The sequence below is a fragment of the Tupaia chinensis genome, unplaced genomic scaffold (assembly GCF_000334495.1).
Source record: "Tupaia chinensis unplaced genomic scaffold, TupChi_1.0 Scaffold144378_1, whole genome shotgun sequence".
Lineage (NCBI taxonomy): Eukaryota > Metazoa > Chordata > Mammalia > Scandentia > Tupaiidae > Tupaia > Tupaia belangeri.
The window spans coordinates 2262065-2318864 of NW_006204238.1; the positions used below are offsets into that span (position 1 = coordinate 2262065).

The window sequence follows — 56800 nt, forward strand, 5'->3', positions numbered from 1 at the left end:
AGAAATCACCTCCTAGGGGGGATGGCCATGCCTCAATTCCCTCTCCTCCATTCTCCTCTTGGGAACCTGGGCACGCACGCACACATGCCCAGTGTGAATTTAAGCCACCGTGTCCAGGACTCGAACCAGGGTCGACTGCATTGGAGTTCAGTGACATAGCCATCCTACTAACTGCTGGTCCCAGAGGGGACTATTCTAGTTGTCATAGGACAAGGATTCTCTGCTACCAGGAAGAGTGGAAGTAGCCTAAGGTGGGTCTGGGCAGATGTCCCTGTAGAATGCAGGCTGTAGTGGCCTTGTTCAAGGCTGGGATTCTGGAAGAGTTCTCTCCACACCAGTTGCTGTCAGGCAGCTAGTGTGAGAAAACGCCTCTTTCATGGCCTTCCCAGTGTGGCTTAGTCAGGGATAATGCAAATCATTCCATTTTGATTCTGATCAACTCTCACACAACACTGCTGCAACTCCTTTGGTCAGAGATTCAAATGAATTCAATGTTACTTGGGAGGGCTCTCCTTCAAAGCAGGATAAGGCCTGGAACACACACACACACACAGTAATAGGTGGCTCAGAACAAGCTGTACCTTCATCACTCACCCTCTGCTCTTCCCATTGAAAATTCCTGTCCTGAAGGGTCATCTCTGAATCCCACAGAGCCAGTTCCCTCCTCAGATCCTGCTTTGGAATGGGATCCTGCCCCAGTCCTGCAGTCGCCATGCATAAGTAGCTTTTTAGAACACTGAATGCAAATCCACGGTGCAGACAGATACTGTAAGGCTGACAGAGGTCAAGGACGGTGCTCTCTCTAGGGTGAGAACATGCGGTTTGTGAATGGGAGGACAAAAAAGGAGCTGCAGAGTCCAGATCCCTGAGAGAGAGAGAGAGAGAGAGAGGGGCGCTCCTGGGCCATAGCTGGCCAGTGCCAAGGGAGGCAAGCAGGCCAGGTCTCCTCCCCAGGGTCCCCTCTTATCCTGTTTTAGATCCTTTGTTCAGTCAAATACCAAGGTCTCCTCCAGCTTGCTACTTTTTTTCTTTACTCCCCATTTTTATTTTCAGAGTTTGGTGAAAGTTACAAAGGACATGGCTCTAAGGGCCCTCTTCACCCCACTGTGGGCTAAAATCCTCTTCAGCACCAAACACCATCAATGGAAAACTTACAAATATAGAAAAATAAGGATCTAGGAAAGTAGCTGTACCTTGGCACTCCAGGCTCACTTTGCAAGGCAAGGGCCTGGAGGGATCTGCTCCCAGGGACCAGCCAAATAAGGGAGCAGACAGTCTGGATCCAGGCCTCCAGGACTCCTCTGCAGCACTGGGACCCCTCACCACCAGCGCTGGCCTCAGGCACAGGCAGCATCAGGGGACCAAGCCCGTGGGTGCATTTGAGCCCACCCGGAGCACAGACGCTGGATCTGCAGTTCTGGCTCCTTTGGGCTCCCAGGGGTCAAGCTCCCTAACACTAACAAGTTGTTCCTGCTCCTGGCTCCGCCTCACTCTCTCTGGTGGGTGTGGACTGGAAACTCAGCAGGTCAGTCAGATTCTGGCTACTCCTCCTTCCTATGACAGCGGGAGGCGCAGTCCATACAGCCCAGTCTCAGCCCAGGTTTTTACGGGGGTATCCGATGTCGGAGGAGTACACAGCAGCTGAGCCTGGAGGCCATCCTGGTCAGTCCTGGCCGCCGCTGGGGCTGTCCTCCCCCTGCAGGATGTCGAGCTGTTCCTCAGCCCCAAACCCTGTTGCATCCCAAACTACCACAGTGTTAGGCTGTTCCTGAACTGCATGAGCTGAGGCCAGTGATTCTGTAACCGCCCAGCGTGAAGTTTCCTCCCCGCCCCGCCAAGCAGGATGCAATTGCGAAACTTCCTGTGTTGATGTAACACATCCCTTCTAAAGGCAACAGAGGACAGCGTCCAGTAACCAATGGACCCCACGCACATTTATGCAGGTTGCACTGTTAAAAGGCTTGAATCTCTAGCAACAAGGCAAATCAGGTTAAATTTGCTGCCAAATAATGTTTGCAATCCAATTTACATGTCAATCTATAGGTCTGGAGAACACTTTGCATTTTAGCATTGCTAATAAAGAATTGTAGAACTCTTGAAATATTCTGACTTCTATCCGATTTTATTGGCAAGAGGGTTTTTAGAGGAGTGCTATCCTCTCACTAACTTCAAGGAGTATTTCATTATCCTCATCCCTAAATGGCCCTCTCATTAAATGCTAGGATTGTTATCAATGCCAGAAAAAGTTGAGAATGAAATTTAAAATCACTAGAATCTAAACTTTAATTTCCCATGTATATTTTCTTTTTTAATTAAATTTTATGAAAAATAGAGGCTAAAAGAGAAAATGAAAAAGCTTTACATATCAACATTTTAAAATACTATTTCACAGGTTCTAACTGAATAGCCACACTAACTAGGACATTTTTGTCAGTAAAACCTCCAAAATATCACTCTGTGGTCCAAGATGTGATGAGAGCTGTTGTTTCCAATTCCCTCCAGACATGATGTGTGTGGGACTGAGAAACAGCATCTCCGTGTCTCTCTAGCGAGGTCATGCACCCTATAACGAATTGAAAAAAAAAAGAAGGGATGGATAAATTCTGGATATTCATTGTATAGCATGATTATCGTTAATAATAATGTGTACTTGAGTTTTGCTGAGAGGGCCTACCTGGTGATGTGGTGCTTAAAGGCAATGGATTCCCACAAAGGTGACTTCGGTTCGTGTCCCGGACCTGGCGAAATGCTTTCTCACTTTCCCTTTCTCTCTTTTTATCTCATCAAATTAAAAAAAATAATAAAAAGTACAATTAAATAAATAATTCTTTAAAAAAATGTTGCTGAGAGAGGGATCATCAGTTCACGTAATGGCTCTGTCGCTGGACTTCCACATAGTTGACTGCAGTTCAAGTCCCGGACCTGGTGGTTTAAACTCTCGCCTTGCGTGTGTGTGCCTGTCCAAGATCCTGAGAGGAGAATGGAGGACAAGGGATTGTGGCATGGCCATGCCCCCTGGGGTTATTTCTCGCTTTCTCTCTCTCTGTCTCTTTCTGGCGAGTACATGCACACTTATAGCAAAAACCCCTCCAAAAACAAAAATATTGCTGAGAGAGTGGATCATATTTAAACATTTTTTATTTCAGCTTTATTGAGATGTAATCAACAAATGACATTGAATGTGTTTACCACGTATGATGTGATGTTTTAAATATCTGAAGGTATTGTTGGGCCAGCAGGAGGCAGGGAGGTTAAGGTCCTGGATCCCATAGGGCTCACTGCTGCGGCCTGGACTTTAGGGCTTCAAAATCAACCAGAACGAGCACTTCCGTACCCAGAAACCTACAAGGGGAGTGAAGAACAAGGAGTCACAGTGTAGTCATCCCTTCTGGGGATGTTTCTTACTCTCTCTTCCTCTCACTGTTTCTGGCGGTACAGTTGTCCTATAGCCCTTCCTAAATAGGCATATGTATATAGTGACCGATTACCGCAAACCAGCTCATTAATCTACCTGTCACCCGATTTTTAATTTTTCTCATGTTAGCTGGTGAAAACCTTTAAAATCTACTTTTATAATAAATGTTGGGTTTATAATACAGTATTTTTCTTTTGAGAGATTTTGCTACAGATCACAGGGAGTCATTGAAAGAGAGACAGAAAGTGATAAATCGCACCCCTGGGGGGATGGCCACACAGCAATCCATTCTCCTCCACTCTCCTCCCTGGATTTCGTGCATACTCTTACATGTGCCCAGCTTGAGTTTAAGACTATGGTTCTGGGAGTCCAACCACAGTCTGCCTGTGGGAGTCCAGTGAAGTCACCATTACACCCTCTGCTGGTCCCACATACTACAGAATAGTTCACTGACTTTTCACCGTGTTACATTTGTATCATGCTGTGTTTTAGAGGTCCAGGACTTAGTAAGTCAGTACATGGAAAGCTGCCTTCAAAAACCCAAATAGGAATTCCCTTGAGATGAGAACTGTAAAGAAGTCCTGTAACTGGACCTTGGTGTCTGGAGAATGGGTCCTGGGAGCTGAACCAGCTCCAACTAGGATCTCATTATAGGGAACATCCCAGGTGAGCCCAGGCAGCTGAAGCCAGTGGTTCCTGCTTTCAGTTCTGAAATATTTTTCTCCAGGTATCAACAGAGTGGGAGCTTGGGGAGGGGCAGAAAGGGCAGCGTGACTTCAATACAGAAAAATGAAGAGTTTGCAGTGGGGGCTGCCCTCCCAGGAGACTGGCGAAGCACCTTCTCAAGCAGCGCCTTCCTGTCACTAGGTCCTTTCTCCTCCCCTAGAGGGAAACAGGTAATAGAAAGAAAAGATCTTTTATTGGGGAACTGGATTTATAGACCCCAAACATATATGATTCTTCTTCTTCTCCGTTTTTCCTTTTTTTTTCTTTTTTTTTTTTACCATTTTTCAAGCATAATATGTCGTCTGGTAGTCCACTGGCAATCCACCTATTTCAGTCTTGTGAGTTGCTGAGATCCCAAATAACATTGTTACTCTGATCTCAGTATTTTGCTCATCTCTGGAATGAAGACTCTTTTTTTAAAATTATCTTATTTAATTTTATTAATTGCCATTATTTTATTTTATTTAAGCTGACTGGAGAGAGACAGAGAGACAGGGAAGCAAAGTGTGAAAGTAAGCTGCCAGCTCTGGGACTCGAACCAGTCAGTCATGTGGGACTCCCGTCGCCTAAACCACCACACCAACTTCTGGCCCCTTGGAATGAAGGCTCTTTGCAGAACCGTTTGTAATATTTTGCTTTCATACTTGACCTCTATCCAGTCTTATCTGGGAAGAAGTAGTGTGTGATAATCCAGAAATCAATGAGCTCAGCTGATCTGGGGAGAAAATGGAAAAACGCAACTTCAAACACCATCACATGGATCTACCTTACCAGTGTCCTCAGTACACCTCTGGGAAATTCCTTGAGCCTGGGGGTTCCTGTCATCATCTTATTTGAGTGATGTTGTTGTTGGTAATAAAACCATTCAATCAAAACCAAATCTAAACACCCACGTTTCAGACATGGAGTCCATCACGCCAGCTTGGAGAAATTCAGGTTCTCTTGACAGATGATGCCAAGAATGTTCGTGCCTTGACACTTTTCACACGGGCTGCAGGAAAACACCATTAGTCCCCTGGCTGCCCACGATTGGATTAAACCCGTCCTGCTCTCCAAATCCACGGACTTGAGAATCTCTCCTGCTGACAAGTGCTGTCAGATTTCCCAGGACTTACTCTGTGGTGTGATTCAGGTCATAGGTGGACAGACACCCCACATTTCTAACAATACTAATAGGACTGCTCAAGATACAAGCAGCACCCTTCAGGGCCAGCAGGTGGCATTGTGTTTATGGTGGCTGAACTGCTACATGGTGGACCGTGGTTCAAGTCTCGTAACTGGCGTCTTGCTTCCTTGTTTTCCTTCTCACTCTCTATCTCTCTCTGGTCAAATTAAAAAAATATATAATCAAATGACCATGAAATAAATATTAAAACAAACAAACAAACAAACAAACAAGTAGCACCCTTCTAGCTGACAGCTTTCTAATGAACACATGTATCTCTTTGGACAGCACCTATCCCATTATAAAGTTGTTATTTCCTGCAGGCCTTTTTCCTGTCTGTTTCCACCCAGGAGGTGGCAGGACTTACAGCAGATCCCATGTCAGCTTGACCCCTTCACCTGCAGCCATGTGTACCCAGGTGTTTTGGGGATGGTGGGGTTAAGCACCAGGTCTCTCGTTCCATTGAAAGGACAGGACCTAGAAATGTACACAGCAAGTGATACGTGACAGAGAGAAAGAATGGCAAGTTCCTGGTTCATGTATTCACTATAGCACACTTTTTAATTGTTATTTAAGAACGTAAGTCTTCAAGTACAAGATTTACTTTAAAACAGTGTTCTGTGTCACCCTGGCTACAGCCTCCTACACCTTCTGCTTTCCCTGTCTCCTCTGGCAGCACTTTCTCTGCTCCACTCTCTCCTCTCCCTGCCTTCGGTCTCTTGTCCCTGCAGCCCTGGGGGTTAATGCAGAACTCTCTCTCTCTGGTGTCAGCTTGGAACTGCTCCCACCACCTACACCTACTGGTTTTCTTTAATTGTGTTTTGTCAATAGTAAATGTTTATATCAAATTAATCTCAAACCCTTTTTAAATTTTATTAGATGTTTTTGTGATAGGTCACATGTATTCACTGTAGAAAGAGAGAGACAGAGACAGTGACAATGAAAATGAGAAATCACCCTCATGAGGATGGCCAGAAGGCAATCCCTTTTCTTCTATTTTGTTTTTTCACAAATTATTTATTGGTGTGTCAGGTGACGTGGTAGTTAACGTGTTGGACTTCAAAATTGCCAACTACAGTTCGTGTCCTGGACCTGGTGAAGTTTTTTCTCACTTTTCCTCTCCCTCTCTCTCTTTGCTCAAATAAAATAAAACAAGAATAATGAACAAAGCTTATTTATTTATTTACTCATTTATTTTAATTTGACCAGGGAGGGACGGTGTGTGTGTGTGTGTGTGTGTGTGTGTGTGTGTGTGTGATAGAGAGAGAATGAGAAAGCAAGCTACCAGGTCAGGGACTCAAGCTGTGGTCCACCATGTGGGAGTGTCCAGTGCCTCAAGAACCATGTCACGTGGGCGTGGTGGCGCCTGCCCTATGGCAAGAACCATGTCACCTGCGGGTCACTACAAAATCTTTTTTAAAAATAATTATATTCTTTTCTTTTCTTTTCTTTTTCCTACTAATTTCTTTTATTTTGACCCGAAGCAGAGAGAAAATGAGAGAGGGAAAATGAGAAAGCAAGCTTCCAAGTTTGGACTTCAACTATGTCGTTCATGTGGGACTCCAACACCTTAGACCTCATTCCACCTGCCGGACCCCTTCTTCCCCCTTTTCCTCCTGGGATCTTGGGCATGCATGTCTATGTTCCCAAAGTGAGTTTCAGGCCACCAGCCCTGGGACTGGAATGGCAGTCGGCCATGTCGCAGTCTGCTGAGGGAACCAGTATGCCAAAGGCTGGCCTGTCAAATGACCTTTTAGGGAACTAGCAGTTAGCGTAATGGCTATGTCACTGGACTCCCACATAGTCGATCCCGGTTCGCTTCCCTGACTCGGTGGCTTAAAACTCACACCAGGCGTGTGTGCGTGCGTGCCCAAGATCCCGAGAGGAGAAAGGAGGAGAAGGGATTGCCACCTGCCAACCCCCCTGGGGCTGATTTCTCCCTTCCTATCTCTCTGTCTCTCTCTGTCTGTCTGGCTAGCGCACGTGCCCTCTCCAAAAAAAAAAGAATGGGGGTTCTTCTCCTCCAACCCCCCCCAAAATGACCTTTTAGGGTGTATCCCTGTTTTCTGTCATACGGTTGATAATCTAGATTCCACAAACGATACAAATTATTCCAAAATATTTACTAGATGAAAATATTCCAAACAGGAGCACGTCAGAAGTTGGGAATAGAAAAAGGATGAAGCGCAGCACACTGAGATAGTCTGTCTCCTGATGCAAAGAAAACTATGGAGAATGAGAGTCATAGAAGCCAATGAAATAGGTTCACTATCATCAAATGCTGATGAAAGATTGAGAAGTGTGTGAGGGGTGGAAACCTTCACTGTGGGAAAGAAAGGCTCCTTGTACATAGATCCCTGGGAGGTGAAAACTGGAAATACCGAATACTCATGGAAGGACTATATGACATGGAGAAGAGCCATACGATCCCTCTACTGGTATTTATCCAAAGGAAATGAAATCGGTGTGTCGAAGAGATTTGTGCAGCCCCGCGTTTATTGCAGATAGTAGCCAAGACTTGGAATCTACCCTAGACGACTTCAATGACTGGCTAACAACAATGCTGCAGCCAGATGCCGTGGTGCACAGCAGTTATCTCAGCTACTGGAGAGACCTAGTTAGGAGTACCTTGAGATCTAGGGAACATACAACCTGGCAAAATGAGAAGAAAGGAGAGAAAATTGAGAGGAAGGAAAGAAGTAAAATACGCTGTATATACACACAGTGAGCTACTATTCGGCCATACACAAAGCATCCTGTCATTTGCAACACTAAGGATGAACCTAGAGGACAAGCTGTTAAGTAAAAGGGGACAGACCCAGAGACACACACCGTATGATCTCACTCATGTGTGGGTTGTGAAAATGTTAAAGCAGCAGAAGGTAGGATGGTTGCTACCATAGACTCGGTGGTTAGGCAGGGAACTGGTTGTTGAAGGTAGGCACAAAATTTCAGTGAGATAGGAGGAGGGAGCTCGAGGCCTACTGTACAACATACTGACTGCACCTACCATCGCACTGTGCTCTGGTACAATGCGGGGCTGTGAAGTGTTTTCACAACAGACATGAGGACAACTGAGGTCGTGCACATGCGAATTAGCTCAGCTTAGTCATCCCACAATGTCTACCCCTTTAAAATATTGATATGTCACACACGGTAGGAACACAGTTTGATGCACTTAAGAGAATTTTATATTAACTCTATAACAAAATAGGGATAAACAATGAAATAAGTAAAGAGAAGGGGCAGGTGTGACCCGCCAGCGGTGTGACCACCCAGACCCCCTGGGCCGGGAGGGCTGAGCGCTGCGACCAGGAACACCCACGGGAGGAAGCAGCGGGCAGGGGCCCAGGGAGCTCAGGCACCGCCCTGTCCCCGCAGAGGCCATCAACGGTCTTTCTGGCACAAAGCGTTCCCTCCGCGTACCTGCGGGCCCTAGAGCCGTCGGTGCTCGGTGCTGCCGTGGAGCAAACGCCGGGCAGTGAAAACACCCTGAAAAACTGTACCGACAGAAAAACGGCGGCTCTGCGTTCATAGCCTCACCTCTGCGTAAAACGGGTCGCCGCCCACGTAAAGCCCCCGGTGCCTGGGAGATGAAGACTACGCCCGACAAGGGACCGCACAGAGACCTCCAGGTCCCACACGGACGACAAACGTCGTGGTGGAGTGTACGGGCGGTGCCAGAAACCAGAAATCAGCCAGGACGCTCGCGGACAAAACGCGGATCCAAAAGCTTCGTCCACGCCCCACGGCTCTGTGCACGAGCGACGCCACCAGGGAGATCCTGGAACTGCAGCAGCCGGACTGCGGCCCGCTAGCTCCGCCCCCTGAGCAGTGGGCGGCCCCGGACAGCGTAGGCTGTAGCAGAGACTCATTCGAGAAAAACGCCCTAAGGGCCGAGATTTCCCCCCTAGCTAAGCGGTGACTCTGTGTTCAAAAGTCATATGAAGGTAGCCGGTTCGTCGTCTGATCTCCCCGATAAACGAAAACAGCAAAGTGGTATCTGAAGTAAACCTTAGTCCTCAAGTTTGCAGCGGTTAAATAGAAACTCGTGGACGACTAAGTGAAGGGGAACACGAAACGTTAACCGGAACGGAGAATCCAGAGAGAAAACACGGAGTACGGATAGAACACGGAAGTGTGAAAACGTGTTAACAAGTTAAAAGGTCAAGGCAGTAAATCCACACAAAATCCAAAACGGTCAAACAACAAGTAAAACGTAAATCATACCGAGTTGTACAAAGAGAAACGTGAAAAGTACAGAAATCAAATAGTCGAGATAGAACAATGGCTAGTAGTAAAAGATGAACATGCACCAATGGAAGCGTCAAGTGTAAAACGGTAAACTAGTAAACTAGACAAAACCAAATGGTTAAAGAATGATTACCCAAAACGTTGCAAGTTATACAACTTGAAACGCCAAGTGTAAGGAACGTTGTTACTACGGAGGAAATGAAAAAAATGGACAATAGCAAAACCACATAACGTTCCACGTAATGTAAAACGCACAGAGAAACTTATTTTCAATTTTTTGTGTATGCACTGTGTGTGTTCTGTGTGTATTCACTAGAATTTCATTGTATTCAATTTGTGTACTGATTTTCTTGAATTGGGATCCACTCCGTTTTCTTTTCCGATGCTGGGTTGCCCCAGACTCCCACCCCCACTGCGGCACCCATGGCCCCAGAGCATAAATACCCGGGCTGCTGTAGCGCTGGCAGCTCTGTCTGCTCAGCGCTCTCAGAGACTCCCGTCTTCCTGTCCCCCGGCTGAGGCGCTGGAGCAGCGTTTTCTGGGCGGCGCGATGCTGACTTGGGATTCCGCAGAGGCGGCGCCCGAGGCGCCCCGGCCTCCGCCTATCCTGAGCGCAGAAGACCGTGGGGCGGGGCCTCTGCGCTACTTTCCTGAGCTCGGAGAGCCCTCATTGGACAGCCGTGACTCGGGGAGGGGCCTGCTTTCCACTCCGTGTTGGCGGCTGCCCAGCTTCTTACAGAAAACCGAAGACTCGCCCGGCGACTGCATCTCCGTGGAAACGAGGACGGCCGAGCTCAGCTTCTTTCTGAAAACCGAAGACTCTCACAGCGACTGCATCTCCGTGGAACCGAGGACGGCCGAGCTCCCTGCGACCCTTCAGCCGGGAATCCAGTGGAAGCAGGACGACCTCTCAGGAGAGCTGGACCTCGAGGAGGACCCGGACAGACTCCCACTGCTGACTCGTCCCGGAGCCTCGCCGCGACGCACCCGCGACGGACAACGCGAGGCCGAGACCTCCTTCCCGGGGGCACTTTGCAGGGGGCTCCTTTCGGACTGCTGCCCATCTCTCCTCCCAGATGGGTGGCGCCACCATGCGGGCTGCCTGGGGCCGATTCAACGCGCGCTGTCCATGCTGTGGGGGTGCTGCTTGTCGATCGTTGGCGCTAAGGAACGTTAGATGGCAGCCCAAGGTTTCTGGGATTTGCTCTGTGAAAACATTCTCCGTTTTAAGCCGGTTTTATTCAGAAAATAAATATGAATTAAGATGAGGCTTTAGTATTTCTTGTCAACTTTTTAATTCTCTTTGTCTCGACGATTGAGTGTTCACATTATGAATGGTTATTACTTGTTTTTGTTTTTTTTTTAAACACATTCCTTTCATTGTCGATCTCCTTTTATGATCATACTTGAATCCTTTTAAACTTGGAGGGTGTACCATAGTTTCAGAATTACTGGTGGTTACAAGAATCAGGAGGCTGAGCAGAGGGAAAAAACATCCTGGGCGGGGGTCCAGTAGGAGGCTGTGGCTAAATGGCTGGCCTTCCTCAGGTAAATCCAAATATGACATCGGAACTCCTAGGCTTGAATCCCATGCTGTGCGCCTGTGTGTGTTTTTCTGAAACCCCTGTGGAGAATGGAGAAAGGTTTGAGGCAGGACATTCCACCCCCTCCCAAGGCATCATTTCTCACTTTCTTGCCATCTCTCTGGCAGGTGCAACTGCCCTTTAGGGAAAGGCACATGAGCATGTGTGACCAGAATCGTAGGTGGAGAACTGAGAAGTGATTGAAGTGTGGCCATCTCCTCTAGGGGTGATTTCTCCTGTTCCCCCTCACTGTCCCTCTTTCTGCCAAGTCCTTGTACCCGTTCTCAAAAACCTGAGAGAGAGAGAGAGAGAGAGAGAGAGAGAAGCCAGATCCCACATGGGATCTAATAGGTTTCTATCTCTGCCCTTTGGTTCTAGAAAGCACACTTAGTGATTGGGTCTGCCTAACCCCAAACCCTGACAGCGTGGGAATTGCTTTTATTGCCTTGTGACCATGTCTCCATTGGGGAATACTTTCTTTCCCTCTGTCTCAGCGTTTCACTAGAGCACTGCCCATTGGCAATGAGAGCAAAAAGCCAACAATGACAACAACAACGAAAAAAAAAGAAAGAAAGAAAGAAAGAAAGAAAGAAAGAAAGAAAGAAAGAAAGAAAGGAAGAAAGAAAGGGAAAAGAAAAAATGAAGATAAGAAAGACAAAAAAAAAACAAAAACAAAAACAAAAAAACCCATGAAGAATAAAGAGAAAAAAATCATGGGACCAGTAGATGGTGTAAGGGTTTTGATCCTGGACTCCCACATAGTCCACAGTAGTTGGAGTCCCTGACAGGTGGTTTGTAACTGAGGACAGGGGCCGGGTGTGTGTGCGTGCGTGACCAAAATCCTGAGAGGAAACTAGAGGAGAAGAGATTGCAGCATGATTGTCCCCCTCGGGGTGATTTCTTGTTTTCTGTGTCTGTCTCTCTCTGCCTCTCCTGCCAGCCCATGGGCCTTATAGCAAAAATCTCTCTCATTAAAAATAAAAATGGGGGTACTGGGAGGTGGCATGGTGGTTGGGAACACGGCCGACCCCATTTCAAGTCCAGGATGTGGGGGCTTTCTTTCTCACTTTCCCTCTCTCTCTCATTCTGTTCTGTGGTCAAAATGAAATAAATGAATAAGTAAATAAAAGTTAGAGGGACCAGCAGGTAGCATAATGGCTATGTCGCTGGACTCCCTTGTAGGCCATCGTGGTTTCAGTCCTGGCTTAAACTCATGTCAAACACGTGTGTGTGTGTGTGTGTGTGTTTGTGTGTGTGTGTGCCCAAGATCGCGAGAGGAGAATGGAGGAAAAGGGGTTGTTGCGGCATGTCCATCACCCCTGGGGGGGGGGTACACTTTCTTGCTTTCTGTCTCTCTTTCTCTGTCTTTCTGTCTGGCGAGCTCACATGTCCTGTAGCTATATCCTCTGAAAAAAAAATTAAATTAAAAGTTAAATAAAGTCTTGGGACCAGCAGTTGGCGTAATGGCTATGTCGCTGAACTCCCATGTAGTCGACCGCGGTTTGCATCCCGGACCCGGTGGCTTAAAACTCACACCGGGCACGTGTGTGGGCATGGCCATCCCCCTGGGGGGTGATTTCTCACTTTCTGTCTGTCTCTCTGTCTCTGTCTGTCTGGCGAGCACACATGCCCTATAGCAAAAAAAACCTCTCCAAAAAAGAAAGTTAAATAAAGTCTTCCTATTTTTATAATTATTTTTAACTTTATTTATTTACTTATTTTAATTTGTACAGTGAAAGACAGAGTGAGAGAGAGAGAAAGTGAGAATGCAAGCCGCTGGCTCTGGGACTCAAAATGAGGTTGGCCGTGAGGGAGTAGAGCGCCCTTAACCACTACAGGCTCCACAAAAATGATTCTGTTTTTTTTTTTCTCTTTTTTTTTGCACGGGTTTTTGTTATAGGATGGATGTGTTTACCAGAAAGACAAGAGACAGAAAGGAAGAAATCACCCCCCCCAGAGGGGATGGCCACACCTCAATCCCTTCTCCTCCATTCTCTTCTCAGGATCTTGGGCATGCACACACACATGCTTGATGGGAGTTTAAGCCACCAGGTCCAGGATTTGAACTGTGATTGACTATATTGATTCCTGCGACATAGCCATTATGCCGACTGCTGGTCTCAAAATAAATTTTTAATAAAAAAAAGAGAGGGATCAGCAAATGGCGTAATGCTTACTTTGCTGGACTCCAATGCAGTCCACAGTGGTTTGAATATATGCCCCGGGGTCTTAAAACTCTCCCCAGTGGATGTGTGTGTGTGACCAAAACCCCAAGGGGAGAATGGAGCAATGAGGATTGCTGCATGGCCATCCCCATTAGGGGGTGATTTCTTGCTATTTGTCTGTCTGCCACTCTCTGTCTCTCCGGTGAGCGGATAAGCCCCATAGCAAAAATGTTCTCCCTTATAAAATACTGGGGGGAAAAGGGGCCAGAGGTTGGCATAGTGGTTAAGGCACTAAGCACTCCCACAGGGTTGACCTCAGTTTTAGTCCTATACCTGGTGGTTTGCTTTCTTGTTTCCCTCTTCTCTTTCTCTTTCTCTCTCTCTGTATCTCTCAGTCAAATTAAAAAAATAAATAAATGAGTAAATAAAACATTAAATAATTTTTAAAAAGAAAGAAAAAGGAAAGCAAAACCCAGAGGCCTGAATGTGGCTCAGAGGCCTAAATGTGGAGGTCCATCCAGATGGGAAGGTCCTGGGCTCCTGTTAGGACACTTCCCTGAGTAGATCAGGCATATTCATGCCCCTGATAAGGGGTGGCTGAAGGTGGATGGAGGTGGATCAAGGCATCAGGACCTTTTTTGGGGTGATGTTTCTGTCTTTTTTGACTTGTAGAAGAAATAAAAATGTAAGAACCTTAAAAACTAGGTCCTCCTTGTGGTGGAGTCCTTAGGGAGTAGACTGCAGTGATGAAAATCAGAGGACCTCTCCACCCAGGGTTCAGACAGGCTGCCCAGGAGACCCAGAGCATAGCAGTTGTGTGCCCCTACTCGGGACCCTGGTGGGTCGGAAGAAGGGGCTGGAGCTGTGGCAGGAGGAGACCCTGTCCACAGGAGCTTCTTCCCTTCTCTCTCACCAGTTCCCAACTGTAAGTAATACAGAAGCAAATACATATGAATGTAGATATCGTTTTTTTAAGATTTATTTTATTTATTTCATATATTCATTGATTTATTTTAATTTGACCAGAGGAAGATACAAAGAGAGAGAGAGAGAGAGAGAGAGAGAGAGAGAAAACTACCAGGTCCAGGACTTAAACCGTGGTAAGCCATGTGGGAGTGTCCAGCACCTAAACCACTATGTTACCTGCTGGTCCCCAGAATCTAGATATCTTTAATAAAATATATGGATGTGTTAGTTTAAAAATATTTATAGGATATTTAGAGAATGCTTTGAAGTTATCATGCATGTTTTGTACAATAGAAGAATTAAAAGAAGAAAAATCCCTTTCAATATTTAATGTGAATTTTTATAGGTTTTCTATCTTACAGTTATTCCATGGAGAATTAGATAAAAGGGGCCAGCTCATGGCATAGTGATTAAGGGATGTACTCCCCACGTGGTCGGCAGTGTTTTGAGTCCCAGACCCAGTGACTTGAAACTCACACTGGGCGTGTGTGTGCCCAAAATTCTGAGAGCAAAATAGAGGAGAAGGGATTGGTATGTGATCACCACCCTCACTTCCCTGGTAAAAGACCTGGTAAGGATGGAGGAATCAAAATGCAATCATAGCAGAGAGTATAGAGATAGCGGTTCGAATCCCGGACACGGTGGTTTAAACTCAAGCTGGGTATGTGAGCATGTATGCCCAAGATCCCAAGAGGAGAATTGAGGAGAGGGGACTGTGGCATGGCCATCCCCCCTGGGAGTGATTTCTCGCTTTCTGTCTGTCTTTCTGGCCAGCGCATGTGCCCTATAGAAAAACCTCTGAAAAACAAACAAACAAAAACTATGAAGTCCAAGTTAGTGAATTACAATTATACTCAAACCATGGCTGCATCTTTTTGTTGTTATTAATTTTATTCCAGATAGAGAGACCACCTGGAAGACAGCGAGAGAGGACAGAGAGGAACAGAGAGAATCCCCCTCAGCAGTGTCTTTTCACTCCCTGATCCCCTTGACCCGGCCCCCCAGGTCCTCAGGCCCTTGGGCAATTGGCTCACGTTGGGTGTTTCAGGCCAGAGTGGGATTCTGAACCCAGGACAGAGATGCGGCTTCAAGGTCTACAGTCCAGTAGGGCCCCTGTCTGCACCACCAGGGCTGCGTCCATGACTGCACTTAACAATGCAATATTTAGAGAAATATATGATTCTAGAACAACCTCAAGTTGGGTCTCCTTATCTAGAGGGCAAGGACATTCTCTGGCTCCTTCCCCAACCCCGCCTAGGATCCCTAGGAAATGAAGAGTGGAGCTGCACGGGAATGGCCCCTGACTATGTGAGGTGATGAAGGGCAGTAATGACACAATCCATGGAATTCCCACGCCCCGTTCTCCCAGGTGAAACATGTGGTCGCCACCAGGGAGGTGCACTGGTCGCTTTCCTGGTGGCAGAGGCGCTGGTCAGGCGGCGCAGAAAATTTTCCCTACCGCTGGGTGAGAGCGCTGTCTCTGTCCAGGACCGCGAAGACGCCACTTCTCCATTGCAGATCCCCGCGTTCCCGTGAGCTCCCTGGTCCATGGCACTGGCCAGCGGTCTCTCTGTCACTGCGCAGATTTCACCGAACCTCTCGGTCGCGACGCGGCACCTTTTCCTGAGTCGTCAGTTTATGGCGACAGCCCTCTGCTCCCTCACGGATGGATTTCTGCCACAGCCAGTGCACCCTCGAGTGCCCCAGTCCCTGTTTCCCTCCCGCCCTAATCCTGGGCCCTGGGTCACTGTATACACACAGTGAGCTACTATTCTGCCATACACAAAGAGTCCTGTCATTTGTAACACTAGGGATGAACCTAGAGGACAAGCTGTTAAGTAAAAGGAGACAGACCCAGAGACACACACCCTACGATCTCACTCCTGTGTGGGCTGTGAGAATTTTAAAGTAGCAGAGAGTAGTATGGTGGTTAGCATAGCCTGGGGTTCTTAGACTGGGGAACCCTTGTTGAAGAAGGGCACAACATTTTAGTTAAATGGGAGGAAGGAGCTGGAGACCTACTGTGCAATGTTCTTACTGCAGCTACCACGGCACTGTGCTCTGGTACAATGCGGGGCTGTGAAGTGTTTTCACAACAGACATGAGGACCACTGAGGTAGTGCACATGCGAAGTAGCTCAGCTTAGTCATCCCCTTCAAAATATCCATATCATTTCCTGTTGCAGAAATCCAGAGTGCTGGGGAACAAAAAGAGCACTTCAGAGAGACGGGTAACTCTTTAACACCAAGGCAGGCACAGAGAAGTTAACACTCAAAATCTCCAGCCTGCCTGGGGGTCCTACAGTCTTGTCCCAGGGAAGTTTGGGAAGGGGTGGTTTCCAGTGGGCTGAGGAAGAAGCAGCCCATCTGAAGATGTAGCCCAGAGTTTGTTCTCAGGAAGAAAGGGTCAGATGAGCAGGGTGTTCAGCTAGAAAAGGTCTCCATGGTTTTATCACTTCGCGGGGCAGAGGTGGAGGCAGAGAATTCACAGAGGCACAGAGGCCTGGAATGGCAACAGTGAGCCTTGGGCTATTCCGAGTTCCTGGCCCAGCCACATCAGACCCACACGGTAATAACACAATTTGATCTACTTAAGAGAATTTTATATTAACTCTACAACAAAATAGGGATAAACAATGCAATCAGAGAAGAGAAGGGGCAGGTGTGACCCGCCAGCGGTGCGACCACCCAGACCCCCTGGGCCGGGGGGGCTGAGCGCTGCACCAGGAACAGCCAGTAGAGGAAGCAGCGGGTCAGGCCCCAGCGAGCTCAGGCACCATGTCCCCGTGGAGGCCACCGACGGTCTTTCTTTCTGGCACAAAGCGTTCCCTCCGCGTACTTGAGGGCTCTAGAGCCGTCGGTCCTCCATGAGACCGTGGAGGAAACGGCAGGAAGTGAAAACGCCCTGAAAATCTGTACCGAGAGGAAAATGGAGGCTCTGCGTTCTTAGCGTCAGCTCTGCTAAAAACGGGTCGCCGCCCACGAAGGGCCCCCGGGCCCTTGGAGATGAAGGCTACGACCGAAAAGGGACCGCACGGAGAATTCAAGGTCCCACGCGGACCACAAACGTTGTGCTGGAGTCTATGCGCGGTGCCAGAAACCAGAAATCAGCCAGGACGCTCCCGGACAAAACGCAGATCACAGACCTCAGCAGCGCCCCAACGTCTTCGTGCACGAGCGACGCCGCCAGGGAGATCCTGGAACTGCAGCAGCCGGACTGCGGATCAGCTGCATCACCTCCCACCTGAACCGGCCGGACTGCGGCTCGCTAGCTCCGCCTCCTGAGCAGTGGGCGGCCCTGGACAGCAGAGCGCGTAGCAGGGACTCACTCCAGAAAAATCGCAGGAAAAGACCAGATCCCTCGTCGCTAAACGGTGACGCGGTGTTCAAAAGTCATATGAAGGTGGTCGCTTCGTGGCCTGCTCTCCCCGATGAACGAAAGCGGACAAAGTGGTACCTAAAGTAAACCTTAACTCCTAGAGTTTACAACGGGAACGGAGAACCCAGAGAGAAAACACGAAACGTTAACCGGAACGGAGAACCCAGAGAGAAAACACGGAGTACGGATAAAACGCATGTGAAGCGCTCTTACACGAGCGATGTCATTTGTAACGTGAAAACGTGTTAACAAGTTAAAAGGCGATGACAGCAAATCGACACAAAATCCGAACGGTCAAACAACAAGTAAAACGGAAATCATAGAACGCAAATCATAGAACGCGAAACGTTAACCGGAACGGAGAATCCACAGAGAAAACACGGAGTACGGATAAAACACGGAAGTGTACTACGAATAAAACACGGAAGTGTACATACATGTGAACCGTTCTTACACGAGCGTGAAAACGTGTTAACAAGCAAATCGACACAAAATCCGAACGGTCAAACAACAAGTAAAACGGAAATCATACCGAATTGTACAAAGAGAAACGTCAAAAGTAAAGAAATCATAATGATGTTCGAGAGTAAAACAATGTCTACTAGTAAAAGAGGAACATGTACTAATGGAAGCGTGAAGAGTAAAACGTTAAACTAGTGAAGTAGACAAAAAGAAATGATTAAAGAGTTATTAACCAAAACGTTACAAGTTATACAACAAACTTGAAACGGTCCACGTAACGTAAAACGTACAGAGGAAATGATTTTTGAGTTTTTGTGTACGAACTCTCTGTGTTCTGTGTGTTCTCTAAAGCTTCACTGTATTACATTTTTGCACTGATTTTCTTTAATTTGGAACCACTCCGTTTTCTTTTCCGATCTCGGGGTGGCCCCCTACCCCCACTCTCCTACCACACCCCCGCCCCAGAGCATAAATACCTGGGCTGCTGTAGCGCTGGCAGCTCTGTCTGCTCAGCACTCTCAGAGACTCGCGTCTTCTTGGCCCCGGGCTGAAGCGATGGAGCAGCGTTTTCTGGGCGGCGCGATGCTGACTTGGGATTCCGCAGAGGCGGCGCCCGAGCCCCGGCCTCCGCCTATCCTGAGCACAGAAGACCGGGGGGCCCTCATGGGCCAGCCGTGACTCGGGGAGGGGCCTGCTTTCCGCTCCGTGTTGGCGGCTGCCCAGCTTCTTTCAGAAAACCGAAGACTCGCCCAGCGACTGCATCTCCGTGGAACCGAGGACGGCCGAGCTCACTGCGACTCTTCAACCGGGAATCCAGTGGAAGCAGGACGACTCCGCAGGAGAGCTGGACCTCGAGGAGGACGCCGACAGACTCTCGCTCCTGCCTCTTCCCTGAGCCTCGCCGCGACGCACCCGCGACAGACAACGCGAGGCCGAGACCTCCTTCCCGGGGGCATTTTGCAGCGGGCTTCTTTCGGACTGCTCCCCGTCTCTAGATACAGATGGGTGGCGCCACCATGCGGTTTTCTCGCGCTGCCAGGAGCAGATTCGGGGCGCGGCGTCCATGCTGTGGGGGTGCTGCTTGTGGATCGTTGGCGCTAAGGAACGTTAGATGGCAGCACAAAGTTTCTGGGATTTGCTCTGTGAAAAGATCTCGGTTATAAACCGTCTTTATTTGGGAATAAAAATGAATTAAGATGAGGTTTTTGTATTTCTTCTCAACTTTTTAAATTCTCTTTATCTTGACGATTCAGTGTTTACTTTATGAATAGTTATTACTTGAAGGTTTTCTATTTTTTAAAAACACATTTCTTTCATTGTAGATCTCGCTGTAGGATGGTATTTGAATCCTTTTAAACTTGGAGGGTGTACCATAGTTTCAGAATTACTGGCGGTTAGAAAAAGCAGGAGACTGAAGGGACCAAAAAAGGGAAAAAATTCCGGGGCATGGGTCCTGTAGGAGGCTGTGGCTAAAGTGCTGGACTTCCTCAGGTAAACCCAAATATGAGACAGGGACTCCTAGGCTTGAAACTCATGCTGTGCACCTGTGTGTGTTTCCCTCAAATCTCGGTGTAGAATGGAGAAAGGTTTGAGGCAGGACATTCCACCCCCTCCCAAGGCATCATTTCTCACTTTCTTGCCATCTCTCTGGCAAGTGCAACTGCCCTTTAGGGAAAATCTCTTTAAAAAGGAAAGAAAATCAGGCCAGGCACATGTACGTGTGTGCCCAGACTCTTAGGAGAAAGAAGTGATTGAAGTGTGGCCATCTCCTCTGGGGGTGATTTCTCACTGTCCTTCTTTCTGCCAAGTCCTTGTACCCTTTGTCAAAAACTTGAGAGAGAGAGAGAGAGGGAGAGAGAGAGAGAGAGGCCAGATCCCACATGGGATCTAATAGGTTTCTATCTCTGCCCTCAGGTCTAGAAAGCACACTTAGTGATTGTGTCTGCCTAACCCTAAGCCCTGACAGCGTGGGAATTGCTTTTATTACCTTGTGACCATGCCCCACTGGGGGGATGCTTTCTCTCCCTGTGTCTCAGAGTTAGGCTAGAGCACTGCCCATTGGCAAGGACAACAAAATGACAGACAGAACAACAACAACAACAAAAACAAAATAAAAAGAAAAGAAAAAAGAAAAAAAGAGGAGAAAATGAAGATAAGAAAGACAAAAAGAAAAAGAAATGGAAGAATAAAGAGAAAAAAAAACAAACCCATGGGACCAGTAGATGGCGTAAGGGTTTTGTTCCTGGACTCCCACATAGTCCACAGTAGTTGGAGTCTCTGACCAGGTGGCTTGGAACTGAGGACAGTGGCCGGGTGCGTGTGCGTGCATGACCAAAATCCTGAGAATATACTAGAGGAGAAGGGATTGCAGCATAGTTGTCCCCCTCAGGGGTGATTTCTTGCTGTCTGTTGTCCAGGTCTGCCGGACAGTTGAACAGGTTCCTTGGGGGAGGGAGTGAGAGATGGGACAAACACAGGCAAGCGCACACACACTATGAGGTGCTGATCAAGTCATCTTCTTCCGTCTACTTCCCTTTATTGAGGAGAAATGGCGAGTTATATACAGCTGGTGGGAACCAATTGGTTGCCCAAAATGTAAATGAGATAGAACAGCATGAACCAATCATTGATGTGGGTGGATCTCTTCCGTTGCCTAGAAACCCAACCACTTCAGGGAGAACAGTTGGTCACATGATTTCTGAGAAAGGATTTGCTCAGTGAGGAAGTGAAGCCTAATGGTTTCCAAGATGGCGGATAGCTCAAGATGGCTTCCGTATGCAGTGCTCGGCACAGTCTGTGTTTGTCTCAATCTGTCTTGTCTGCTAGCGCATGTGCCTTATAGCAAACATCTCTCTCATTAAAAAGAAAAACGGGGTTGGCAGGTGGCATGGTGGTTGGCAACACGGCCGACCACAGTTCAAGTCCAGGACGTGGGGGCTTTCTTTCTCACTTTCCCTCTCTCTCATTCTGTTCTCCTGTGATCAAAATGAATTAAATGAATAAATACAACAAAGTTAAATAAAATTTTTATATTTTTATAATTATTTTGAACTTTATTTATTTTACATATTTTAATTTGTCCAGTGAAGGACAGAGTGAGAGAGAAAGAAAGTGAGAATGCAAGCCGCCATGTCTGGGACTCAAACGGAGGTTGTCCATGTTGGAGTCAAGCGCCCTTAACCACTACAGGCTCCAATAAAATGATTCCTTTGTTTTTTGCAGAGGTTTTTGCTATAGGATGCATGTGTTCACCAGAAAGACAGAGACAGAAAGGAAGAAACCCCCCACTCCCAGGAAGGATGGCCACACCTCAATCCCTTCTCCTCCATTCTCTTCTCAGGATCTTGGGCATGAACGCCTGCATGCTTGATGTGAGTTTAAGTCACCGGGTCCAGGATTTGAACTGTGATCTGCACCACCAGGCCTGGGTCCATGGCTGCACTTAAAAATGTTATATTTAGAGAAATATATGATTCTAGAACAACCTCAAGTTGGGTCTCCTTACCTAGAGAGGAAGAACATTCTCTGGGCTCCTTTCCCAACCACACTTTGGAAACCTTGGAAAAGAAGAGTGGAGCTGGAGGGGATTGGCCCGGACTCCGGGATGTGATGAAGGGCGGTGACGACACAATCCGTGGAATTCCCAAGCCCCTCCCCCAAGGTGAAACAGGTCGGCGACACCAGCGAGGTGCACTGGTCGCTTTACTGGTGGCAGGGGCGCTCATAGGGCGGCGCAGAACGTTTTCGCGACAGCTGAGTGAGCGCGCTGTCTCCGTCCAGGACCGCGAAGACGCCACTTCTCCATTGCAGATCCCCGCGTTCCCGTGAGCTCCCTGGTCCATGGCACTGGCCAGCGGTCTCTCTGTCACTGCGCAGATTTCACCGAACCTCTCGGTCGCGACGCGGCACCTTTTCGTGGGTCGTCGGTTTATGGTGACAGCCCTCTGCTCCCACACGGATGGATTTCTGCCGCAGCGCCAGTGCGCCCTCGCGGGCCCTAGTGCGTGTTTCCCTCCCGCCCTAATCCTCGGCCGCCGCACAGCTGTCGCCCGGGGCCCGCATGTCCTCGGTGGCAGCACCGCTGACTGCCCGGGTCCGACGGTTTCCCAGTCGTCGTGCCCTGCGCGGAGCCGGCGTCCCTCGGTGGCTGGTCGGCCCCTGCGCGGACCCGGCGTCCCTCGGTGGCGGCGCGGCGGGAGGGAGGAGCCGTTTTCCGCGGACGGTTTTGCTGCCGAGCTGCGCAGGCGCCTTCTCCTTCCCAGCGCGGGCGCCACCAGCGCGTCTCGCCCTCTGCGGTTGCGTCTGAGCACCAGGACACCCCATCCCGCCTCCTGGCCCGTCTCGTCGCTTCGTGCCTTTGCTCTTCCTAGCAAGTGTGGAGGTATCGGTGCCTGGGATGTCTTCACCGTGTCCGTCGGAGATCCGGATTGTCCACACGTGATGGACTGAGCCAGAGCAAATCCCGATTGCGGAGCAATGCCGGTGTCCTCCACTCGGGGTTTCTTAGCGGGGGGACGTCACCGTGTAGCCACACAGGTCAGAGTGAGCCGAGCGATGGTGATTTCCTAGCCCAGCACGTCCCGGGGTGAGCGAGTTCCTAGTGGAGCGGATGGGGGGACTCGGGGCTGCGCGTTTGTACTGGTGCGGAGTTCCGGTTTCCTAAAGGCTCCCCCATGCGGCTTTGTCCGTGGTGCTTAAGTACCCTAGAAGTCCAGATGACTGGAATTGGGATAGCTCTAGGATCGGATTTTACCAGTGTCGTGTGCCTGGAATGTCTTGGTCACAAGAAAATCGGTTTAGCAATAGCGAGTCCCGTCTTCGCTGTGCTTGTGTTTAACCCCACAGAAGTCGGGATAGGCTGGCAAGCGCGGTTTGTCTGACAACGCTCCGTTTTTAGCAACAGTTAAGTCCTTATTTTTAACTCTCGTTGATGTAAGATGTTCGGGCTCCCAGGATTCCTTAGTTGTAGGAAAATGGGTTTAATTGTGACTGTCACTTTGTGTCGCTGTTGTTTGTGTGGGGGTTTCATTTCTTTTTATACTCTTAGCAACTTTAGGCTTAGGTTTAACATATGCTGGTTTAGATTGGACAGGGATATGTATCTTAATCACAGGATCTCACTGTTTAGCAGTTTTCATAATTTCTATTTTGTAGGATCAGTGATCACTAGGTTTTTCCATCTTCTTTTAAAAAAAGTGTATGTGTGTGTTTTGCTCTGGGAGCAATGGCACCATTGCCTTTGTTATTTTTTCTTTCTTTTTCTTTTTAAATTTCTTTGTTTACATTTAATCACATGTCTTTACAGTGTACAAAATTTCTTTTTCCAGTGCAAATGCAGTGCATGTCAGTCAAGACAAAGATATTACTCATACCTTATCATCAGCAAGTAACTTCTTTTTTTTTTTTTTTTTGGAGAGGTTTTCGCTATAGGGCGCGTGTGCTTGCCAGACAGACAGAGAGAGACAGAGAGATAGAAAGTGAGAAATTACTCCCCAGGGGGGATGGCCAATCCCTTCTCCTCCATTCTCCTCTAGGGATCTTGGGCAGGAAGGCAGGCATGCACATACGCTTGCTGTGAGTTTAAGCCACTGGGTCCAGCGACATAGCCATTAAGCTAACTGCTGTTGCCAGCAAATTACTTCTCATTTTTTGTCAATTAAGCGTACTTTTACTTGTTTTTCCTTCCCCTTTCCCCTCCCTCCCTTCCATACTAAACTTTTTTTTTTCACATTTTATTGATTCATGGTAGTGAACCTGTCTCATTGGCTTCCATGGTATCTCTCCTTCCTTATTTTCTTTTTGCTTTAGCAGGCAGGTTATCTCAGTTTAATGTGCTGCATCTTTTTTATTTTCTTTTTGTTTTTTAAAGAGAATCTATTTTATTATATTTATTTTAAAGAATTATTTAATTTTATTTATTATTATTTTTAATTTGACCAGAGAGAGAGAGAGAGAGACAGACAGACAGACAGACAGAAAGTGAGAAAACAAGTCACCAGGTCTGAGACTCTAACTGATGGACTATCTCTCTGATTTCAGCTTAATTTATAGCCCCACCAAAGTATCTAGAAGGATAGGGGAATAAATTTTTCCCTCCTCTACAATTCTATTATTGACTTTTAATATAGTTTCAGTTTATCAATGAGTATCCATACTTTAGTTTTTTAATGTTATAAAATATAACCATGCTTCATATAGTCTTTGGAACCATTATTTCCCCTCTGAATATGTATTGTTCATGTGTAGCCATATTTTAAAATATTGTTGTAATGTACTTATCTAGACTCTTGTAAGCTATTCCAGTCAGTTAATGTACTATTGCTATTTTCTTCCACTCTCCTAGTAATGACCTCGGCTCCTCCATCCCCAGAAGGATTTTGTTACTCTGAGCAGTACAGGTACTTACATTCTTTTACATGTTTCATGGTGGTATGTGCAAGAAGTAACACGACTCTGTGACTAAGGACTTTACCATGAGATGCTTCAAAAAGGGTAGTTTTGGACCAGCGGCTGGTGCAGAAGTTAAGATGGTTGGATTCCACATGACTGAGCAGTTAGAGTCCTGACCCAGGAACTTGAAAATCTCCCAGGTGGTGGTGTGTGTGGTTGCCCAAAATCCCAAGAGAAGAATGGAGAAGAAACTGTGGTGTGGTCATTCCTCTCGGGGGTGGGGTGTGGGGTGTGTGTGATTTCTTACTTTCTTTCTCTGTTTCTCTCCAGTGAGCAAATGTGCCCTATGGGGGGAAAAAAGTAAAAAATCTTGAAGGGAGAGGGAAATGGAGGAGAAAGGTTCATGGCAAGACCATTCCCTGGGTGATGATTTCTTCTCTCCCTTTGTTTCTCTATGGTAAGCACATGCATCCTCTAGCAATTAATAATAATAATGATAATAATAATATAGAAAATAAGTTTTATAATTTTGAACCAATAACATAGTGGGTCTTTTTTTTTTTTTGACATGAACAATAACCTCCTTTATTACAGAGCGAAGATAGGAATGTTTATTTTCCTTTCCGGGCTTTGATTTTCCTCAGGTAGAACTCCAGCTCCTTGCCCTCTAACAGGTAGCCATCCATCGGCACAGCCGCACTGGCCTGGTCTGAATGCAATGATAAAATGGGGAGATGTTAACATTGTAAGTATATGATTAGAGGATGGGACGAGAGATATTGAGAAACAGATACTGGGTACCATGTGTCTCTGATAATGGTCGAATAATTAGACTGTGTCAAGGTTTTGAGTGGTAGGCTTATAAGAGTTTACTGAAGTATTATAAACAAATGGATAAATAAACATAAATACATGCACTGGTTATTAAAATATGTCCTCAAATAAGAACTATGATTATTATCTTTTTAGAAATTATTCATTTAATTTTATTTATTCATTTATTTATTTTAATTTGACCAGAGAGAGAGAGAGAGAGGGAAAGTGAGAAAGCAAACCACCAGGTCTGGGACTCGAACTACAGTTGACCATGTGGGAGTGTCCAGCGCCTTAACCATCATGCCACCTGCTGGTCCCAAGAACTATGATTATTCTACTGCTCAATATCATGCTTCTACTGACCAATTTGTTAGGAAGGGAAAGCCCCTGTAAATGTTTTATACCTTCTTTTTCCTTTAAAAATCTTTTAATACTCGAAACATTTATGGATCAAAAGAATAATAAGGGAATGCGAAGTGTAAGTTGTTTGGCAGTTGTGGCCGAAGAAACTGTGTTGATTCAAACAAGTATATGAGTTTTATTCCTTGTCACTATTTTTCACTTCCTGTGCAATCTTGTAAAGCTCAGTAAGGCTGCTCTCTGAACCAGTGAGCTTCCAGAGAAGGACATGAGGTGCTTACTCAGCTCCAGCTCAAACAGCCACTCCAAGGAAGTGATTTTCTTTTATTTTCACAGTATGTTATCACACTTTGACTTTGCTCTGGAAATTAATTTCAGTTGTGTGTGTGTGCAAAAGTGAATGTAGCAACCTCATTCTCATTAGAATGCCTACTATTAAAAACATCATATAGAAGGCTAGACTGGTGCTTCAGTGAAATGCAGTGCTCTTTGAGGTTGGCTTACATCAGAAGGTCCTGGAGTTTTGTTTAGTGTATTGTCCTCAAGGGTCATCCACCTTGTAGCATGTGCCATTTTTGAAGCCTAGTTGCTTTCCATTGAATGTTTTAAGAAAGAATTGTTTATTCAATTTCGTTATTATTATCATTATTGTTTATTTTGACCAGAGAGAGAGAAAGGGAAAGTGAAAAACCAAGCTGTCAGGACTGGAACTTGAACTGTGGTTAACCATGTGGGAGTCCAGTGCCTCAACCACCACACCACCTACAGGCACCCTCATTGAATGTTTATATTCGGTTTTGTTTATCCATTCATCCACTGATGGAGCCTTGGGTTGTTTCTGGCTTTTGGCTTTTGTGAATAGTGCTGCTATGAACGTGAGTGTATAAATATGAGACAGAAGTTAGATCACTTACAGGTAGATAGGATAAGGGCCCCAAAGGAGATCACTATGTTATTATTATTTTTTAAATTGAAGTCTGTTTTTCCTTTATGGTCTAGTTAATGTACAATATATACCCCTTTTACGTGTCTCTAAAGAATTTATGACTCCTTGCTAATAAAACAGGAGATAGAGATATTGAACACATAGACAAGATAAAGACCCAAGATGGAGTCACAGTGACTGTCTTTTCACAGCCAAAGTTAGCTACATTGGGACTGAAAGCAACTGTAGCTAAGGGCAATGGTTTCTTTTACTAAGTCATAAAAAACAATGAGACCCTAACATTTGACAGAAAGTGGACAATTATGGAAGATTTACTGCTAAGTGAAGCAAGCCAGACTATGAAAGAGAGGAATTGTATGTCCCCACTTAATACATACCAAATGTCTACACTCTATGGCAGAAACAGAAATATTAGTAACTGTATTCTAAAAAGAAGTACAGAATGCTTAGTCTGCTGACTCTACAAAAAATAGGGCAATAAATCACTCAGACAATCATGTAACTATTTTCTAAAGACTTACTACCTTATCAAAAAGCCAGCCCATTTCTAGAACTGCTAAATAAAAACCCCTTGCCTCTAGATCTTCTTTGGCAATCCATTCGGGCCCCCTTCCAGTACACTGGAAGTTTTTTTATCCTTCCTTGATAAAGTTTGCTTACTATCCTCTCCATGTGTCTGCATCTCTAATTCTTCATGAGGGTAGAACAAGAACCTGCACAGGTGTTGGGTTTGATCACCCAGAAGTCCTGCATCAACGATTTCAATCTTGTGTATGTGCATATACCCAAAAGTGAAACTGCTGGAGGATGTGCTAATTCTATTTCAATCTTTTGTGGAACTGCCATACTCTTTTCCATAGTCACTGCAACATTTTCTATTCCCCCACCTGGGTACAATGGTTTCAATTTAGCTGCATGATTGCTAACTCTTGTTATCTTATGTAATTTAGTGTTTTTTTCTTCTCTTAAAATTTATTTATTTTATATTAATTCACTGTATATCACAGCATACAAAATGAAATTTCCCATCTAGAATACATTGTATATTGGCTTAATGAAGGATATTATCATACATGTTTTTAACATCTTTCTTCCCACAGACTTTCTTTTTTTTGGAGAGGTTTTTGCTATAGGGCCTGTGTGCTAGTGAGAAAGATAGAGAGGGACAGAGAGACAGAAAGTGAGAAATCATCCCTTAAGGGGGATGGCCACGCCGCAATCTCTTCTCCTCCATTCTCCTTTCGGGATCTTGTGCACGCAAGCCCACGCATCTGGTGTGAGTTTAAGCCACCGGGTCTGGGACTTGAACCATGGTTGGGTACATGGGAGTCCAGTGACATACCCATTACACCAACTGCTGATCCCCCCACAGACTTTCTTTAAAGCAACTGTAATTTCTTCCCTTACTTCCTATCTGTTACAGAATCTCCCCATTGTGACCCTTCTGTGAGTTCTGTCTTAGGCATTCCATGAATCCATTCAAATCTTCATTTAAGTACTCCTTTTTTCTTCTGTACTTTTTATGTTTTGGTTGGGGTAGATTGTTTTTAAGGGACAGCCTACTGGCTTCATGTCATTTATGCTTTGATAGGTTTTGGCTTATTCCCTTGAAGGACTCCTTCTTCATGTCTTCCCATGATGTTGCAAGGACAGACCTCTTTCTATGTCTGGTAGAAATTTGTACCCACCTGATCATAGCTTCATCAGAGGTACTTTACCTATCACATGTGAATACATCTCTCCTCTCAAGGTTCTAGGACCATCACCACCATCCATCTTCATGATTCTTTTCATCTTGTAAATTGAACAATCCGGGAGGCTCTGGTTGGAAAGTTCTTTTAATGTCCATGGCTCATCTCCTTGCTCCAACTTGAAGATCACTGCAGGTTTGGCAATGCAGTGCCCCCAAAACAGCAGGCTGCTGTACATCTCCAGCATCACACCCTTGTATAGAATCTTCTGAGCATCTTTCAGGTCCTGCCACTCCTCCCAGGTAAAGTCCCTAGCGACACCCTCAAATGACAAGGACCCCCAAAATGGATTCATTTTCTTAATCCTGGACAAGCACAGAGGTTTCTAAAATTATAGATTTCAGGAGCCAGCAGCAGTGAAACAGAGGTAACAGTAATCGCAGAAGGACCACATGTCTCAGACTTCTTGCTGCTGCCTTTTGCACATGCAGATGTGCTTTAGACCTTACCAGCCCAGTGCCCTTCCTCCATAAGACCCCACAGTGCAGGAGCGAGCTTTACAAAGAGGACCACTTTCCCAAAATTGATCAAAATGAAGTGCTATTTCTGTCACTGATACAAATATCCCATCAAAATTCCAGCGTTTTATTTTTATGGGAAAAGGGACCAAAAATTCTAAAATTGTTCCCCTCTCTGGTGAGTGCACATGCCTTATAGAAAAATATCTTCATCGCCACATCTGGCAAAGCATGGTTAGCACAATGACAGGTTTTCCCCAGCGACCACACAGAAGGAACTGAGCACCACAGGCTGAGAAAGAATCCAAAAAAGCCTGTAATTTAGTTTTTGAAGTTTTGTTTGTTAATTTGTCCCATGAATGAGAGTAACAGAGGGAGACAGACCAACAAGGACCCCAACAAGATCCTGAGGCTGCCATCTTCCCCAGCTTCAGCCAGCCCCCAATCATGAACAAACACATGCCAGGAGTACTCAGGGAGGTCTTATTCCTCCAACAGCCGGGATTCTCTGCGCCAGCTCTGCCGATGTGATGCTGTTAACCCACCACTATATGCACTGTGTTCATCGTGAGTTATACAGCACTGTTTTTATCCATGTGTTTGTTGGTCTTCAGAATGACAGTTTCCCTCATTAGTGTGAAAGGGAATTATATAATGAATTTTTCCAGTAAGAGCAGGCACATGAATCATACAGGCTATGATCTGATGACATGGATTTTTTGGGGGGGGGCAGTGATATGCCATTATTTAGCATCTTTTTTTAAAAAAAGAATTATTTAGGGACCAACAGATGGTGTAATAGTTACGTTGCTGAACTCCCAAGTGGTTGACTACAGTTTGAGTCTGGGACACAGTGGCTTAAAAGTCGTGCTGGGTGCATTGTATGCATGTCCAAAATTCTAAGAGGAGAATGGAGGAGAAGAGATTGTGGTGTGGCCATCCCCCCTGGGGGGGGTGTTCCTTCTTGCTTTCTGTCTCTCTGTCTCTCTGTCAAGCACATGTGCCCTATAACAAAAATCTCTCTCTCTCTAACAAAAAGAATTCTTAATTAAATTTAATTTCTTCTTATTATTTATAAATTTGCTATAGGGCATCTGTGCTCACCAGAGAGAGAGGGAAAGTGAGAAAGCAAGCTGCCAAGTCTGAGACTCGAACTATGATTGACCATGTGGGAATCCAGCACCTTCAGCTCTATTCCACTTGCTGGGCCTATGTAACATTTTTAATTATCTTCTTTGGCCCTTATTTCTCAGAAGTCTCTATAAGAAAGACAACAAGGAAACTTTGGCAATTATTTTCTAGATACATTTAAAAAAATTTCATCCTCAACCTCTTCTGGTACTGACATCAGTATAACTATTAATGGGGGAAGGGAGGGAATGAATGAAATATTCCTTAAATTCACAGAGAGATGGTAGTTGACCCTAAGCACTCTTGCAAATAATGGATAGAATTTAGAGTGCAGTTCTACGATGATTACTTTCCAATTCCAAAACCCAAAACATTTTGCAGTCCTAATGCTTGGAATGTATATTTGACTGCCAAGCTCACTTGGGAGCAAAGTCTAACCAGAATTAAGTTGATCGTATAGTTTACTCTTCATCATCCCAGCTTACATGAATAAGAAAAAGCACAACTGGTTACTGGATTCTGTCCTTGTGTTTAATTCAGAACTATATAAAAATGTGGAAGTTTCTCAATTTGCATTCTATGGTGCTGGGACTCATGAAAAATGGAAAACATTGATTATTGAATCCTTTGCTGTATGGGTTTTGACACAGCAAGGGTTGGGAATTGGGGAGGGTATTCAGCTTACAGCTAAAATGAAATCTTCAGGCCTAGGAGGCCCAGAAATGGTTAAGACTGAGTAGGATGGGCCCAGCACTGGTGTGCTCTGTACTCTTCCTACCTGGATTGAAAGGCCAAAAGGTTAGACTGTGACTACTCTGACACAGCGTGCCCATGGGCTGCACTATGGGAAGTGAGTGGGACAGACACTGTTCCAAGGTGAAAAGGAGCCACCCCACCTGCTATGACCTGTTTCGATTCAGGTCCATGCAGGATCTTTGTCAGCATCAGGAGAAAGGCTGCTTAGATCAAGGTGGGCAAGTAGGATTTAAAAATGTCAAAAGGAGCCAGAGGGAGCAGATCCAAGCATGGCTTGGGGACCTGGGGACCCCTCCCTCAAGCTAGGCCAGCCCTCCTCAGACACTGTGGCCCCAGCTCACCCAAATAGCCTCTGGATTTCAACCTTGCAGTGCTCTACTCTTCCCTTCTGTATAGGCTGTCCTGGGACCAGCAGTTGGTGTAATGGCTATGTCACTGGACTCCCACATAGTCAACTGTGATTTGAGTCCCAGACTTGATGGCTTTAACTCATGCTGGGCATGTGTGCATGCATGCCCAAGATCCCGAGAGGAGAATAAAGGAGAAGGGATTGTGGTGTGGCCATCCACCCTGGGGGGTGATTTCTCGCTTTCTGTCTCTCTGTCTCTCTCCATCTTTCTGGCGAGCGCATGTGCCTATAGTAAAAACCTCTCAAAAAAAAAAGAAAAGAAAAAAACAAAAAGGCTGTACCATTGGTGACTCTGCTTGAGCTTTGCAAGGGGATCTTGAGAGAGCTAAAGCAAGAGTGGCCATCCTGGTTCTTTCAAAGGCTCTGATGTTCAGAGAGAGCCTTAGTATTAGTAATCCTGAACACTGACGGCATGTACTGGATGAATCTGACCTTGGGAATGCAGCTTTTAAACTATATTTCATGGATGTATCTATTTTTTTCTTCTCTTTTCTTTTTAATGTTGAGCTTTTTTTTTTTTTTTTTAATTTTATTTAACTTTATTTATTTATTTAATTTGACCAGAGAGGGATGGAATGAGAGAGAGAGGAAAGTGAGAAAGCAAGCCACCTGGTCCGGGACTCAAACCATGGTTGGCCACGTGGGAGTCCAGAGCCACTAACCACCACGCCATCTGCCAGCCCTTGTATCTTTTTTTTCTACATACAGATAACAAACATATTGCTTCCAACCCTGAAATTTGATTGAATTTATCTTCATGTGTACTGAACATCTTCTGCTATGGATCTCTTTTTTATTTATATTTCTATATGTAATTATTGAAAAAAAGTAAGTTAAATAGAGAAATGAGGGAAATGAACCCTTATGTGTTTAACACCTGAGAATCATCACTTATCAGCAGTTGGTGATTTTATTTTAGCTAACGCTTTCTTTTAGGGGGGTAGATTATTTTGAAGTAAATCACAAACATTATATTATTGTATTTGTCAATACTAGACATTCATAAAGCATAACACATCGGGGCTTTTTAAAATAATCTTCTTGTCATTATTATACCTTACACATTTAAGACAATGATTTTTTTTCAAAGTTTGAAATGTGACTGACAAATTAAAAACAACTCTTTATTAGTTAATAATCAGTATATGTGTAAATTTCTCCTACTTGTCTCGAAACTGTATTTTTATCATTTATTTCTAGAATCAGGATTCTAGGAAGGTCTATACATTGTATAGGATTAACATGTCTCTTAAAATTCTTTTGCATGTTGGTGTGCAGCACAGCAGTTAAGCAGTTAATCCTGCTTTGGGAGCCAGATCCCTCCTGGCCAACTGAAGTTCGAATGTCAGTCTGGGTGGCTTGAAAACCACTCTGGAGGAACCAGCAGGTGGTATGGTAGTTAAGGAGCTAGACTCCCACATAGCTGACCACAGATCACGTCCTGACTTGGAGGCTTGTAAATCATGTTGGATGTGTGTGCACGTGTGTCCAAAATCCCAGGAGGAGAATGCAGGAGAAGGGATTGCAGTGTAGCCATCCCCTCTGGGTGTGTTTTCTCAGTTTCCCTCTGTCTCTTTCTATCTCTTTCTGGTGAACACATGCCCTCATGGCCAAAAAAAAAAAAATAAAAATAAAAAAAATAAAAGAAAGAGAAAGAAGAAAGGAAGGAAGGAAGGAAGGAAGGAAGAGCACATCGGTCACATGTACTTGTATGCTCTAATCTCGAAGGGATGCTTGCATGCCCTAAATCCTGGAGGGATGGAGAAATGGAAGAAAAAAAGATTAGGACATGATCAACCTGATTTGGAGTATTCTGTTTCTTATGCATGCTTGTGCACCCCTTGTGGCAATGAATATATATAATATATTTTGTGGTAATTCCCATCCCATCTTTCTTTTTTTTTTTTTTTTTTTTTTTTTTGGGGGGTGTTCTCCCAGGGGGGGTGGCTCACCCCCGAGACATAGAGACAGAAAGCGAGAAATCACCCCCCAGGGGGGATGGTCACGCCGCAATCCCTTCTCCTCCATTCTCCTCTCGGGATCTTGGGCACGCACGCACACGCGCCCGGCGTGAGTTTTAAGCCACTGGGTCCGGGACACGAACCATGGTCGACTACGTGGGAGTCCAGCGACATAGCCATTACGCTAACTGCTGGTTCCCATCCCATCTTTCTTGTTAGATTTTTCTCTTTATTTTTGCTGGAATTGTTGATTCTATAGAATTTCAGAGTTTTGGGATATGTGTGATTGTTCCGTATATCAATTTTACTCCTCACAACCTTTATAAGCTATTGGATATAGAAATGTTGTTAAAACTTCATAGGGCAAACGATGCCTAATTGATGCTGTGTGCTTTGTATTAATTAGGAGAGTCACTTTACGTGAGTTTGTCACACTGCGAGGTTATAAGCATACATTTCCCAGGTCCTTTGGTTATAAATGTCCCCAAAGTTTTCATAAACTGCTTTGGCATCTATTTGTGACGACCATCTGAATCCATCACCTAGTCAGAACTCTCTGCAACTTTGATTCAGTATTGCATTCTGCCACCTTCATTAACTAGTTGCCCAACTAGTAGATAATAGTGTGACTTTTTTCTCTTTGTTCTTATTTGATTTATTTGTTTGAGACTGTTCAGCTCCCTTTCCCCCCCAAAAATGAGTCACTTTTCGGCTTGGACAGATGTAATGAACAGACAGCCTCCAGCGGCTAGCTTCGTTGAACTCTCCCCCAGCTTTTGAACCAAAGCACAACCTTTTCGGATCCGTCTTTAGCCAGTAACTGAACAAGTTGGGCATACACTCTGTAGATGCCTGGCAGAAGGAGGCAGGGGTGGCCAGATTCAGGGGAGGCTGCAACGAAATAATCCAAACATGCCGGAAACGACCTGAGATGGGCTGGGAAGGAGAAGCCAGGACAACCCAGCAGGCAAGTTGAGTTTCTGGATTCAATGGCGCCCTCTGCTGGGTGTTTCATTGGCCTAGCGCACGGCGTGGGATTTCGCCAGGGCTCTGAAGATGGAAGTGGGGTCTGCTGTTGAGCTGGGGACAATCCTGGCTGTCGGAGATAGGAGGTCTCTGGACTTCGGGCTGCTGGGGCTGGGGCTGGAGCTGAGGCAGGGGGCCTTGCCTCTGTGTCCCTTAGGCCAGGGCTCTGAAGATGGGAAGTTGGAAATTAACACAGTTTTGACCATGGCAAGAACATTTGCAGGATATCTGGAATTATAGCAACCTCATGCATACACCTTTTCTTCTATATCCCAACGTTTTATCAAAAGTTTCCAAAAGTGAGAGAAATTTTTCAGAGTAGGTCAATGAGTAAACTTGCATTGAGGAAGAGCCAGAGTAACAGAGACTTATTGACGATCCAGTCTGGTGAACAGGGTGAATGAAGAATCCATAGAGAGGATAAAGAGAGACATACACAGAACTAGGGGAAGGGGGGACTCAGAACCTCGAGGGCTGAGCGCCCAGGCAGTTTATTTTATAGACCATTTAAACTATCTTACCCAGGGAGTAAGATGAATGCTTTCTATATGCTACACGAAGCACAGAGGGTTCTGGAAGATGAACTCTGACAGGCTACTACTGTTACCTGCAACAAGCAATCCTTATGGGTCTTGGACAGATGAAGCATAGATCCTTTCCTGTTAGTTCCGTCTCGAGATTAATTTTGCGCATGGATTTCCACACCGATCTCAGTCCCGTGTTCTGGACTTCATGCTCCCAGAATTGACCCAACTCGTTGTTATGTAATGTGATTCTGCATTCGATTTAATTTTTCTCTGATTTACATCCTTATATGATCCCCAGCAACCTATTTCTGCCTAAGTAGCTATTTTGTGCAGTTAAAATAAAAATGTGATGAAGATAAAGATTTGACCTAAACATTCTGGCTAGGAGATGCCGCCTGCAGACACCCACACACATGAGCACATGCTCACGAGGCCTGGATGATTACACCTACACGTAAGGCGCTGGGAAATGTCCAACAAGAAGGTGCCAGGAATTAATGTCGAGCACCTCGTTGACAGCTGTTCAGTTGGGAAACGCGATTGAGAATCCCTGTTCTGTAGCCACCAGTGGCTATTCAGTGCAGATGTGGGCACCTGGATGCCATTTCTGTCCCAAACTTTTTCCATCTCAGAATTACTGCTTTAATATGGCTTCTGTGGGACCAGCAGTTAGCGTAATGGCTATGTCTCTGGACTCCCATGTAGTCGACCGTGGTTTGCGTCCTGGACCCGGTGGCTTGAAACTTACGCTGGGCGCATGTGTGTGCGTGCCCAAGATCCCAAGAGGAGAATGGAGGAGAAGGGATTGCGGCGTAGCCACCCCCCTGGGGGGTGATTTCTTGCTTTCTGTCTCTCTGTCTTTCTCTGTCTGTCTGGTGAGCGCATGCGCCTTATAGCAAAAACTTCTCCAAAATATATATATTTAAGATATAGGGAAGCAACATTGGGACTCTTTTTACAACATAGAAACCGGGTCTGGGTGCTCCAATACAGCATCCACTACTCCATGTCTCTCTCTCTCTCTCTTTTTTTTTTTTTTTTTGAGAAGTTTTTCCTATAGCATGAGTGTGCTCACCAGAAAGACACAGAGAGAGAGACAAAAAGCGAGACCCCCCCCCCCCGGGGGGATGGCCACGCCGCAATCCCTTCTTCTCCATTTTCCTCTTAGGATCTTGGGCACAAATGCATATGTGTCTCGCATGAGTTTAAGCAGCCGGGTTTGGGACTAGAACCCTTATCGACTATGTGGGAGTCCAGCCACATAACCATTATAGCCTCTACTGGTCCCTGCTACTCTAGGTCTCTTAAAGCCCCTCCTGCCCAGAGGAATCCAGAGAGAGTCCAGTTGTACATCATACCATTTAATGAAGGTTGGTGCATCCAAAGGAGTGTTGCAGGCAATAATCTCATAAGTGAACTTCTGGGTGCAGGCATGCTTCTGAGTTTACTACCTGACATACGACAAAGTCCTGGAGATATTTAAGGGAAAAGGAACCTTAGACCTGCATTTCACAACCCCCACACTCTTCCATTCTCTGTCATCATAGATTTCATCCCCCAACTGCTTCCTGAGAATTGAGGAATAAGACTATCTTCAGATCTTAGTGAGGGTGGGACTGGCTCCAGCACCTGGGAAGTCCTGGGATCTATCTGAGCTATACTTAGGTGTCAAAGGGAATCTCTCTGAGAAAACAGTGATAAAGAAATGTCTTTAGACTCTGAAAGAGGGAAAATATCACCTGGTAGTCTACCAGAAGCAAAAATTCTCATCATACTTTTGACCTTCGTCACGGATGGGCTGGAGACCTATGCTGGAGAACTACAGTATCACCTCAGGCCTGGGAGGATCAAAGGATCTTTCAGGAAACAGGGTGAGGTTGTGATGGGTGGCCCAGGGACCAGGCGTATTCGTATGTCTGTGTGTGCACGGTGTACGTGTTCCTGTGTGTGAGGATGTGCCACCTAGAGAGACTGGCGAAGACACACCTGCCAGAGAGGACCAAGAGAGAGAGGTCAAACCTGACCCTGAACAATTCTCACCCCAAAGTCTGGCCCTGCCACCTTGGGTCTGCGTATTGCTATGACATCAGTGGGGCTTCTCTAGGGCCCCTTGGCTGGGGTGCATACTCTGATCCAAGCTGCCTTTGGGCAAGAGAGGAAAGGTGCCCCTGCAAGTCACCCAGAATGTGTAGGGTTAGGTATGAACATGTCCTGGGGAGCGCTCACCAAGCCCTCAAGGTGTGTGGGATCAACGTCCCCGTGGCTCGTTTTCCCTGTGTCCAGGCTTCCGGTGCTGCCCCCCTCACCCCAGGGCTCTCTTTCATGTAGTTGGCCAGCATGGCAGGTGTGCGTGGTGCTGTGGACATCTCAGCTGGCTAGGGGCATCTGACAACAGAGAGGAGGCAGAAGGGCCACTCCCTAGGAGTGGGCCAGGACTCCAGGGAGGGAGATGAGAAGAGTAGGGCTGGTAGGCCTGTGTGGTATTTGGAGGATGGTGTAGATAGAGGTGGGAGGAGGTAATGGGGGCAAGAGAGTTGGTGGGCTAAGGAACTGGCCAATGGAAGGGGTCACAGAGGAAGGGTCTGGGCTATGGAGCAGGAGCGTATCCATGGCAACGTGGAGTTCTCAGGGTGTCCGTCTGGCAGCCTGCCACATTTGATGGAGGTGTGACCAGCAAGGGACGCTGGATCCAAATGCCGTGATTGGGGATGCTCCGCCTATGCACAGGTGACGTGATACCTCCTTTTTTTTTTTTCTTTTTTTGGAGAGCTTTTTGCTATAGGGCCCTTGTGCTCGCCAGACAGACAGAGACAGACAGAAAGCAAGAACTCCCCCCCCAGGGGGGATGGCCACGCCGCAATTCCTTCTCCATTCTCCTCTTGGGATCTTGGGCACGCACCACACACACGTCCGGTGTGAGTTTAAGCCACCAGGTCCAGGACTTGAACCGCGGTCGACTACGTGGGAGTCCAGCGACATAGCCACTACACTAACTGCTGGTCCCATGCCTCCTCCTTTTGCAGCCACCATTGTGTGCACACAGCCTTAATGGTGCCTCCAAGCTTCAGAGAAACCTGGGGCCAGACGGGCACCCCTCCCTCATCTACAGGCTTCTTGCCCTCCCCACAGGCAACTAGAAACACACCCACGAAACAAGAATTTCTGTGTCTTGGAGATTTTTATTGCATGGGAACAACATGAAGAAAACAGTTTCAATGCCCTGTGCAGACGAGACTCTTCCATCACGTCTGAGCCATGGCAGAGGTGGCAGGGGGACCTCCTCTGTCTGCAGAAGTTACTCCAGCGACGCATTTAGGTGCAAAACTCAGGTCCTTGGTGCGGGCCAGGGAGACCAGCAGAAGGCGGACGGCAGCAGTGCAGCTCTGGGCGTTCCTGGGCCTTCGTGTGTGGATCTGGCTCTCAGCAAGACAAGCGACTTTGGGCGGAGGCCGGTAACGGGTAGGGAGACGGCCACGCTGTGCTCAGGCTTGTAGAGTCTCACGTTTGTCCGAGGAGAGGAGCGATCTGCATGGTGAACAATAAGGCAGCGGGGTTAAGAGGGTTGCGGCCATCAAATCTCGCAGACCCCTATCCTCTGTCCCTGGAGCAGGTCTGTCCCCAGAGGGTACCTGTGTTTCTTTGTGCTCCCTGGACGTCGGCTCCTGGTCGGGTGACCCTATGCACAACCTCGAGGTGCCGGGCCATCTGGGTTCGGGGGTGGCAAGGCCCAGGTCTGAAGTCCACCGGGACGAGAATGGCCTTTCTGGCCCCAGGCGGACCTCCTGGACCCAGAGCAGCGGTCTGACTTGGGATAAAATGGGGGCAGCCAGGTTCTTGGATTCCTGGAGCTCCGGACCGCGAGCCAGTGAACTCCTGGAGCACGCTCGTCAGAATCTCGGGCTCCCCGCACCGGGCGTCCAAGGTGCATAGCGTGCTTCAGGCTTCCTCAGCGATCCTGCTTGCAGGGACAAGGAGTGTCTGAGATTCTGAAGAGCCCTGCCACCGCCTTTTATAGCTCTGGCTGAGTAGGCGGTCCTCTGCAGTCAGGAGCAATCTGGGCGTGGCCTAGCCGCTAACTGCATCAGGAGAGGACCGGCCCATTGTCATTTATTACTAGAGGTCATGAATATTCATTAGTGGGAGGCCCGTTATGCTGCCTATGTCCTTTCTTTCAATCTGAATCCACACGTTTTTTTTCCCTGCACCTGCGCACCTTCCTCACAGGTAAAGAATGAGGAACTTGATCACCTAATCTCGCAGGCCCAATGAGAGCCACGTTGCCCCAATTAGACTGCCCAATTAGTCCATCGCCCTAATGGGAATTAGGGCATTGACCAAAACGCTTGCTTAGGTCTTTTTGATAAGAGAAAAATCTACGAATCATCCCTGTGTGCTTCCTTCAGGCCCCAAGGAAGGAAGATGGCAAATTGCCTCTCCCTCCTGGCGCGGGGAGCTAGATGAGCCTTTTGCTTTTCTCTTAGGGCCCCCGCTCATGACTAACAGCCTACCACAACAGTTTTGCTGGGTAACCAGGCTACCTGTTAGGAAACACTCTGTAAGTTATCCTCACCTGGGCACTGCACACTAGGACTTGGGACCACACCGATTCACACCTGTTCAAACAAATTCAAGGTCTCATCTTTAATGTCTATACAATCTTCCTAGTTTAACTTTTTATTAAAGATACGTTAAAAATACATACATTCAAATGCTGTGGCTAGTCTCAGTAGAACGTCCCAGATGTGCTGGAAATGACAGGAACTTTGACATTTTCTCTATGCTATGAGTAACTTCTTTTCTCTCTCTTTAATAATTTGTTATAGGTCCAAGTGGCATGATGCTGAAGGCACTGGCTCCCACGTGACTGATTCTGCAGCTGTAGTCCTGATGCAGCAGCTTGGGGAACACATAGGGTGTGTGTGTGTGTGTGTGTGTGTGTGTGCCCCAAACCCTGAGTAGGTAACAAAGAGAAAGAAATAGTAGTGTAGCCATCCCCTCTGGGGGCGGGACTGAGCTCTCACTTTCCCTCCCTCTCTATCTCTCTGGCAAGCCCACACACCCTGTGAAAATGAATCTAAGAAAAAATATAATGAGGTAAGGGGCACATGTGTTTGCTGGAGAGAAACATGGAGAGAGAGACAGAGAAAGTGATAATGCATTCCCCCAGGGAGAGGGGCACAGCACATCCCTTCTCTGCCATTCTCTTCTTGGAATTTGGGGCACACATGCCCAGCTTGTTTTCTAAGCTGCTGGATCTGATACTTGAACTATGCAGTTGGCCATGTGGGATCCAGCTGCCTTAACCACCATGCCACCAGCTGGCCCACTGTGAGTAGCTTGGAATGCTACCTAGATAGGCTGGTCTGGGAGCTGAAAATCAGGTTCTGACTAGACCATATAACATTGGGAGGAATCAAGTGGGCAAACCATGTAGCTGGGTGGGACCAAGAAAATACGGAACGCTAACAGTGACATGGTGCCTCACGGTAAAGGATCCTGCTCTGACCATAGTTGGGTGTCTACATCACAGCTCTCCTCTTCAACTTGGGTAGGATCATTCCATGCAAGGCCTGGATTTACATCCGCCAGTTTGCCGAGACATGGCCCCTGGATTAGAAGGACAAGTGTGGGGTATATTTTTAAAATAATATATTTCACATTATTTCTAAAGACTGTACACATTTGAATTGTGCTGGTGTACCATAATGTTCTTTTCAATTCTTTACTGAAAGCCAGGTTAGGTTTTTCTCCTTTTACATAAATATCTTGTGCTTAGAAGTGACATTGGGTTAAAAAAGAGCATTCACACTTATATATTCAATACTACTGTCCTGTTTGAGAAACAGATACCAAATTTATTGCTACCATTTTTTCTTATACTCTCTCCATTTTATTCTGCTTATTTTAAACTCTCCTCCATCATATTCTCAAAATCTTCCATTCCAGCATAATCTGCTTTTTTTTCTTGTGGTAGGAACTAATAGTCTGGTTATCTGTGAGCATAAGAAGGAAAGGAAAGCAGAAAGACTCCAGAACAGGAAGAAGAGGGTGAGAAAGGAGGCTCCCTCCATGTTCAAACAAGAAGCCTTTCCAATTCTTCTTGACCATCTGCTCCCATTTCCTGTCATGGAGGGGAGACATTTAATTACTCTAATCAGAAGTGCAAGGCAAACAATGTCGGTTCCACATTCTGCACTGAAATTTAGAACTGTTATCATGTGAATGGGAAAATGTCCTCCAAAGAACCTAGATTAAAGTCAACATTAAGTTTCTTCAGTTTGATTTCTAAGTTTTGAGGGGACAGGAAAGATCCAAAGGTCCCAGGGTAGTCACTCCTGCATGCTTCCATCCCTGTGTTTGCCCAGTTACTTGGTGTGCAGGATGGAGACTGAGTTGTGAGGACTCATAGATCTGTCTCCTGGATGCCTGCAGAAAGGCGTGTCTCAGATGCTGTGGGCCCTGAGATGGGAGGAGACTTGATAGCATGGACGTGGTGATATGGACTGCTCTGCATCCCTCTACATTTCATGTGGTAAAGTTCCAACCCCCAGCGTCATGCATGGTATTTGGAGATGGAGCCCCATCTCCTGGAGAGTGATTGTGCCCTACAGTGAAATTCAAATAAATACTTGTATGAGGAAGAGACCCCAGATTACCTCTCCCTTTGTTGCCGTATAGGACACAGTCGGTAGACAGCCATCTATAAGACAGAACGTGTTCCCTCCCCAGGAACCCAATCATCTCGAACTTCCCAGCCTCCACAGCTATGGCAATTGAATAAATATCTAGTATTTGAGGACTCTAAGCCACTTTGCCTGAGCCCAACATGAATATGCGTTTTTGTTGTATGTTGAATTAAGATCCATGAAGATATTTGCACTGGGTAGGCCCAACCAAGACAGGATTCTGTAATTACCTCCAAATTGTCTGACATGGAGCCAGGACTTCATGGCTGTCGACTGAGAAGGCACAAGTCTAGTGATTTTCTCTGGCCTCTTTAATCTTTTTGTTCCTGTTCATGTAACCTTTAGGTAATGTAAAGAACACTTATTGATGCCTTCTCATCTGGAGAGGCCATGCTCATTTTCTGAGAAGCTCATCAAGTTGTCCACCCAGCTCTCCTGTCCTACCCTATTGGTGTCCCCAGCTCCTCAAAGCCCCTTAGATTCACCTGATAGCTGACCTGGGTCCCTGTCTGCTTCCTGCCTCAGGTCGTCCAATACAGCTGCTCATAAGAAAAAACAATTGCACAGGCGGAAAAAGAAAGACTTTGATCAACATAGACAACTCTGGTAATATGAGAACCATGATCATTTAAAGACATGGAAAAGAAAAGTTGCCGGGCATATTATTGACGACACAAAGAAAGGTTTTCTCAATGGAAAATCTTTAATTCGTTCAGGAGAAGAAGAATACAATAAGAGAATTACTCTGAAGTGTCTAGGCAGACAGTGCAGAGTCCACAGGGTCGGCGTGAGGGCCCCGCCTAGTGTCTAAGGCTCCCCCAGGGCGTCAGCTGAGGGTTGTGGGGCTGTGGACCTGCAGCAGAGATGGGTGCCTCGCCTTTCCTTATTCCTCCAGGTTTCAAGCCTTGGTTTTCAGCAGCTTCCTGGGAAGGCCTGGGCTCCAGGGGGCGCGCTGGCTCTGTGTCGGTCCTCCACAAGTGTTGGAATCTCTAGGCTGGTTCAGGCCCCTTTGGGCATCCTCGGTGGTAGTAGGTATGTCTGCACGGGGTGACTGCAGCTCCTTTGCGGTGTCAGCCACTGGGTCCTGAACAGGTGTGTCTCGACAGCGTTTTTGTCCTCTCTCAACACAGGAATCGGCTCCCTGCGCAATGTAATGCCAACTCATCAGCCTCCATGCACTGGGGTTCACATCTCCACAGCACTGGGGGCACTGGCAGGAGTGACGGCTCAGCGCTGGGAAGTTATCCAGTGCCCAGGCCCAGGCCTGCTCTCGGTTTAGGCCCTCTGGAATGTGGGGCTCTAGCTGTGCCCACCTCCAGGATGGCTCTCCCATGGCTGATGCTTGGAGCTCCAACGTGTCAGTCTCCCAGCCAGGCCAAGCCATGTTTCTGGTCTAGGAAGAGCGAATGATTCAGTCTTCTGCTGACTGTGCCTTTTTATACTGTTCTACTGGGGACCAGAAACCAGACCAGCTATGTGGGAACTGACACTCATTTGCCTTGCTAATTAGTTCAGAGGCTGATGGGGTTAAGGTGGAAATTGTATCACTGTGGAAGACACAGTAGGAACTGCTTGGCTTTTGATTGCATCAGGCAGTGGAAGGGTGTGGAGTGGGCAGAAGGGCCCTGTTAGAGGCTGTTCCCATTCTCAGTAGAAAGTCTCTGTGTCAGGAAAGCCTGGACAAATTGCATCACTATGTCCAGTTCTCTTCCTGGATCTGAGAAACACTGCCTGGCTTTAGAGATGAGATTCAGTGAGGGTGGATGGTCCAAGACTACACAGCTAGTTCTGCTGGAGCTGGATTGAGAACCTCATCCTCAAGCATAGACATTAAGCAGGGAAATGAGTGAAGGAGTAGTTCGCTTCTGTCAGAGAAGCAGAGTCCCGTTCTACTTAGGATTGTACTTTTTTTCTATTTTCGTCTAGATTACTCACATGATACATACATTCGTATCTACTGTAATTTTCATGCTTAAAAGCAAATTGATGGGGCCAGCAGGTGGTGTGGTGGTTAAGGCACTGGATACTCCCACAAAGCCAGCCAGGGTGCGAGTCCCAGACCTGGTGACTTGCTTTCTCAATTTTTCTCCCTATATGTCTCTCTCTGATCAAATTAAAATAAATGAATGAAGAAATGAAATTAAATAATTCTTAAAAAAAATCAGTTGAGATAACGTCGTACTTTCAATAGTGCTTTTTGCAATTCTCTATCTTTTGGTGTTATTTTTCTTTAGTGCTATAGGGTGTGTGTACTGGTCAGAGATTAAAAAAAGAGAGAGAGAAAATGAGGAAGCAACTCCTCTCCCCTGGGGCAAGATGGCTCTGCTACAGACCACTTTCCTTCATTCTCCTCTCAGGAGTTTGGGCAAGTACACACACCAACCCGGGGTGTTTCTTATGCCACCATATCTGGCACTCAATCTATGCACTCAGCCATGTGGAACCCAGCCACCTTAACCACCACAACACAGGCTGACACAACCCCTGCCCTTTTAATGTGATTATGCAGATTCTATTATTAGTGAATGTCTCTTTGTCTGCCCACCAAAGCAACAAGAAACCTTCTTTAAGGCCCAAATAGTAGAGACCAGCAGTTAGCATAATGGCTATGTCGTTGGACTCCCAAGTAGTTAACTGCGGTTTGTGTCCCGGACCCAGTGGCTTAAACTCACGCTGGGTGCATGTGCTTGCGTGCCCAAGATCCCGGGAGGAGAATGGAGGAGAATGGAGGAGAAGGAACTGCAGTGTAGCCATCCCCCCTGGCGGGGGGGGGATTTCTCGCGTTCTGTCTCTCTGTCTCTCTCTGTCTTTCTGGCAAGCACACGCGTCCTATAGCAAAAACCTCTCCAAAAGAAAAAAAAGAAGCCCAATAGTATATCCATAGGATCTGAGACTTGTCCTCTACTCAATACCCTTTTTCAGCTTGATTATTTTATTCAAATTATTAAAAAAAAAAAAAAAAAAGGCCATCTTGTGACTTGGTGGCTCAGGTGTGGTGGCCAAAGGCAGACTAAGTCCCAGTGCCAGTGGGATAAAAAATCACACTGCGCATGGTACCTAAAATCCTGAAACGGAGAAATGAGTAGGGATTGCACCATGTCTGCCCTCATAGGGGTTGCTTTCTCACCTTCCCTCCCTCTCTCTCTGTCTCTCTATCTCTCTTATCTAGGGAGGAGAATAGGAGAAGGTTATAATGCTGAAAGTTTTCCTTACATCTTAGTCTCTATCTGTCTGTCTCCAGGTTAGATGAATGTGGCCAAGAGGTGCTGCCAGAGCAGGTGCCTCTCTGGGTTCTGTGCGGTGCCCCACTCCCCTCAGGATGACTTTGACTCCACCCAGGTCCTGGATGTAGGATCCCAGAGGGGCAGGGTGTAGGACTCCAAAACACTTGGACTCTGGGCAACATCTGTGTCGAGGGCAGGCCCAGCTGAGCAGCCCACGTGGACTAGAAAGCACTTCTTGGTTTTGCAATGTACGCTGCCGCCTCCCCCCCAACCCCAGGCTCCAGCTTGGAGAAGCTCCAAACCCGAACTAATGTCTATCAACAGAACTGAGAATCTGTGATCCACAATGGGACAAAGAAATGTGGTATTATCTCTTGAAGATAATTTTTATAGTATTATCAACTGGACTAGGGAGAAAGGTACACATGTTGGAATATTCACTTTGTAAGCTAATTAATGTGATTAAATGTATAAAAGAACAAGAAATAAGAACATAAGTAAAAAAGAAAAAGAATGGGATGCTCGATGGGAATTAGATGAACAAGCAGTGATGTTGTGCAGGAGGGACGCACCTCACAGTGAGGGATGGACAAGGACACACAATGTGCACATCCAGGAAAACCAGTCTCTGTTGTTAGAGGTCAGGGATTGGTCACCCTTTGGGAGGATAGTGACTGAGAAAAAAACGCTGGTTAACGTCATTTTTTGATCTGGGTTCAGGGTACATGCCTGCACCCAGATCAAATTCACCAACTGACACACATGAACTGTCCTTTCTAAATTATACCATAACAAATCTGATTTTCTTTAAAGTAAAAAAACAAAACAAACAAAAAACTGGATGTGGCATTTGGTACATGGGTGACTAGAGAATACTTAGAGCAAAGAACTAGACAAAAAAAGAAGCCAAGGAAGAGAGCGGCTCGGCAGTCTTCAAGGACAAAGGACAGGCGGTGAGGACGACAACTGCAGCCGGGCTGCAGGGGCACACTGAAGGAGCGTCCCCTGCACAGGCTCTGCAGAGGGTGCTTGCTCCCTGCGCACACACAGCTCTCTGCTCTCTGACCCTTTAGTCTCCAAGGACCTGTGTCCTTAGGGGGATCCTTTTGTCACTTGGACCTTTGAGGGAAGCTGGGGTCCAACCTTTTCAACACTCCCGACAACATCCAAGTCAGTTTCACATATTCTACCCTGCCCTACTTCCCAGCCCACCTGGATGAAAACTGGCTAGGATCTAGAGTCCTTCTCCCTTCACCAAGCCTTCCTCCCTGCCAGGTCTTCAGTGACATCTCTGTCTTCAAGTTCCACTAAACACCCTTGCCTTCCATTAGATCATAAAAGGAAAACTGAAGACCGTGTTGATCATCTGTGTAAATGTTATTGAAAATGTTTTATCTTCTAAGAAAAAAAGGAGGAACAGGAAGGGGAAGAGCTCTTGGGAAGACTTCCTGCTCCTCCTTGTGAAGAGGGCAGTTCCAGGGCTCTGGCCAAGGTCAGAGGTGCTCTGACCATCGGCTCTGTGTGCCCACTGCCAGCAGCGCTTGCCTGGCTAGGGTGGCTGCCTGCTCACTACAGTGGGCGCCCAGGGTGGGTTCTACCAGCAGGAGTGCAGAGGTCCATGATGAGATGAGTGTCAGTCTCTGGGTGTGGGTTGGGGGAGGGCGTTTCCCGAGGCTCACACTCTGCAGATGCACTTTAATTCCTACTCTGTTGATCCCGGTCAGCAGCATCAGCCTCTCCTGGGCTGCCTTTGGCTCCATCAGCGTCCAGGCTGAGGACTGGGGCCGTGAAGGCTTGGGGCAACTTTCCTTGAACAAACATCTGCCTCCTGAGCAGTTCCAGCATGGCAGCCCATCAGAACAGTGGAGGAGTTTAAGGAGAATTTAGAGTGGAGCTTAAATGGGTCACCTAACTTGGAGTAGTTAGGCTAAGTCCCAAGCCCAAAGTGTTTCTGAGGCATAGAGAGGATACCTGAGGCTTGGCTTCTGCCCCTTCCAAGTCTGATTTTTGCAGGAAAATGTGGGTGTGTCATTGCTTTCCTATGTGAGCCTGAACAAGCTGTGTGTGGGTTAAGGGAGAAGGTGAAATTTGTTCCAGGCCTCATTGAGTGTCAAAGTAAAACATCAAAAAAGGGCAGAATGCTGGTACTTGAACTTATCATTAATGAAAGGCGGGTCAGGCCATGAAAGAAAAGCACACCCATCCCTAACTAGTTTCCATTTGCCTTCAATACATTTTTCCCTGGGGCAGTGTGTATCAGACTTTAATTGGGGTGTGGGTCACTCCAAAATGTTGTATACTCATCTTCTGACCCAGTAGATTCTGGGGTCAGAGATTCTGTATTTCTAATGAGTTCTAGGTAATAGGGAGGCTGTCTGTCCTTAATCTTGTCTACTCAATAAAACCACCTGTGAAGCTTTAAAGAGACGACCAATGCCCAGGTCTCTCCACAGCCAATAACATATTAGAATGACGACTGGACATAAGAATATATTATTTTAAAAGATAGCTATTTTTGCCATAGGGCATGTATACCTGACAAAGAGAAAGAAAGAGAGAACTCCTATCACAAAGTGGTCTAAAGATGCCATAATCCCTTCTCCTCCACCCACCTCTCAGGATTTTGGTCATGCATCAACATGCTCCTAGACAGGAGCTGCTAGATATGGGGCTCAAACCATGAAGGGCATATAAGAGTCAAGTGATGTGAACACTCTGCCATCTTGTGGGAGCCCAGACACTTCTTTGTCTGTCTGTCTCTCTTTCTTTCTTTTTTTATTTTTTTAGAATTATTTCTTTAATTTTGGAGTGAACGGGGTTCAACTTCTAGTCCCTTGGAGTTGACCTGCAGTACTCCAGTTGGAGTCCATAGGGAATCAGGAAAGTAGCCCTTCCTGCTTGCCTAGAACATTCTATCTCAGATGTGAGAGAAACGGGAGGATTTCCCTGTCCAGTGGAGCCTCCAGGTAGACAATTCCAAATGTGAAAACAAAAGTAATGTCACAAATCCTCCTCAAGTGCAGGTCAGCATTTTTGTTTTTAATCTTCCTGGAACCCTAAATCTCCTCACTCACACTTACTTCGATCAATTAGAAACGTGGTCAAACCATGTTGTTTGGAAGACACAGTTAGCCCGTTGGCTAGGGCTGGCAATGTAGGTGGTCACAGCAAGGAAGGTGTATGAATGATTTTAGGAAAAGAGTTCTGGAGTCGTTTCCTGAATGTGCATGAATTTCTTTCTAGAGTGAGAGTAAGAAGTTTGGTGGAAACAAGGAGGCAGGAAAGGATGGAGGGAGAGAGGGGAGCAGCACTCCTGTTAGACGTGGGATACCAATTTGCCCACCAATGTTTCCTGCCTAGGGCAGGTTGTTGATAGTAAAAGCATGTAGTGAGAACTTCCTTCCTGTAGGGTGTGTAGGTAGCGGGTGGAGGGTCATTTGAGTGGGCCCATGGCAGGAGGGTAGGGCCTCTGTTATTGAGTTCTGGTAGGCTTATTAGGGGAGGAGGTGAGAGCGGACACAGCCCTGGGAACACACACCCTGCTCTCATCACTGTTCTGCTTCCCTGTGCTCAGCCAAAAGGGTCCCTGCCTGCCATTTTGCTCTGCCTCTGGATATTTTCTGCCACCTGCCCAGTAAGTCATTCAACTTGTCATTTTTCACATGGACCCCTTTTTAGGTATTTCCCTGAGCAAAGGTGCCAGAACACTAAACACCCTCTGATGTATGATTCTTGAGTTTCTGAGCAGTTCTGAGGGGGAAGGTCCTCAGGTCTACTAAGACCTGTTGAGTAACCCCCTTCTCCAAGGCCTAGGGAATGAATGGAGGGGTGGAAGTCAGCTTTGCGAGGCACCGGCCTCAGGGAAAACCTGGGAAGTCAGTCCCATGTCCATCTCACTTTCTCTAGCCACGTGCCTGCTGCTCAAGCTGGTAGAAACCCCGTCCAGATGCTCTGGCTTCTCTCCATGCAGTTTCACTTTGTGCCAGTTTTGATCCACTGGTCCTTCCTCCCTTCTCTTCCCATAGGATCCCCAAGCAGAAGGGGAGCTGAGGCCCGACTCCATGCCTGCCATGGCCAGCAAAGTGGATCTGTCTCTAGAGGACATCACCAAACTGAACCGCAGCCAGCGGTGCCCTGAACACGGCGAAGAGCCAAGGGACACCTATCCTGAGAAGCAAGGAGGCACAGGTCACATCTGCCCAAGGCCAGCACTCTAAAGCAGGCCCAGGTGACTCTCAGACCAGCGTCAGCACCATGTGACTGACTGTGACTTCAGAGGCGGTGTGGGCTCCAAGTCCCACAGGCAGCAGCTGCTGCTGCTGTCCAACCTGTACCCCAGTGTGTCCAACACATATATCCAGACGTTCTTGGGCTAATTTGGAGCATTCCAGAAGCAGGAAGCTGTGCACTATGATGGCTCTGGTCACAGCTTGGGCACAGCCACTATGTACTTCCAGTGGAAGGCTAATCCCCTGAAGGTGCTGAGGGAGTACTACGGTGTCCCTTTGGATGGCTGCCCCTTGAGCATCCAGGTGGTCACCTTGCCCAGGGATATTCCAAAGATACCTACCCCAAGTAGGAATGGAGGAGGCCTGAACTGGAAGCGTGGTTCAGGTGGTCAGCTCCTGGCCATGGCTCCTGGTGAGGTGGCACGAGAAAAGACTAAGTTCTAGACCACCATTCAAAGCAGCAGCTTGTGCAGAGGAACTGGACACCCAACTCAATGCCTACAAAGCCACTGCTGTCACAAGAAAAGGACAATCCTTAACTAGACCTTCAAATCCTGGTGGGGCACAGATCTTGCTCAGTTTTCTGCTCCCAGGCGGAAGACAGAGTGCCCAAGGCTGTGGGCCCAACGTTGAGTTTCTTTCTCTCACATTGTACAATAAAATTTAAACACTGAAACAACTTTGTTGACTCTTTTTCTTGTTCATGATTCATTTTTCCACTCCTGAAATTTGCCTCGAGTTATTTGGAAGGATTTTATTTTACTGGTGCTTATAGCAAAGAACACAGTTTTCTCACCTTTTTCCCAGTCCAGAAGATATCTGTAGATGAGGACCATGGGCGGTGGAGGTGGAAACCTATTGAGAGGGAAGAAAAATGCAACTGAGGGGACAATAGAGGAGAGCAAGCATGAACTGTAGGAGACTCACAACAACAGAGTGGTCAGACTGAAGATGTCTGCCTAATCTTAGATATGAACAAAAGAATAGTCCCAGAAAACCTACTACAACTTTCCCAGAATGTGCACAGTGATATGCAATGTTCAATAACATGTCACATGTAAAAATTCATACCCTGATGCGCTTTTACAACCTGGATTCATGCTTTGAAAGACCACAGTGCACTCCCCAAAGATGGACCATGTACACATGGAACACAATGCACAATAATAAATAAACCTATGACCAAAGTGTGTGTTCTACTTGTGAGTGCCAATACATTCATGGAGCATAGCAGAAAGCCAGGAGGACCAAGATCACTTGGAATGATCCCATGCCACTGAGTCCATTCTGACAGAAAATGACAAGACCAGGCCCGTGGCTTTGATCTACCCATTCCCTGCATCCAGAGGGAAACTGACAATCCCAATCTGCCCAGACAAATTCAATCCTTCCAAGAGTGGAGTGATGGCAAATGCTTTAATAATATCACTTGCCTCCCTGGTCTTTTGATAAGAGTCCCAGGAGACCATTCTTCCCTGTCTTCCCTGGATTCACAGTCTGGTTTTTCAAGCAAATGTCTCAAATGGTAGGGTGTCTCCATTTGTCCTGTGCAGAAAAGAGTCAACAGCCCAACGCCTACCTGTCTCACTCAACTCCAAGGATCTTACAGCTTTTACTTGGCCACCATAAAGCGTTAGAGGAAACCTCATCTATGTGTGGGGAGGTTTCAAGTGACTGATGTGGAGAAAGGGCTAGGTGGTCAGTTGGGGTGGTCTCTCTGAACCCTGCTGCTTTGGCCAGACATGTCCACCTACAGGAATGTGGCTGAGGCAAAGCAACTAAAACCAAAGTTTTCACTGGGGAGCAGTCATGAAGGGGATGGGACCAAGCTGCAGCGAAGTAAGCCACTAAGTGACTGAGGTTCAAATCTCCAGTCCAAGTGGCCTGACAGAGACCAGGTCCACAAGCAATAGCCACCATTAAGGAGGTAGAACCCTGAAGGAAGCAGATCATACCTTGACCAGACTCCCTGTCTCTTTCTCTCTCTCTTCCCTCTGTCTATCTCTCCCTCCATCTTTCTCTCTAATAAATTTGGACATGCTCTAATGCCAATGTGGAGGAGGAGCCTTTACTGGGGGCAGGAGTGGGGAGAGGTGCTGGAAATTACACGGACCCCATTGGCCCAGATGAAATGTGTTACAAGGTATTCTAGCAGGCATCAGGGGGATATTAGTGGCCAGAGTGGAGTAAAGAAACTTGGGGTGGGGGTGGGGTGTAACGAGAAGTGTGCTACAGCAGTGGTCACTGAATTTGTGTGGTAAGGGCAGCTGATGTCTTCATGACCACCTGCAGTTCCCTTATAAATGATGCCGACAGTCTAGAAGGAGAAGGACTGAGTTTGAGTGAAAAGGATGTCCATGAAAGAAAAGTTCCATTAAGTGTGGGTAGCTTTGAAAAGTATTTTGGGTGAATATTCCCCTGAAAGCTGCAAAGAGGCACTCAAGTTCCACATCCTCAGAATGCTGACTTAGGTAGACTGGAATCACTTGTTTTCTGGTACTCTCAGGTTTATTTGAGGGCATCTACTGGCTTCTCTCAACTCTCCAAATCAGGGTGTGAGCTAGTGAAGGAGCAGCTTTCCTGGGGTTCCTCCACTGGGGCTTGAGCAGGGGCTTCGTGGAAACCTATGGATTCCTCTGTGTTCAAAGGAACAAAACCCCATGGGAACCAGCAGTTAGCGTAATGGCTATGTCGCTGGACTCCCATGTAGTCGACCGTGGTTCGCGTCCCGGACACGGTGGCTTAAAACTCATGCCGGGCGCGTGTGCGTGCGTGCCCAAGATCCCGAGAGGAGAATGGAGGAGAAGGGATTGCGGCGTGACCATCCCCCCTGGGGGGTGATTTCTTGCTTTCTGTCTCTATGTCTCTCTCTGTCTGTCTGTCTGGCGAGCGCACGCGCCCTATAGCGAAAAACCTCTCACAAAAACAAAAAACAAAATACAACCCTTTGCTCAGGCTCTCTAGGAAGTTCGAGTGGAACCTAAACAGTCCTCAGTGCCACTGTCAGTTACCATACTTCTGGGTCTAAGGTCACAACCTCAGGGAGTGGGTTACAGTGTCCTCTTGGTTATTGTGACTTCTCCCAGGTGTTTGGTTGTTTTCACTGGTGAGAAATCATTGAAAATTGTGTGGATGGCCACATGCACACATTGCAAAGTGTGAGGGCCAGCCTGTGGGGAGGTGGATAAGGTGTTAAGATCCCACATGGCCGACTGTTCATTTGAGCCATATGCATGGCGGATCATGAACATATCTGGCATGGTGCCTGCCCCAAATCCCCAAAGGATGAGAAAATGCAGGAGAAGTGGTTGACTGGGTCAAACGCTGCTGAGAGGTCAAATAAACAATTACTCTACATAAGTAATGCGTTTAAACATTTGCAATTATAATAAAGTCATAAGAAATGGATAACGTGCCACCAAAAACGCACAGGAGAACTTGTTTACACAATACAGACTTTCCTTGAAGAGAAAGGAGAGAACTCTCCTGTTTTTTCCTGTTAGCCAGACCTGACCTTTATCAAAAACACTGGAATTAAGCCAATATGTCAAAGGAGGGCAGAAATAGGAATTCTAATAGAAAGTCAAGGCCTTGGGACTGCCAAGCTAGCTTCGGCTCTAGGCTTCGAGTCAGGAAAAGCAGGGAAAGCCTCAAAGTTCAGACTTAGAAATCGGGGCTAGAATTAGTGTCCTTGGAAGAAGAAACACCAGAAGAAGAAAACATCTCCTTCTGTGCCATGTCAGGACACAGAAGACGGCCATTTGCAAGACAGGAAGAGCTCCCTTGCCATGAGCTGAATCAACGGGCACTGTGTTCTTGGACCTCCCCACCTACACAACTTGGAGAAAGAAATGTCTGTGGTTTCACACACACACGGCCTGTGATATTTTGTTATCACAGCTTCAACACACTGCCACTTGCCAAGGGACCCCACCCATAAACCCTCACTTCTATTGTCATCTCAAATTATAATCCACAGACCCTTGCACCGGGCGGGGTTACCAGGATTTTGAGCAGCCTGGAATTGTCTGACATGTACTTTGTAGCTGTCAACTCAGAGGGTACAAGCCTCGGGATTTTCCTCTGACCTCCTTTCACCTTCTGACCCTTGTTCATGTCACATTTAGGTCATTTACTTTTTTTTTTTAAGATATTTTTGCTATAGGGCATGTGTACTCACCAGGGAGACAGAGACAGAAAGTGAGAAATCACCCCATCCCAGGGGGGATGGCCATACCACAATCCCTTCTCCTCCATTTTCCTCACAGGATTTTGGGCAAACACAATCTCATGTCTAGCCTGAGTTTTAAGCTGCCAGGTCTGGGACTCAAACCGTGGTCATCCATATGGGAGTCTAGTGATATAACCATTATGCCATCAACTGGTCCCATCTTTAGATCATTAAAAGAACACCTATTGATACCTGCTTCCTGCCCTGTCTGAAGGGCCACTCATTTTCCAAAGAAGCTCAGTAACTGGTCCACCCAGCTCTCCCTTCCCACCTTATCGGTGTCCCCAGCTCCTCAAAGACCCCTGGAGTTCAGCCTGCAGCTGATCTGGGTCCCTGTTCCCTTCCTGCCTCAGGGCCACTTTCTGGTACTCTCAGGTTTATTTGAGGGCATCTACTGGCTTCTCTCAACTCTCCAAATCAGGGTGTGAGCTAGTGAAGGAGCAGCTTTCCTGGGGTTCCTCCACTGGGGCTTGAGCAGGGGCTTCGTGGAAACCTATGGATTCCTCTGTGTTCAAAGGAACAAAACCCCATGGGAACCAGCAGTTAGCGTAATGGCTATGTCGCTGGACTCCCATGTAGTCGACCGTGGTTCGCGTCCCGGACACGGTGGCTTAAAACTCATGCCGGGCGCGTGTGCGTGCGTGCCCAAGATCCCGAGAGGAGAATGGAGGAGAAGGGATTGCGGCGTGACCATCCCCCCTGGGGGGTGATTTCTTGCTTTCTGTCTCTATGTCTCTCTCTGTCTGTCTGTCTGGCGAGCGCACGCGCCCTATAGCGAAAAACCTCTCACAAAAACAAAAAACAAAATACAACCCTTTGCTCAGGCTCTCTAGGAAGTTCGAGTGGAACCTAAACAGTCCTCAGTGCCACTGTCAGTTACCATACTTCTGGGTCTAAGGTCACAACCTCAGGGAGTGGGTTACAGTGTCCTCTTGGTTATTGTGACTTCTCCCAGGTGTTTGGTTGTTTTCACTGGTGAGAAATCATTGAAAATTGTGTGGATGGCCACATGCACACATTGCAAAGTGTGAGGGCCAGCCTGTGGGGAGGTGGATAAGGTGTTAAGATCCCACATGGCCGACTGTTCATTTGAGCCATATGCATGGCGGATCATGAACATATCTGGCATGGTGCCTGCCCCAAATCCCCAAAGGATGAGAAAATGCAGGAGAAGTGGTTGACTGGGTCAAACGCTGCTGAGAGGTCAAATAAACAATTACTCTACATAAGTAATGCGTTTAAACATTTGCAATTATAATAAAGTCATAAGAAATGGATAACGTGCCACCAAAAACGCACAGGAGAACTTGTTTACACAATACAGACTTTCCTTGAAGAGAAAGGAGAGAACTCTCCTGTTTTTTCCTGTTAGCCAGACCTGACCTTTATCAAAAACACTGGAATTAAGCCAATATGTCAAAGGAGGGCAGAAATAGGAATTCTAATAGAAAGTCAAGGCCTTGGGACTGCCAAGCTAGCTTCGGCTCTAGGCTTCGAGTCAGGAAAAGCAGGGAAAGCCTCAAAGTTCAGACTTAGAAATCGGGGCTAGAATTAGTGTCCTTGGAAGAAGAAACACCAGAAGAAGAAAACATCTCCTTCTGTGCCATGTCAGGACACAGAAGACGGCCATTTGCAAGACAGGAAGAGCTCCCTTGCCATGAGCTGAATCAACGGGCACTGTGTTCTTGGACCTCCCCACCTACACAACTTGGAGAAAGAAATGTCTGTGGTTTCACACACACACGGCCTGTGATATTTTGTTATCACAGCTTCAACACACTGCCACTTGCCAAGGGACCCCACCCATAAACCCTCACTTCTATTGTCATCTCAAATTATAATCCACAGACCCTTGCACCGGGCGGGGTTACCAGGATTTTGAGCAGCCTGGAATTGTCTGACATGTACTTTGTAGCTGTCAACTCAGAGGGTACAAGCCTGGGGATTTTCCTCTGGCCTCCTTTCACCTTCTGACCCTTGTTCATGTCACATTTAGGTCATTTACTTTTTTTTTTTAAGATATTTTTGCTATAGGGCATGTGTACTCACCAGGGAGACAGAGACAGAAAGTGAGAAATCACCCCATCCCAGGGGGGATGGCCATACCACAATCCCTTCTCCTCCATTTTCCTCACAGGATTTTGGGCAAACACAATCTCATGTCTAGCCTGAGTTTTAAGCTGCCAGGTCTGGGACTCAAACCGTGGTCATCCATATGGGAGTCTAGTGATATAACCATTATGCCATCAACTGGTCCCATCTTTAGATCATTAAAAGAACACCTATTGATACCTGCTTCCTGCCCTGTCTGAAGGGCCACTCATTTTCCAAAGAAGCTCAGTAACTGGTCCACCCAGCTCTCCCTTCCCACCTTATCGGTGTCCCCAGCTCCTCAAAGACCCCTGGAGTTCAGCCTGCAGCTGATCTGGGTCCCTGTTCCCTTCCTGCCTCAGGGCCACCAATACAGCTGCCCATTAGGACTCATCCAATCAATACCAGTTCCACAGGTGGAAAGGAAGAGAAACAGACAACTTTGGTCATATGAGAACCGTAATGATTCTAGGGAGATCGAAAAGTGGCTGAGCATATTATTGACACAAAGAGAGCTTTTCTCAGCGGAAAATATTTAATTCGTTCAGGAGAGAAAGAACACAGTAAGAAAACATCTCCAGAGTGCCTAGGTGGGCAGTGCAGAGTCCACAGGGATGGTGTGTGACCCAGCAGGTGTCTCGTACTCCTTTCAGGGCATCAGCTGAGGGTTGCGGAGCTGTGGGCCTGCAGCAGAGATGGATGGGTGCCTTTCCTTTCCGGGTTCCTCCAGGTTTCAAGGCTTGGTTTTCAGCAGCTTCCGGGGGCGGCCTGGACTCCAGGGGGCGAGCTGGCTCTGTGTCTGTCCTCCAGAAGCGCAGGAATCTCCAGGCTGGTTCAGGCCCTTTCGGGCACCCTCGGTGGTAGCAGGTGCGTCTGCACGGGGTGACTGCAGCTCCTTTGCGGTGTCAACCACTGGGTCCTGGGCAGGTGTGTCTCGACAGCGTTTTTGTCCTCTTTCCACGCAGGAACCGGCTCCCAGCCCGGTGTAATGCCAGCTCAGGAAGCCCTGTGCTCCGGGGTTCACATCCCCACAGCACTGGGGGCACTGGCAGGAATTGCGGCTGAGTGCGGGGAAGTTATCCAGCGCCCAGGCCCAGGCCTGCTCTCGGTTTAGGCCCTCTGGCATGTGGGGCTCTGGGCGTGCCCACCCCCAGGATGGCTCTGCCAAGGCTGCTGCATGGAGCTCCATCGTGTCAGTCTCCCAACCAGGCCAAGCCATGTATCTGGACTAGGAAGAGCGAATGATTCGGTCCTCTGCTGACGGTGCCTTTTTATAGTGTTGTGTGTCCTACTGGACTGCAGAGACCAGATCCAGTTATGTGGGAACTGACACTCATTTGCCTTGCTAATTAGTTCAGAGGCTGATGGGGTTAAGGTGGAAATTGTATCACTGTGGAAGACACAGTAGGAACTGCTTGGCTTTTGATTGCATCAGGCAGTGGAAGGGTGTGGAGTGGGCGGAAGGGCCCTGTTAGAGGCTGTTCCCATTCTCAATAGAAAGTCTCTCTCTGTGTCAGGAAAGCCTGGACAAATTGCATCACTATGTCCAGTTCTCTTCCTGGATCTGAGAAACACTGCCTGGCTTTAGAGATGAGATTCAGTGAGGGTGGATGGTCCAAGACTACACAGCTAGTTCTGCTGGAGCTGGATTGAGAACCTCATCCTCAAGCATAGACATTAAGCAGGGAAATGAG

At 47.0% G+C, this 56800-nt stretch overlaps 1 long non-coding RNA gene across 4 annotated transcripts; it reads left to right on the top strand.

The window, feature by feature from the left end:
- Window positions 1–22270: 22270 nt before the first annotated feature.
- LOC106733690 (uncharacterized) lies at window positions 22271–49452 on the top strand. 4 transcript variants are annotated; one of them, XR_003547583.1, is made up of 5 exons: window positions 22271–22650; window positions 22960–23016; window positions 24458–24512; window positions 39469–39558; window positions 40620–41465. It is a non-coding gene; the product is annotated as an uncharacterized LOC106733690 (long non-coding RNA). The 4 variants fall into 4 exon arrangements; XR_003547582.1 differs by lacking the exons at window positions 22960–23016; window positions 40620–41465 and adding an exon at window positions 48581–49452 and having other exon boundaries at window positions 22271–22699; XR_001369626.2 differs by lacking the exon at window positions 22960–23016 and having other exon boundaries at window positions 22271–22699.
- The last annotated feature ends 7348 nt before the right edge of the window (window positions 49453–56800 follow it).